We start from the raw sequence: 72,089 nt of genomic DNA, 5'->3' as shown, positions 1-72,089 counted from the left end.
CCAGCTGAGCCGGGGCTGGGGCATGAGCCTGAAGGGTCCTCACCTGTGCTGGATCCTCAGGTGCAGGCACCAGCTGAGTTTTCTCTGGCTCCTGAGGTGATGGAGGACCCATTGCCTGCAGGTGCTCCACTCTCAGCCCCATCAGAGGAAGCCGAGGTTGCCTCTGGGTCCAGTAACCCTTCAGCCTCTCCTGGGCTGCAGAGGCTCAGGGCAGAGAGGTGGAGAGAACTAAGTTCTTGCAGGAGGAGTGCTCGCCTCCAGGCCAGGAGAGGCGAGTCACCAGAAGATCGGGGCTGCCCTATGCCTTGGGGCAGATAAAAGTCGGCCAGCCCCAGTCCCAAGTTGCTGGAGCAACATTGTTGGTTGCTAGTTCCTGCCTGAGCTCCTGACCCACCCTCGCTCCCTGCTTGCAAGCCTGTTCCTGACTTCACCCAACTCCCTGCCCTGCACCCAGCTTCAGCTACTATGGACTGCCTCCATGTTGCACCTTTGACCACAGACTGGACTTGGACCTTGCCTCTCGTGTAACCCACGGGACTAGCACACTTTGGTCCTCACCCTGCGCTCAACTCTCACCTGTGGCTCCTAGAAGCTGTCAGCATGTGACATTGGCCACACAGGGAATGGCTTCGACTGGCCAGCTAAACCAGGTGAGGGTAGTGGGTCTCAAACCCTCAGTGAGTTAGGGATTTACTCTGCATGCAAAGACAGGCTCTGGCTGATTGAACAGACAAGACCAATAGTGGGTCCAATGGTCAAGAAGGTGGCTTCTGCACATGCTGTAGAGCAGGCATGTCCAAAGTCCGTTTTGGGGGCCTAATCTGGCCCCTATGGCAGTTTATTTATTGGGGTAAAATTGTAAAAAAAGCTCAACAACTTTGGTCGGCCCTCACGCATGTTCAATTCATCAAATCTGGCCCTCTTTGAAAAAAGTTTGGGCACCCCTGCTGTAGAAGGAATTGTGGGGCAGATGGGGCTTGTCAAGCTGGGAAGGTAGCCTCTCTAGGAGAAGGAAAACTGTTCCTAAACCTTTTCTGCCTTGCAGGACATTTTGGGAGAAAAAAGAGCTAAGGAGTAAACCCTACACAAATTTGGAGTGGAGTCCCTAAGATGGTTGGATGATTCCTTGTACACCTCTTTCCGGCAATTCCCGCAGCCACGCTGGTGCCAAACCTATTGCTCTGCATTCCTTTGGGCCATTTCAGTGAAGCCAAGAGTGGGGTATTGTCTTCTGGGCATCCCAGGGCCTCCACACACACTTGCCCCCCAAGGAGATCACTTTGGTGCTGCTAACTCATAGTTTGACTTCACCCCTGGAGGTGCACTCCATTGTCTCCAAAGACAGATGGATGCCAATGACAACAGTAGCAGTCAGCTGATTGACCCTGGGGTACACCTTCTATGGACTTGCTTTTATCACCCACCAATCTGGGAGGGGAGTATGGCCCAAGCAAAGCCCTGGGAGCTAAATGGAACAGCCTGGAGACCCACATTTGCCTTTGGGCCTGAGTTTCCACACTCCTCTGACTTTTTTGTAGCATGTGAAAGTGATCCAGAAAGAGGCTTTGTATGGACATTTCATTCTAGAATCAACAGAGACCGAGTACATTTTTCCTATGCAGTCTACCCACAAATTAGACCAGATGTATATTTTTGTCCCTGCAAAGAGCTTCATGACAACTGGTTTCATTCTGAATAGAAAAGCTCATTGTGAATTGATTCTGACTTGCTCCAAAGTGTGTCCATTTGAAAACAGCTCTGACAGTCCCAGCAGTGGGTGGGGTGGGGAGTGCTGTATTAGGGACCCAAGGGGAAGATTTTCAAGCACACATCAAGTCACCATTCCCACTACAATCAATCTAGATCAGTGGTTCCAAAAGTGGGTGGTACCGTCCCCAAGTGGGTGGGTGTTAGGATCATCCTACTCGTGTGTAGGACCCTGGCAGAGACACCTGCCCAAATGGCATGTTCTCGCCCTTATGGTCATTCTTTTGGGAGCTTCAAAGCTTTCTCCAGCCCAAACATCACAGTGACTGATACCAAGAGGCATCAGCACTTAGGGATCCTGCAGATTATTAGCAGTTCTCATAACAAACTCAGCAGCACAGCATTTTGGCTAATCTACTTTATTTACATATAATACACTCGGAGCATTCTGACTCAGCTCCTTCCTCTTTCTCATCAGACAGCAGAGAGAAAAAACAAAGGACAATAGTCCCACATCACGGAACACAGTAATACAAAACATCCTGTCTCCGTCACTTCCCACTATGTGGAATGAAAACACACACCGTCATGTGATAAAACACCAATCCCATGACTGCAAGCACGGAGCAAGAATCCTAACAGGGATTACTTAAAAAGTAAGCAAGTAGCCGGTGGGGGGGGGCACTGGAGGTGTGAATGACAATCAGACTTTGAAAAGCTGGTATCGCTGGATCAAGCTAATCACTTTTGTTGGATTAATTAATCTAAATATTTTTAATTCGATTTTGAATAAGTGCAATTAATTGTTACTGCTTTTAATTTTATTGTATTCTTGTATTCCTTAGCAGGCAAACCACTATTATGAATAATGCTTTTTATAGGGTAGGGGGCACTGAGGATGAATTTATGGAACTAAGACAGCGGTAGCTCAAAAAAGTTTGGGAACCACTGCGACAGAAAGCAGCATATTGAGGATCAACATGAATGATTCCATATTGAGAAAAAATTACATTTTTGTGCAACAAATGTGTAAATTTGTACAATGCCATCTTTCCCCAGTGAGCTCAGAAAACAAATAGTAGCATGGGAAGGAATAAAGAAGAACACTGAAGAACTTGCCAGAAGAAGAGGTTATAAAATATATTGAAAAAATGCAAACACTCAGCTTGTAAGAGTATCAAGGCTTTGGCATAATAAAAGGCTTCCTAAGAGGACTTTAATTGAAACTTTATATGTGTTGTTTGCATCTCTCTTAAATGTGACGTTCTTGCTCCAAATCATTTCCCCCCAAAATCTTCATTTTGGAGTTGAATATTGGGTACGTCGTCTGCCTTATTATGCTAAAGAAAGACAAAGTGAGCTATTAGCATGCGGAAGAGGCGACGAGATGTTATGATATAGAATGTCATTCATTTTTATGAGTCGCTGTCAGAGTCTGCTGCAATAAACTTACTATTCTACACCGACTGTGTGTGATGTTCCAGAATCTCTGCACAATCCTTATTAAAATTTCAATAATTGTATATCAAACAAATCAAGGCTGACTTTTATGAAATGGTTGCTCCTTCAAGTCATTGAGTACAGATCTTGTGGAGGAAAGCCGAACCTCCTTGTATAATTCCATATTATCATTATTTTACAGTAATTCTATCTTTTTTGGACTCCCCCTCTCCCAATCCTGGTTTTCATTTTGTGAGTAAACTGCATAGCTTCCATTGTGGTTTGCTGTTGCTACTGGCAGAAAGTGCCCTGTACTGTTACAAGAAAGAGTTCCAGGTATTCCTTTTGCTGAATGTTTTTATGTCTCTGTGGATTTGAAGAAAAACCTACTATATCAATCTTCCTCAACCAGGGACCCTCCATGTGCTGGAGAGAAGAAGGAATGAGGTGGCAGAGAGTCCATTTTGGCGTACTGTGTCAGCAGTGTACTAGCTGGCAGGAAGCTGACTTGCAGCTTTGCCTCACCCAGCAAACCACTTCTAGTTGGACTCCAACCCCTATCAGCTTCAGCCAGCATGGACAACTATCATGAATGATGGGACTTGTAGTCCAAAATGTCTGGAAGATACCAGGTCAAGGAAGGCTGTCATTACGTCCACTTTCAAACTGAAACCATTGTTAGATTTAACAAATCCTTAAATGAACCAATTGGATGTTTTATTCCTGTAAATAACAGACATTAGAATGAGGTTGTTGTCATTGACAAGGAGAAACCACTGCCAATCAGCATGGACAATACTGAGCTTAGATGGACCAATGGTCTGACTCGGTATAGGGCAACTTCCTGGACTGGAATTTTCAGTTTGCAACAAATACGCAAAATGAAAATCGAAATTTAAAAGCTCCTATTTTTATTGTTTAAACCTACATTCATAGGGGTTTTCCTACCAGGTTTCCCCTATTCCAAATAAAGGAAGAAATCAGCATGCTATTAGAACTTACTACTACATTACAAAATAACAACAAAATGATAATTAGAATAGAATAGAAACCTGTGTTCGGCTGAAAACTGTTTCCAGGAGGGCATATTTGTAAACATGTTATTTCTGAATTCTTCAGAACCAGCTGTAATAAATATTTCAGAAAACCAAGAAACAGCTGAACCCAGCAGGATATCGGGATCTGCAGTCTCCATCTTGTTGCCCCAAACCTGCCCCTGCAGAGAAGACTCCAGCACACCTTAAGCTCAGTTAGTGGGGTGGCGTGGAGGTTGATGTTGCCTGAAGCAGTGAGGGAATTTTGTTTTAGAAACACAGTGGGGAGAAAAGAAGAGATTTGTTGGTTTCGTGTACTAGTACCAGGTATCAGTCTCGGGTGTTACCAACGTGGCACTGGCAGGTGGCAGTCAGGGACTCCTATGGCGCCTGAGAAAGAATAAGCATCCCCATTCAAAAATCCACAATGCGCAAGAGATTGTTTGCTCTTCCTTCTTAGCCTCTGTCATACTGAATAGGCCCACATTGAACATGCTCACATTTCATTGGATGTCAGGACTGGACACCAGCCATGGCTGGTGCCGATTGGGTGGGGCAGAAGGCAGGGAGCCCAACAGTAGGTGGCGCCAGAGCCAATGGCAGGCAGAGCCAACTAGTTCTAATTTTGTCTCCATCCTCCTCCCTATTGTGTTCCATAAAGGCAACATTGAGCCTAAGGAGGAAGAAGCTGATGGCCTGAGCCTAGGCTAGATGCAAGCAAGTGTGATGGCCTGGGATTCGGACCCAGAGGCTGAACCTGAATCCCAGCCTGCACATGGGTCCCCGCCTTCAGAACCAGCTGAGCCGGGGCTGGGGCTTGAGCCTGAAGGGTCCTCACCTGTGCTGGATCCTCAGGTGCAGGCACCAGCTGAGTCTGCTCTGGCTCCTGAGGTGATAGAGGACTCATTGCCTACAGGTGCTCCACTCTCAGCCCTGTCAGGGGAAGCTGAGGTTGCCTCTGGGTCCGGTAACCCTCCAGCCTCTCCTGAGCTGCAGAGGCTCAGGGCAGAGTGGCAGAGGGAACTAAGTTCCCGCAGGGGGAGTGCTCACCTCCAGGCCAGGAGTTGCGAGTCACCTGAGGATCGGGGCTGCCCTATGCCTCGGGGCAGATAAAGGCCAGCCAACCCAGTCCCAGGTTGCGGGAGCAACATTGTTGGTAGCCTATTCCTGCCTGCACCCTGTCCTGCTCTTCTGCCAGAGTTCCTGACCTCACCCGACTCCCTGCCTTGGACCCAGCTTCAGCTTTGATGGACTGCCTCCATACCGCACCCTTGACCTCAGACTGGACTTGGACCTCGCCGCACGGTTAACCCTCAGGACCAGCACAGCAAGAAAGTGGTGTCAGGAACTGGCAGGATACTGGAGACTGTGCATTAGGAGAAGATCATCTGGAGTCTCTGACTCAGGAAAGGGGATCAATGATTTGTGGGGAACTTGTTAACGGAAAAATCCGAGGGCTCCCTTGGACAAAAACAAAGACACCAACCAGGATAACTTGGAGCAAAACAGCAGCCTGTAGGCTTGCCCTTTATTGAACTGTTGCAACAGGGTGATCCCCTCACTTGCAGGAGAGAGGAAGGACACAGAAAAAATGGTGTGCAAGGTCTTATAAAGACTTTTGAAATTCCCATCCTGTAGATCAAGCCCACCCCCAGAAACATCATGCATACATCACAGAAAGGAGGGGTTGAGGGAGGAGTTGTGGTGGTAACCTGAGTGTCCTGTCACCTGGCTGGTTCCCCCTTTCCCCCTCCCCATAAGTACTTTCCAGGTGACAGAGGGGAGTTTGCAGTTTCCTGCCCCCAGAGGGAAGAGCTGATTATTGTCCTTTGTTCCAGTCTGTGCTGAATCCACTCCCATATGCAAGTTCTTTGTGATCTTGATGGTCTTCTGTCTAGGAATAGCAACTGGGCAGGGCTCCTGTGGATGTGCTGGTATGGTGAAGGGATTATGGCTGCCCTGTATCAAACCTTCCCCTTTTTGTAGTCCTTCCTTCATGGAGTAAAATAAAAGTGGAACAGTGCAAATCCGATGTATGGTTGATTTTCTATGAATTTATAACAGAAGCGCAGCGTATGTAGTGTGTGAGTGTGAGTGTGTGTGAAGTTTGTACAAACTGAATGATTGGGGGGGGCGGTTTCCTGCTACAAACTGTAAAAAAAGGTAAAGGTAAAGGACCCCTGGACAGTTAAGTCCAGTCAAAGATGACTATGGGGTTGCGGCGCTCATCTCACTTTCAGGCTGAGGGAGCTGGTGTTTGTCCACAGACAGCTTTCTGGGCCATGTGGCCAGCAGGACTAAACCGCTTCTGGTGCACAACGAAACACCGTGATGGAAACCAAAGTGCACAGAAACATTGCTTACCTTCCCACTGCAGCAGTACCTATTTATCTACTTGTACTGGTGTGCTTTCAAACTGCTAGGTTGGCAGGAGCTGGGACAGAGCAATGGGAGCTCACTCCATCGTGGGGATTCGAACCGCCAAACTTCTGACCGGCAAGCCCAAGAGGCTCAGTTGTTTAGATCACAGCACCACCCGTACTGTACTGACCAGGAGGCTACAATTAGAGGCAGGGGAACTTTCAGAGCTGAAGTGGGGAGCAAAAGATGGGTAGGAAGAACAGAAGGAAGAGGCAGGTCAGGTAAGTGAATGGCTCCGTGTTGCCAGGAGGGGATTGTAAAGGGGAGCTGCCACACAGGCGCAGTCACCAGCTGTCGGTGTGCAGCCCATCGGGGGAAGCTACATAAACTGGTGGAGGGGGAATGGTCCCCTGTTGCTGCAACTTATCCATAGGGCTTGGACATGGAAATAGCTGCTGAGACACTAGATTGGTGTGTGTAGGTATCTAGAACTGCAAGTGTTATCTTTGACAACAAACAGTTAACTACCTGGCTGGGAAGCATCATTGACAAGTGGGGACTGCCAGAGGGCAGAAGGACCACTGGCGAGGTGGTGTTCCAGCTGCCTTAATGTACCAGCCTCCACTGCCGGCCCCTTGCTTCCCTCCCATTCTGAACAGAGGAGAGGTGTGGCGAGCTCCTGTCTGTGAACAAGTGTGGCAGTCGCAGATGGAAGCGCGGGGAGGGCTGATGGAGAGGCAGGCCCTTATCATTTTGTGAATTTGCCTCTTTGTCTGCTCCTGAAGGAGCGTCTCGACACCCATCATTCAGCCCAGACACTGAGGTCCAGTTCCAAGGGCCTTCTGGCGGTTCCCTCTCTACGAGAAGTGAAGCTACAGGGAACCAGGCAGAGGGCCTTCTCGGTGGTGGCGCCCTCCCTGTGGAACACCCTCCCATCAGATGTCAAAGAGAACAGCAACTACCAGACTTTTAGAAGACATCTGAACGCAGCCCTGTTTAGGGATCTTTTTATTATTTGATGTTTTATCGTGCTTTTAATATTCTGTTGGGAGCTGCCCACAGTGGCTGGGGAAACCCAGCCAAGTGAGCGGGGAATAAATAATATTTATTATTATTATTATTATTATTATTATTATTATTATTATTATTATTATTATTATTACCATCCCTCCCATCTGACTGGGCTGCCCCAGCCACTCTGAGCAACTTCCAAACATATATAAAAATATTGAACATTTTTTAAAAAAACAACCTTCCCTATACAGTGGTACCTTGGGTTACAGACACTTCAGGTTACAGACTCCGCTAACCCAGAAATAGTACCTCGGGTTAAGAACTTTGCTTCAGGATAAGAACAGAAATCGTGCTCTGGTGGCACTGCGGCAGCAGGAGGCCCCATTAGCTAAAGTGGTGCTTCAGGTTAAGAACAGTTTCAGGTTAAGAACGGACCTCCAGAACGAATTAAGTACTTAACCTGAGGTACCACTGTACAGGGCTAGTTACTTATGCCCTTGGCTCGGAGGTCACATGACTCCATTTCCTCCAAGATTCTGCCAATTAAAATAGGGACTTCCTACTCCTTACCCTCCAACATTTCTCCATAGAAAATAGGGGTGTCCGAAGGGAAAGCGGGACATTCTGGGATCAAATCAGAAACTGGGACCACTTCTGTAAATCTGGGACCGTCCCTGGAGTGTTGGAGACTCTAGCAAACCACTGCTGGCCAGGGTAGGCTATACTGAGCTATATGGCTCAGACCATAAGACAGCTTTCTATGTACCTAAGCTCAGCTGGGTATCCTTATTTATGACAAGTATTTTTCCCATTCTTTAAATGGCTTTTACTTGGTTTAATGGCTGCAGCATTTCATACGACCCTTTCTCTACAGCTTGGCGCTCCCCCGTTACTGTTCCCTGTACCTTGGGGCTGGCAGAAATATTGCCATGACATACATACATAAATCTCTGACAAAGACCTGAAATCAGCCTTTTATATCATCGTTTAATACTTCAGTATTTTTGGGCCAGCCCAAGGGTAGGCCCATTTGTCATCCCTGCAGGCGAGAGATGCACCATTTGTAAGAAATCTGGTCAGTGAAACTGTAAGGTGGTAGCTGACAAGGCTACTTAGACCCAGCGCTTGTCAAACTCCAGGATCTAAAAGGCTGAGATGACTGTGCATGTGAAAAAAGAAACACAACCCTGTCAGTCCTGACAGAGTGAACAAAAGGCAATTGAACAGGGGAAATTCTCCGGTTTTACATAGGAAACTGCCTTACACTGACTCCAGTCATGAGCATGCATGATGGGACTTGTAATCCAAAATATCTGGAGGTTGGAGAACGATGTCTTATACTGTCTGCCTTAGTAATAGTAATTTATTATTTGTACCCCACCCATCTGGCTGGGTTTCCCCAGCCACTCTGGGCGGCTTCCAACAAAGATTAAAAATACATTAAAATGTCACACATTAAAAACTTCCATAAACAGGGCTGCCTTCAGATGTCTTCTAAATGTCAGGTAGTTGTTTATCTCTTTGACATCTGATGGGAAGGCATTTCACAGGGTGGGAGCCACTACCAAGAAGGCCCTCTGCCTGGTTCCCTGTAGCTTGGCTTCTCGCAGCGAGGGAACCGCCAGAAGGCCCTCGGCGCTGGACCTCAGTATCCGGGCAGAATGATGGGGGTGGAGACACACCTTCATGTATACTGGGCTGAGGCCATTTAGGGCTTTAAAGGTCAACACCAACACTTTGAACTGTGCTCGGAAACGTACTGGGAGCCAATGTAGGTCTTTCAGGACCAGTATTATATGGTCTCGGTGGCCGCCCCCAGTCACCAGTCTAGCATTCTGGATTAGTTGTAGTTTCCAGGTCACCTTCAAAGGTAGCCCCACACAGAGCACATTGCAGTAGTCCAAGCAGGATATAACCAGAGCATGCACCACTCTGGCGAGACAGTCTGCAGGCAGGGAGGGTCTCAGCCTGCGTACCAGGTGGAGCTGGTAAACAGCTGCCCTGGACACAGAATTGACCTTTGCCTCCATGGACAGCTGAGAGTGCACCTGGTCCTTCAGGGGCATAGTTACTTATTCTACTGCCCACTGTATGTAGGTTCAAATTGAAATTATTGCTGGAATTAAGAAATCATTGAATGAACTAATTGGATGCTTTATTTCTGTATATAACAAATGTCAGAAGGTGGCAAAATAAGATGCTGAACTTGATAGGGCTTTGGTCTGATCCAGTCAGGCTCTTCTGATGTCTCTCATCTCTTTCTTTAAAAAAAAATCAGCGGCAAAACGTTAAAGCAAACAAACTGATATAAAACCATCAAAATGTTGCAAATATCATGTTGAGAGGGTGGGAAAACACATGTAAGTGAACTCACTACATACTTTGGAAATAATATATCTATAAATAACAAACATGTAGGGTTGATAACAACAGCAAACTTGCAAAGTTAACAACCTTGGAGGGAGTCGGTTACATGATACTTAAATAAAGAAAATCCAAGGTAATGAGATAAAAGTTCACTGAACAAAAGGTGATCTAGGCTCTTCTGGTAAGGAATAAGTGAAATAAATCTAGTATTAGTATTATTAGTATTATTTCCCTTTATAAATAAATTAAAGGAGACTAGTCATCATAAAATTCAGTTCTGAGTACTCTGCAATGTTGTGTTAGTCCACCAGCACAGCCTTTCAAACCCCAAAATACCAGTTTTGCAAAGTTTACAATCACTTCTCCGTAAAAATGTGGTCTCCATTTGGCCTGCTGCCTGATGTTCTTCGTCTTTTAAAAAATATTTTTATTAAATATTTTCTTAGTTTACAAAAGTGCATTGTCTCTTTTCTCAGGCTATAAAGTCTTTTCTATATATCAGATACATATGATGTGAGACATTGGTGTTGTATACAGAATAAGGGTCTTCATCTTTTGATTGAACCAAAGTTCAACCCTGTAGTAATATTTAATACAAGTAGCTAGAAAAATTATGTTTGGCAGGTGCCATCTTGGAAGAGGTATCCATTCCTTCTCTCTTACATGCAGGAGGGAGTGCTGTTTCTAAAGCAGTGACAGATGCCAAAACTCCATGTGTCCATCACTTAAAATCACGAGCAGAAGGTCATATCCAACATAGTTGTTTTGTTCACACAAGGACCTCTGGTTGCTCAATTCCCATCTAAATCTGCTCTGAAGACCTAGAGGAAACCCCAGGACATATTGGAGGGAGACACAGGGGGAACGATGTTCCACTGCACAAGCAGAAGTTGTGAGAACAGAATGACTTATTTGGATACAACCCAAAATATTCCTCTCTCCCCTCCCCCCGTCCAAACTGTAGTTTTGCTTGCAGGCAAATTTATGCAGATTTATTGAACGAAGCGATTAAAGCTCACACAATGAATCATTTCACATTTATCCCGTCGGGCGAGAGACCTGAACTGAGGATGGAGGATGGTCTGAAAGATGGAATATCAATGCAGCCCATCGCCCCTCCGTCTTGGTTTCTATATTGCTGGCTGGGTACTTCTGCAACTCCATAAATAAAGCTTTCTGTAGCTCCTGCTGAAATCATTTGCAAAATTTCCATTGACCATCGAGTGGATGCAGGCCACGCTTAATGAATCTCCTTAATGCGTGTGTGTGCAGCCTCATTTAGAGCTATTAGACTCTGCTGGCAAAGATGCCTTTAAGATCACAGCTGGTGTCTCTTAAGAATAATGGGATTTGCCATTCCAGCTAGCAGTGCCCTGTGTCACGGAGCATGTACTACTGGCTGCACATCATTCAGGAGTGATTTCAACATTCACTGCAGTGTAGCTACACTTACACGTCCATGCAGGGTGGATATCAGGGTTTGGCCTCACTGGGCACCTGCCAAGGCCCATGCAGCTGACCTTCAGAGACTCCTTCTCCTCCCTTTTGCTGTTGCTGCCTTCTCACTTGTCTTCTCCATGCATGCAAACCATGACAAGAACACACAGCAACAGCCATGTCCTCCTTCGTCATTCGTTCATTAAATTTATTGGTTGCTTTTTTTGCCACAAAAGCTCAAAGCAACTTACAATATTGTAAACAAACACATAATACATTAAAACCAGAATTAAAAAAATATATCTTAAAGGCAATTCTGTTTTTAAAAAGGTAGATTAAAACTTCCCACTCAACTTCATTGGACTGGGCATATCATTCAGATGCCCGATTATTGTCTGCCAAAGGAACTACAGTGGTACCTTGGGTTACAGATGCTTCAGGTTACAGACGCTTCAGGTTACAGACTCCGCTAACCCAGAAATAGTACCTTGGGTTAAGAACTTTGCTTCAGGATGAGAACAGAAATCAGGCGGCGGCAGCAGTGGGAGGCCCCATTAGTGGTGCTTCAGCTTAAGAACAGTTTCAGGTTAAGAACAGACCTCCAGAACAAATTAAGTTCTTAACCCGAGGTACCACTGTATTCTATTCCCAACTTAAGAATGGAAGGTGAAATACCGGTGGACAACAAAAGAGGTTTAAAGCATAACCACTGATAATTGGCCTGTGAGTGCTCCAGTTGGAGAACAGCCTTTAGCAAAGGTGTCATGGACTTTGAAGATGCTCAAACTCAGGACTAAAGGGAGAAATGAGCTAAGAAGAAGGCACGCTTGGCAAACCCTCACCATGATCAACTCCCGTCTGGAAACCTATGTTCCCACTGTGGAAGGATGTGTGGATCCAGAATTGGCCTCCACAGTCACTCACGGACTCACTGTTAAGACCGTGTTCATGGAAGACAATACTACTTGGCTATGAAGGATCACCAAAGAAGAAGATTTTTTTATGTTTTTGTATTGTAAACTGCCCTTTGATCCTTGGATAAAGGGGTGGGGGTTATATATTTAATAAATAAATACATAAATCATTGACAAAGAAAAAAGAAAGGAGAAGCCAAGTGACTAGGCAGTGATGACCAACATGGAGATACCCTGGTGCAGAAGCTTCATTGGGTGCTAAACTGTTGATAGGGACAGACTGCCTCTTGCATGTTACTCTGGAGCTCAGCAGGTTGCGCTGGCTGCATTGGGCCATGTTCTAGGTTATTATATTAGTTTACAAGGCCCTTGGGACACGGGTGGCGCTGTGGGTTAAACCACAGAACCTAGGACTTGCTGATCAGAAGGTCGGCGGTTCGAATCCCCATGACGAGGTGAGCTCCCGTTGCTCGACCCCTGCTCCTGCCAACCTAGCAGTTCGAAAGCCCGTCAAAGTGCAAATAGATAAATAGGTAGGTAAATGGCGTTTGCGCTGCTCTGGTTTGCCACAAGTAGCTTAGTCATGCTGGCCACATGACCCAGAAGTTGTACGCCGGCTCCCTCGGCCAATAAAGCAAGATGAGCGCAGCAACCCCAGAGTCGGTCACGACTGGACCTATGGTCAGGGGTCCCTTTCCCCTTTACCTTTACAAGGCCCTTAACAACTTGGGTCCAGGGTACCTTAAGACCATCTGATTCCTAAAATATCTGCCCAACCACTGCTACTTTCAGGGAAATTTCTGCTAGTGGTCCCACCTGGTTTGCATGGATGACTTGTAACTATCAGAAGCTTTGCATTCAGTACTGTGGATGCAATCCTGTGCAACCCCCCTTGGGGTTGATTAGGCACAATGCATAATTTTCTACATCTCTTTTTTTAAAAAAAATATTTTTATTAAATTTCTGTTTTACATTTTAGAATAGTCACTTAAACAACCTAAAAATATCAATGACTTCCCTTCCTCTCTTTCCATGGTTCATTTTGCACAACATAAATCCCTGTATATGTAACATAAACTAAACCATTCAGTATTCCATTATTACATCCATCAAAACTTATTTACACTGTTGAATTTATCTTAATGCTGCCCACGTTTTCAAATATACACAATTTTCCTCCATATATTCAAGAAACGTTTTCCAATCTTTAAACGTATGTTCTTGTTCTCTAATTCTATATGTTAGGTCCGCAAGCTGTGCATATTCCATCGGTTTAAGTTGCCATTCTTCTTTGGTTGCGACCTTGCTCATTTTCAGTTGTATAGCTACTCATCTCCTTGACATCTGATGGGAAGGAATTCCACAGGGCGGGCGCCACTACTAAGAAGGCCCTCTGTCTGGTTCCCTGAAGCTTCACTTCTCGCAGTGAAGGAACCACCAGAAAGGTCCTCGGAGCTGGACCTCAGTGTCTGGGCTGAACGATGGGGGTGGAGATGCTCCTTCAGATATACTGGGCCAAGGCTGTTTAGGGCTTTAAATCTCTGCACCAACAGAGTGCAAGCCTGCCAGTCATGACTGTCTAAAATTAGAACAGTTGCCATCCCCCCTTTGTTTAAATATGAATGTGATGAGGCTGAAAAAGGCCCAGGTGAGTCAAGCCTAATAGGACTTATTAAGGATATATGCCTTTTATGTTTCCTAAGTTCTTTAGCAGCAATGTTTTACGAGATTCAATCACATCATTAAGTTCAGTCCCTGAACGGCGAAGACCAAATCCTTCTGTGGGCCGCAACGATGCTTAGAATTATCAGAAAGGCTGTGTGCAAGAAACTGCCAGATTCTATAGGATGGCAGGGGGTTCGTATGTTCTAATTTAGCAGCGAGTCCTGAAGCTTTCCGTTTAAAAGAGAGCGAGAGAGAGAGAGAGAGTAATTCTGCTAATTAGCTGATCTTGCTCTAACATGTAACCACCTTTGGGAAATACAAAAATGGTTTTATTAAATCAAAAGATTGGGTTTCTCTTCCAACTCATAGGCGGGCATTAGTGATCAGATATTCCCCACAGGTTCGTCCTGGTGGCATTAAGGGCTGATTTGACTTGCCGACATCGCATTAGTGAGGCATCTAATCCAATTTAGGTCAAAGCAGGGATGCTACATCCATTACGGCATTTGGAGCATCATTAGAAGCAGATTGATGGGGGGGGGGGCAAAGAGAGAAGCATCCCTGAATCGGCCTGCAACATGCTGGCAAATTGCTGCAATTTTTTTTTAAAAAAATAGCGATCTCCCTGCTCCCTTTCCCATATTTTTTTTAAAGCAACCAACCTTTAAAGCAACCAAAATCTGCAGAGATTGCTTTAATTTCAGGAGTATCTATTCAACTATTGAAGAAGAAGAAAACAAAAACCCCTACTGCTTCAGCTTTCTTTAGAATATAATTTTATTGAAAGTAGTGGTAGCAAAGCAGACTGGTGATGAAATGATCAAATAGTGTAGTTAGAATGTGCACACTTTCAAAAGCATAGCTAGGACCAACACGTCACATGGCAACCTCGGGCATTAGGTAAAGGTAACGGGACCCCTGACCATTAGGTCCAGTCGTGGCTGACTCTGGGGTTGCGGCGCTCATCTCTCTTTATTGGCCGAGGGAGCCGGCGTACAGCTTCCGGGTCATGTGGCCAGCATGACTAAACCACTTCTGGCGAACCAGAGCAGCGCACGGAAACGCCGTTTACCTTCCCGCTGGAGCGGTACCTATTGATCTACTTGCACTTTGACGTGCTTTCGAACTGCTAGGTTGGCAGGAGCAGGGATCGAACAACGGGAGCTCACCCCGTCGCGGGGATTCAAACCACCGACCTTCTGATCGGCAAGTCCTAGGCTCTGTGGTTTAACCCACAGTGTCCCACCTTGGGCATTAATTTGGTCCTATTTGGAATCTTCCTTGCTTGTCCTCACCTGGAACTGGTATTCCGAACCATACTTGTTCAGCCCATGACATCCTCTCTTGACCCTTGCTGGGGGTGGGTGGGCAGGGGAGTCCAGGGAGTGATTAATCACTCTTGGTGCAAGGGTGTGTGGCTGACAGGTGTCAGGATGGTACAATGTGGCAGAGGTGGCAGAGGCGTAGCGCCTCAGTGGTGCCACGGGGGGCACTGCAACTATGATGAGGAATGGAAGGTGCGAGGTGGTGGGTCGCACCAAATTTCAGCATTGCACAGGGAGCCGCTGAAAATGGAGACCCAAGTTCCACCAATGAACATGGGCACTGCTTACAAAAAGCTTTCCTTGGACCTGGATGTTTGACATCTATCGCCTGGTCACAAGTATCCCAGCTACAGACACTCTTGGAGGAAAGTGATTATTACCTTTTCAGTCTGGGTTGATGAGTGGTTTATGGACGGAATTTGCCTTGGTCTTGCTGTTCTCCTGGTAGCTGTCAATATCATTAACCACAGTGCTTTGTCTTCATGGAACTGGGAGCTGGTGGCACTGTTTTTTTACGGTGGTTCTAATCCTGATTGTGGGTTCAGGTTGGGAAGACAGGGTTGGGGAATGATGTATCTGCACCTTCGCACTTGTACTGCAGTGTGCCACAGGAAAATAACATACACAAATACACTATATTGTTTTGAAAGGTGCATATATTAGGCAAAATTGCAGACAAAAATTCTCACTAAAATGCTGACTTAAGGTTGGATAGATGAGATATTGAGAGAAACTGAAACGGACAGATTTGTCTATCTTATTTTGCTGCCTGAAGCAAACCCCCCAAGGCTGTCACACCCAACCTACTCTCCTGCTAGAGTCTGTGCTTTTAAAAAGTATTGCACTATTCAGGCACCAGTTCCTGGCTTCATCCCTCCCACCACAGTGGGTTGTATGGAGCAGGTTGCTTCAACCCTGCTACAAAGTAAGGCTGGTCCTTTTAAAGCGAGGAGCTGCATAAGAACCACTGGTGGAGGAACAGGGGTGTGGAGGGAGCAGACTGCCCCTGGCACCACTATTCTGGTAGGGCGCCATCACAGCAGCCCCCCTGGACATGCACCTGATGGGATACTGCTGGCCCCCAGCTGGCTCCAGCCACCGGCCAGCAGCCGGTCTCCCTTGGAACAGCATCAATCGGTGACAGATACGTTTAGAAACCCGTGCACGCTCTATCAGCAGAGTGAATAAATCTTCTCACAGCAGAAGAGGTGGACAGAGAAATGTGTAAGCGTAATGTACAGCATTTTACTCAGCATAGTTCAGGAACAAAGGAAAACATGTCTGCTTCCCTTCGTCTCCAGCAAAACAGCAGCAATGCAAAAACTATATACAAGCAGAAGATCCCAGCAGATGTGTGCTGGAAGTAAACAGGCATGTGAGACACATGCCTGTACTCTTTTAAGGTGGAACGGAACTATATCCTAACAGCGCCGTGTGCACCCCCCCCCCACACCAGCGCGCCACAGCCCCAGAACGTGCACCACGCCCCTGCAGGTGGCGCGCCATGCCCTCGTGGACAGCATGCCATGCCCCTGGGGGTGCCAGCCACACCCATGCCTGCTGTCTGCCCCCGGTAGCAGAGGATGCAGCTTCGCCACTGATAAGAACATGGTCCATGTAGCTTAATGTCTATCTATAGTGACGGCCAGTACTTCTCCAAGATTTCAGGCAGGGACCTCTCCCAGCCATACTTGGTGATGCCAGAGATTGAACCTTGGACCTTCTCCATGGAATGCAGATGTGCCACCGCTGAGCTCTTCATCTCCATCAAAGAGATGCATCAAAGGGCTGTTATACTAGCAACTCGGCAGCCAGAGACTGATGACTTTCATACTGAGTCTGATGGTCCCATGCCTTCCTGGAACTGCTTGCGCCCAGATCCAGAGCTGGTGTGGGGAACCGTAACAGTTCCTAGCCAATGAAAAATAAAAAGAGGAGTTGCAAGGAATAATGATTAGTTGTTCCTGGCAATCTGGGTCCCTGATCAGTGGATGGCTATGTAACACAGACACAGCAAATCTGGCATTTGTTTGGAATAGGCCCTTGTGATCTGGCCAATCTAAATCACTAGATATTTTCCCATCTCTTTTTAATTTGCCTGCTGTGTTTCTGGCACAGGTTCCTCCCCAGCAGCAATGAACGTAGAAGACTTATGTGGTGTGGGTGGGTGCAATCAGCCAAAGCTTTGCTCTCTGTTTGCCTTACTTGCCATTGTTCAGCTCAGAGGGCAGCCTTAAAACAATCTCCTCCAATAGTCAACTGCTTGCCAGTGGCTTTTATCAGTGCCAGCAGTGAAAGATGTACCTAGCTACCCAAGATCAAAAAGTGACACAGAATCATGGAATTGTAGAATTGCTTGGAGGAAAGTATCCCAGTCCAATGGGGACAACTTGTTCCCATTATACAAAGTGTGACCGGAAAGTTCAGTGAATGGTCACAGAAATCGGACATCGAGAAATATTCAAACATACAACCCTACAGGCATTCAAAGTAGGCCCCCTCTGATACAGTGCACCATAGACAACATTTTGTAGAACTGTTGGAAACTTCTGGAGAAGTCCTCTTTTTGTACTGCTTTCAGTTCCCTTGTCACAGCAGCTTGGACATGTGAAATGCTGGAAAATCTGTGCCCTGGTAAGCTCTTGAAAAGAGCTCCCAGAGCGAGCGGGGTTGGAGATGGAGGCACTTGGGAATAGGCTCGCTTTCTTCAAGCCTGGCGAACCAGAGCAGCGCATGGAAACACTGTTTACCTTCCTGCTGGAGCGGTACCTATTTATCTATTTGCACTTTGACGTGCTTTTGAACTGCTAGGTTGGCAGGAGCAGGGACCGAACAACAGGAGCTCACCCCGTCGTGGGGATTCGAACCGCCGACCTTCTAATCGGCAAGCCCTAGGCTCTGTGGTTTAACCCACAGTGCCACCCGCGTCCCATGTATTGTTCATTATATCCAAGCTAACTATTGCTTCAAAAGAGGGTGCCCCAAATATTTTGATTGATACGTTGTGTTAATGGGATTGTCTTATTACATGTTTTAATCATGACTGTTTCTTTTATGTTACAATTTGATTGTTTGATTGTTAATTTTAATTATGGAGGTTTATACATTAATATTTGTGTAACTTTTTCTTTTCGTTGTAAACTTCTTAGATGCCTATTTTGGTATTAAGTGGCATACAAATAATAAATACGGTAATATTAAGAATGTGCATGAGAATTGCATTGTGAGCGGCAAGGCTACACTTCCAGAAAACTGATTGCTCAGTGCATAACTCTGGGATAAAGGTGTTGCAGCTGCTAAACACTTGGTTTGATATCCACAATTGTGACAAAGTTATTGTGTATTCTGCAGAAGGTCTGTTCTGCTCTGGGACTTTCTCCCTGCACAGAAGCAAAAGAAGGCTGTAGCAGTTTCTGCATGCAGTTGGTAACTTCCAAGTACATTTGGGAAATCAACCAGGCCTTCAGTAGTTTCTGCTGACTATTGAGGAGAGGCAGGGGGAAAACCCTCTATGAATACTTACATCAAAAGTTAAAAATGCAAGGGCAGAAAGGGACATCACACTTCAGAATGCACCGATGCATTTGCAGTGTCCAATATGCCAAACTAGGCATGGTATGCAACCTTATTTCCCCTGCACACATGCATATCAGAAATCAGATGCACCCACACCCCACCCTGGGCTGTATCCCACGTAGCAGTAAGTTAAAGTCACTTAGTGATAAGCTTGTCGTGCTGGAAGAAACATTTTGCACATAGAAAAACAAGTACATTGGCAAAAAAAGTTGCTTAATGGATTGCTCAGTAACCAGCTGTTCCACGCAAGCTTCCGCTCGCACAATCACTGCATTGGATTCCTATCAGAGGAGCTCTTGAGCAGGTGGGCAGAGAACATTGGATATGGCACACTGATTTCTAAAGGACCTATGGAGGAAGGTGGACTCTGCAGAATAGCATCTCCAGCAACTGATGCTAGGAATGTTTTAGCAAGACAGTCATGCCCCAAAGGCAAGTATAGAGTATTAGAGTGGGAAGGGATCTCAAAGGCCAATTAATCTAACTCCCATGTTAATGCAGAAAATATTGCACTATAGCACCCCTAATAGGTGGGTCATCTATCCCCTGTTCCACTGGAAAACAGCACAAACTATCTGTAAAGTTATTTAGTGGAAAATGTCCTTTCTTGTCCCCCCCCCCCCTCCTCTGGAGCAACAGAGAGAAACATTTGCACCATCATCAATGTGGCAGTTCTCCAAATGGTTTACAATAGCTCTGATATAGCTTCTTAAGAATTTGCATGCCCAGGCACAGGAAGCATGCAGCTCTGTGTGAGGACCAGCTAGGAGTTAAATAAAACACAGGACACCAGGTTTGGGTGGAAATACAGATGTAAAAAGCTTTTGGTGAAGACACCAGGTATGTGCCCGGGTTCACCTGCTGGTAAGGTGTTTTTTTAAACACCCCCCTTTTTAAACACCCCCACCCACCCATATATCTGGGTTTTCCCAGACATTTTGCTGAATCAGCAAAAATTCACCTGGGAAAATCCAGACAAATTGCAGTCCTAGTGCTGGTTAATCATAAACGGTGGGTGGGTCAACCTTGGGTCGTGGGAAGTCCCTTGGCATGCATCAAGTGAATCAATCCACCAGAGCCACTTCTCTAATGGAGTGCTATGGCCCATTGGCCAGCATTTGGGCTCCTGGACAACGTTACTCCTTCCTGGGCTTCTTTAACCAGGTACCTGAATGACTAAAGATCCAACCCAATGCCTTTTCCACCAAAGTTGTGGCATTTGCAAAGAGGTAGGCAAAAAACTGCAGACAGGCCAATTTCTCTGCAGGGAAGATGACTCCTTGGTGAAGAATACAGTGACCAAATGATCCATAGCAAGGGCCTCACCCTGGCCTGCCTGCTCACCTTCGGGCAGGACCACATTTAAACAGGGTGGAAAGGTGGGGAATCACACATTAACTGAGCAGATGGAGCCCAGGTTCAGCTCAAATTTATTAAGATTGGTTGGACCCAGTTGGCTCCAGGTTTCGGTGCCACCTGCTCCCCATAGTTTGGTTTGGTCTATTTAAATGGACCATTTTGCACCAATTCATGTATGAGGATGCCCCTCTTAGTGAGGATGCACTGGGAAGCAAACAGCCATTTCACTTGAACCCCAACTAAGTGGCTATTATTCTCCAATGCCTTGAACCCTTTTTCATAGGCAGGGCAGTGGTGCGCTGACCAAAGAGGCTACAGTTTGGCTTCCCCACTGACTGGGGCCACCCAGGCTCCCTCCGTGGTTTTCCACTTGGGGCAGGATACAGAGCAAAATCACTCCCACTAGGAACTGGAGGAGTACCATGGTGTAGGGAAAAATGCTAGCGTTGACATTTTGTATGACCTTCTGATCTTTATTCATTTACCTTTTTTATACCCTTCTTCACACACACACTTTCCATCATGTAGAAAAGCTGTGAAATATAAGAACATAACTGCAGGCAGGGGATTTAGGAAATACAACACCAGAACAACGTCGCTGAGGTCTCTTCCTGAATCTGCTGATTTCAACAGGCTTAGAATAGAGTCCATGCATGTGAGGAAGTTGCTTAAGGCAACTTTTATAGCTGAGTAAGAAATCCCAGCAGTGTGAGGTCTTATCATAAAATTTGACAGACATTTTATTAGAGGAAACCTTTTAGGTGATGCTGTTATAAATACATTGATTGCCTCTTCTTGTCCTTCAAACCAGATGCTGATACGAGGTGAAGGAGGAGAATACCCTCGTTTATTCAAAATATGCATGGATGTGAACTTCTAGGTAGGTAGAGTGGGATCATGCCCACTTCCGCTAATGTTTGCAGATGAAAAACTAGAGGAAGACTCAGAATGTAAGAGTGTAAGAAGAGGCTTGCTTGATCTGGTTTAAGGTCCATCTATTCCAGTTTCCCATTTCCTGATGCCTGCCGGGAGCCCCAGGGCAGGATCTGAGTGCAACATCACTCTCCCAACTTGTGATTACCACCAACTAGTATACAAGGCAGAGACATCACCTTGCCGACAAAGGTCTGTATAGTTAAAGCTATGGTTTTCCCAGTAGTGATGTATGGAAGTGAAAGCTGGACCATCAAGAAGGCTGATTGCCGAAGAATTGATGCTTTTGAATTATGGTGCTGGAGGAGACTCTTGAGAGTCCCGTGGACTGCAAGAAGATCAAACCTCTCAATTCTTAAGGAAATCAGCCCTGAGTGCTCACTGGAAGGACAGATCCTGAAGCTGAGGCTCCAATACTTTGGCCACCTCATGAGAAGAGAAGACTCTCTGGAAAAGACCCTGATGTTGGAAAAGATTGAGGACACAAGGAGAAGGGGACGACAAAGGACGAGATGGTTGGAAAGTGTTCTCGAAGCTACCAGCATGAGTTTGACCAAACTGCGGGAGGCAGTGGAAGACAGGAGTGCCTGGTGTGCTCTGGTCCATGGGGTCACGAAGAGTTGGACACAACTAAACAACTAAACAACAACAACAAGTATTCAAGGCACACTGCGTCTGAAGGGAAAGGTAGTTCATAGTCATTGCATACCCTCCGAGTGTCCCAATTTTCCAGGGACAGTCCCGGAATTACAAAAGCCAGCCTGGCTTCTGAGTTGATCCTGGAATGTCCCCATTTTCCCTGCCAGTGCTGCTGCCACTGAGCTCAGGGAGGAGGAAGAGGTGCTTGTCTCAAGCTTGTCCTGACACCCATGGCCTCTCCATGGCCAATAAAGCGAGATGAGCACCACAACCCCAGAGTCGGTCACGACTGGACCTAATGGTCAGGGGTCCCTTTACCTTTACCTTTGTGGAGAAATACTTGTTTAGTCTTTCCAGAATCTTCTGATATTTAGCCTCATTAAGCTGTCCCTGAGTTCTTGTATTATAACCCACTTTCTCCAAACCATGCCTAATCTATCCCCTCTATCATGTTGCCTCCCTTACTCATATTCTTTTTACCTAAACGAAAACCTTTCCTCACTGGAAGTTAACCCTCCAAATTATATATATTCACATATATTTTCTTTGTTATATATTTTAAGGTATGCTGAGTGGTTAATGGACAATCAGCCATTTTTCACATTAATCAGATCTCATGGCAAATGTGCACATAATTTTCGCCCATGAAGAGAAAATTATGCACATTTTCTGGTCATGCATAAACTTCACCCCTCTGGTCAATAGTACGCATGGAACTTTACAGAGTACAAGAGCAGAGTTTACAATCAACACGTTGGGCTGCGCCTACTTGGTGAGCTGCTTCTGCAAAAGTGTATTCCCAAAATCAGAATAGGGAGAGGTCCCAGGAAAGATGGACTACTCCCCCCCCCCCCGGTAAGTAGAAAAACCTGGGAATCTATGGTTTGTATTCTTTTGCGGAGGGTGGGGTGCACACAAAAACCCTGAGAAGACAAGCATGCCAGGGATTCATCAGAAACTTTACATTCTTCAACAGGATTTCACATGCAAAGCAGCTTCAAAGTCAGTGGATTAATGTAATGCGACCAACCTCATATAAATGAGCATGACAGGGCCCACAGCATGAGGCCTCAGAAATTGACATTTTACATGTTTCGGAACACAAAGGCTTCCATTGCACTTACAAAGCAAGAGCCAGGAGATCATGCTCCCATCTCAGTGACTAAAATTACACAGAAGAACAGGAGACCATATCCTGCCCCTTGCAGCCTCTGTGGTGGCCAGATGATTGGCAGCTCTGCTGCACAGCACTTCCAGAGTTGAGGCAGTGTGGCAAAGTGCATGGAGTCTCCAGACTAGGGGTTGTCAGGGGCTGGGCAGAGGAGGAGGAGTGGTGGAGACAGCCAGTGTGGTGTAGTGGTTAAGAGCGGTAGACTCGTAATCTGGTGAACTGGGTTCGCTTCCCCGTTCCTCCACATGCAGCTGCTGGGTGACCTTGGGCTAGTCACACTTCTTTGAAGTCTCTCAGCCTCACTCACCTCACGGAGTGTTTGTTGTGGGGGAGGAAGGGAAAGGAGAATGTTAGCCACTTTGAGACTCCTTCGGGTAGTGATAAAGCGGGATACCAAATCTCCAAACTCTCCTCCTCCTCCTCCTCCTCCTCCTCCTCCTCCTCCTCCTCCTCCTCTTCTTCTTCTTCTTCTTCTTCTTCTCCCCCCCCCTCCTCCTCCTCCTCCTCCTCCTTCTCCTTCTCCTCCTCCTCCTCCTCCTCCTCCATCCTGACCCTTCCAGGCAGGAGGAAGAGGAAGACAGTATAGATTTACAACAGGGGTTTGCGGAAGGTCACAGCTCAGAGGCAGATGAAGGGAAAAGATGGGAAATACAGTGGTACCTTGGTTCTCAAACACCTTGGTTCGCAAACAACTTGGAACCCAAACACTGCAAACTCAAAAGTAAGTGTTCCGGTTTTTTGTGAACTTTTTTTGGAAACTGAACATGCTCTGTTTTGAGTGGCATGCTTCTGTTTTGAGTGTTATGCTGAGGTCTGTCTGTTTTTGCTATTTATTTTGCATTTGCGGCTTTTTTGTTTTGTTTTTGCGACTGTGTGGAACCCAGTTCAGCTACTGATTGATTGATTGTGTGACTGCAGAACACTGTTTGTTGCTTTCATTTTATGGATGAGTGGTCTCGTTAGACAGAAAAATTCATCTTAAATTGATGTTTTAGGGGTTGTTTTTAAAAGTCTGGAATGGGTTAATCCATTTGGCATTACTTCCTATGGAAAATGCGCCTTGATTTTGGAACGCTTTGGTTTTGGAATGGACATCCGGAATGGATTAAGTTTGAGAACCAGGGTACCACTGTAATGGGAGAGGAGGAGCAGGCAGAGCCAGAGCAGCAGCTGGCTGACATGTTGTCACTGGAATGCATTCCAGACCCTCCATCTCCCAGAACCCAGCAAGCCTTAAAAGTAGGAGAGCAAAGAGCTCGAAGACAGAGGGCACTTAGTGGCACCTGTAGAGGAGATGATGATGATGAATGAGGAAGTGGGAGAGACGGGTGGGTTGGAGATTCACTCGGCACAACACCATTATCCAAGAGACTGGGTTCTATAGCCTCTCTCTGTAAAGTTTGAAATAAAAAAGGACAGTAAGAAACTTTTCCTGGTCTTTATAATTTCTTGGGCAGCCAGCCAGGAGTTGCTGACAGCATCCTTGTCATGAGACAAAGGTTCTTGAGAGCAGAAGAAGCAGTAAGGCCTACAAGGCCCACACAAACATTCAAGCCTAAGTCTGCTAACTACTAACTGTTAACAGCAAACTACTAAGTCACTGTGACTCATCTTAGGTGATGACTCATTCTCCCTATAAAAGTAGCCAACCTCTCTATGGGGCTCAGTGAGAGAGAGAGCTGTATGGATTGTGTATGGAGTAGTCGGTGGAATAGTGCTATTGTTGCTATGTAAAGCTAAGGCAGACAGAGTGGCTCCAGGACTCTAGCAAATCAGTAACTAAAACTGTGCCTCTGTGAAGAGTCAGGTAGCTGCTATGAGCACTCTGTGCATGCTCTTTAACTATGCTGTTTATGAACAACTTTATTTTTCTCAAATACAGTGGTACCTCTGGTTACGAACAGGATCCGTTCCGGAGACCTGTTCGCAACATGCAAAGCCTACAACCTGAAGCGCCGTATCTGCACATGCGCGTGACGTCATTTTGCACTTCTGCGCATGCACGAAACCAGGAAGTAACCCTTTCCTCTAATAAGTAAGACTATTAACCTGATTTATAATTTATCTGATTTGTTGTTGTTTAGTCGTTTAGTTGTGTCCGACTCTTTGTGACCCCATGGACCAGAGCACGCCAGGCACTTCTGTCTTCCACTGCCTCCCGCAGTTTGGTCAAACTCATGCTGGTAGCTTTGAGAACACTGTCCAATCATCTTGTCCTCTGTTGTCCCCTTCTCCTTGTGCCCTCCATCTTTCCCAACATCAGGGTCTTTTCCAGGGAGTCTTCTCTTCTCATGAGGTGGCCAAAGTACTGGAGCCTCAGCTTCAGGATCTGTCCTTCCAGTGAGCACTCAGGGCTGATTTCCTTCAGAATGGAGAGGTTTGATCTTCTTGCAGTCCATGGGACTCTCAAGAGTCTCCTCCAGCACCATAATTCAAAAGCATCAATTCTTCGGCGATCAGCCTTCTTTATGGTCCAGCTTTCACTTCCATACATCACTACTGGGAAAACCATAGCTTTTACTATACGGACCTTTGTTGGCAAGGTGATGTCTCTACTTTTTAAGATGCTGTCTAGGTTTGTCATTGCTTTTCTCCCAAGAATGGTTAAGATATTGCATAGCAAAAATACCACATTCTCCTTTGTGGGTAAATTTCACGAATGTGTGAAGTCAGCATGTGGAAAGGCAGAAATACACACCCTCTCACACACAAGCCTTCATGCATCCTGGATACTAATGTCTTTTCTGGTTTTCTCTCTCTCCAAATGATAGAAATCTAGGCACTTTCTGCTTTTAAGATTAGTAGCTGAAACACGCAAGCACTGAATAATGTACTGGAGCCTGACTTGCAAAAGAGAAGGGACTCAGCCTCCTCCCAACCCCAGGCAGAGGATCTCTTTGAGAAATAAAGGTGGCATCCTTAAATAGGTTTCACATAATGATACAATAAAACCATATCCTGAACACACCCTCGCAGTGAGGAGGGATGGAGGTAAACATCTCCTGTCTAAATTTTCTAGGCAGCAGGGAAGCTTCTATTACATTGGCAGGTTTATAGAGGGACTTAATTATATAATCTGTTCCTCATGCTCTATGCCTTGGTGATTCTTCATGCCATTATCTACAGCTCTGGCAGAAAGTAGCTTCCAGCTATAGCTAAAATAGCAAGTGGGAATTCTGCTCACATCTGGGCAAGTTTCCCCTGCTGACAACTTACTGGTTTGGGGAACAGTCATTTGAGGGGGGAAGCCACCATCTCTGCCCAAGGAAGATTCTCATTGCATTAGCTCTTCTACCGATTAATCTGTACAAACCTGAGTATAGAGGAGTTGTAAATCTATCTCATCTGAAGCATAGCTGTCAACTGTCCCTTATTTGGTGGGAAGCTCCCTTATCCCAGCTCCGTGTCCCGCTGCTGTCCCTTATTGATGATGTCCCTTAAATTTCCCGGGTTTCAAAGGAAGCAGCTCCTCTCCCTCCCTCCCTGCCAGCCAGGGAGGAGGGAGGCTCCAACTGTGTTGCTTGGCTGTGTTGCTCACCCAATAAGGAGTCTTAAGAATGACTTGGGGGTGGAGCTTGCATGCCTTGTGCCGATCAAATTGGCCGCGTTGCCTGGGGACTCGCCTTTGCTCAGCGCTTCCCAGTGGAGAGGTGACGGTGGTTTCCCTTGCTGCATCCCCTTTGCTGGGTTGCTGCGCTGTGGGAACCAGCGCTTGAGGCTTCGTTTGGCTGCTGGCTGGGCTTTTTGCCTTTGCCTCAGAGGGGCTCAGAAGTCAAACATACCTGTGCTTGGGAAATCCCTTATTTTGGCTGCTGATCCCTTATTTTCGAGGCTGCTGGTCTCTTATTTTCAAATCTGCAAGTTGACAGCTATGATCTGAAGGGCTCTGGAAACTTTATTATTATCTATTCCTAATTTGTTGTGTGTTAAGTTTCTCGTTGATAAGTCATCAGGCTACCTAATTTTCACTTTCTAAAGCAAAATGTGAATCAAAACACTTTGAAAACTTAGCTGCTCCAAATTTTGTTGCCTGGTTCTCCAACCAAGAGCTTATCCACAGTTAGCTTTTGTCCTGCATTTTTGAGGCACAGGTCTACACTTTAAAGCATTGTGTCTGAGTGCTTTTTTTTGTTTTATGTTTTGCTCTTGAGATTTCCGTGTGAAAACCTGCTCTTTAAAGCTGAAGTGCAACAAACAGCTTGCTCTGATTCAGTGGTAAATAACAGGTTTTCATAGGGAAAGCTCCAAAGCAAAAAATAAAATAAAATACTTGGACACAGAGTTTTAAAGGGTAGACTGTTCCTGGAAAGAGCGGATGAAAGGTAAGCAGGGGCGCCAAGTAGGGGGTGACAGGGAGGCAGGTGCCCCCCAAAATTGCAAATCAAAGCCCCCCCCAAAGCAGACTTCAGACATAGTCTAAAAACTATGTGTGTGAATTTCCGGGTGTCAAAAAAGGTTATTTATGTATGCTACTACTGCAGCCCGTGTTTTGTTATCCCCAAAATGGAAAACGAGCGAGGTCCCAACTAAAGAAGAATGGCAACTTAAACTGATAGAATATGTGCAGCTTGCAGGCTTAACATATAGAATAAGAGAACAAGAAGAACATATGTTTAAAGAAGATTGGGAAATGTTTATTGAATATATGGGGGAAATTGTATACATTTGAAAATGTTGGCAGCGTTAAGATAAATTCAACAGTGTAGATAAGTTTTGATGGATGTAACAATGGAATACTGAATGGTTTAGCTTATGTAAAATATGCAGAGATATGTGGTTATGTAAATTGAACCACAGAAAGAGAAGAAGTGTGATGGCCTGGGATTCGGATGCTGAACCTGAGGAATCCCAGCCTGCACAGGATTCCCCGCCTCCAGAACCAGCTGAGCCGGGGCTGGGGCATAAGCCTGAAGGGTCCTCACCTGTGCTGGATCCTCAGGTGCAGGCACCAGCTGAGTCTGCTCTGGCTCCTGAGGGGATGGAGGACCCATTGCCTGCAGGTGCTTCACTCTCAGCCCCGTCAGGGGAGGCTGAAGTTGCCTCTGGGTCCAGTAACCCTCCAGCCTCTCCTGAGCTGGAGAGGCTCAGGGCAGAGAGGCGGAGGGAACTAAGTTCCTGCAGGAGGGGTGCTCACCTCCAGGCCAGGAGAGGCGAGTCACCTGCGGACCAGGGCTGCCCTATGCCTCGGGGCAGATAAAAGCCAGTCAGCCCCAGTCCCAAGTTGTGGGAGCAACTTTGTTGGTTGTCATTTCCTGCCTGCACCCTGTCCTGCTCTTCTGCCGGAGCTCCTGACCTCACCCAACTACCTGCCCTGCATCCAGCTTCAACTTCTTCGGACTGCCTCCATACTGCACCTTCGACCTCAGACTGGACTCGGACCTCACCTCTCGGTTAGCCCACGGGACCAGCATAAGAAGGGAAGTCACTGGTATTTTAAGGATGTTTAAATGAGTATTCAAAATTGTAAAACAGAAAATGTGTGTGTGAGAGATTATTACTATTGTTAATTTGAAAAACTGAAAAATAATTTATTTTTATTTTTAAGTTCTGCAGTGGCAATGTGCACATGGTTGCGGGTCAGCCACATGACAAGTCAGCATGTCCCGTGATTTCCAGGAGACAATCTGGTGAAGAAGTTGAAGCAGAACAGGAATGTGGTACCTGCAGGGAAGCCCCCATATGTATGCAGAGCTTCTGGACTGGGACAGTGAGGCAAGATTTCAAGACAGCATTTAGGATTGCAAACTGGTTTAACTTGACCTATTTAAATACTTGGTTAGACCATATCCTAGTAGGATAAATCTCCTGGTTTCTCTCTCTTTCCTGAAAAAGATGGTGGCAGCCGGCTTCCTGACCAAGGCCGTGAAACATGGCTGGTGGACTAAATTCATCCTGATAAGCCCTAAGTTGTGCCGCCCAGTACCAAATGCATCACTCCTGCCAGGGTATTCAAATTTGCTTGCGACTCTTGTAACGAGTCATGAATTATTTTGTACCAAACATTAATTCTGCTCCAGCGCTGGGCTGTGCAAAGCCCTCTGCTGCCATTTATTGCTTATTTCTGATCTAGAGGAACGAAATCCGCTGCCACTTATCAAGCGATAAGCAAGTTATAGACTGAATCCTTAAGCACATTGTTGCTTATATTGACGGAAATTATCCCAACCTGGTCCCAAATTGAATTTTAATCCTCTTTTGCAATATCCAAATCTAAATCCTCATTCTCTTTATCTCTGCATTTTGTATAATCCACTGAACGACTCACCAGTTAAGCACTACACATATTGGGGAAATTGTCGGGAGGGGGGAATTGGGGGGGGGGCTGACAACTTAGTTTCCAAAATATTAATTCTCATTTTTTTTCCTGCTGAGCTCATTGCAATGCAAGACAACCAGCTCACTTCCTTAGAAACAGATGCCGGCCAAATTCTCTCTCTTTGTGTGTGTCTGTGTAGCGTCGCAAGAAAGGAAAACAAAAGACATGTGCTCTATTTTTGCACGGGCCAATTTGCAGGTGAATTACACTCCTGCATGTGTCTCTATGTTTACAAAAGGATGCTGTGTTATTGTTATTATTGTTATATATTTATTTATACCCTTTCCCTAATGGGACTCAAAGCGACTGACGGATAAAAACAAGAACTGCTTAAAACATAGAAAAACGAATCAGTGAACTTTGACAGAATTTTTAAAAGCCTTAAACGTCTCAGGACCGCAATACCTCAAGGACCGCCTCTTTCCATATGAACCTACCCAGACCCTGAGATCACCTTCTGAGGCCCTCCTTCGTGTGCCCCCTCCTTGAGAGGTTCATAGGGTGACAACATGAGAAGGGGCCTTCTCTGCAGTGGCTCCCAGTCTGTGAAATGCTCTCCCCAGGGAAGTTCGTCTGGTGCCTTCATCGCACACCTTTAGGCACCAGGCAAAAACGTTCCTTTTTAACCAGACCTTTGGTTGATTTGATTGACATCCCAAGCCCTTTTAAAATGTGTTTGGGTTTTTTTGGGGGGGAGATAGATAGATAGATAGATAGATGATAGATAGATAGATAGATAGAAACATAACTGTTCAAGTCACAAGAAGCCTTGTCCATAGGATGCTATCAGTGGCTACTACCCATGATGGCTGTGCTCTACCTCCAAAAAATGATGTTGAGGTAATTATATAATAATATATACCGTATTTTTTACCCTATAGGACGCACTTTTTCCCCTCCAAAAATGAAGGGAAAATGTGTGTGCGTCCTATGGGGCAAATGCAGGCTTTCGCTGAAGCCTGGAGAGCAAGAGGGGTCGGTGCGCACCGACCCCTCTCGCTCTCCAGGCTTCGCACAGCTCTCCGCAAGCCACGGGAGCCCAGCGCCCAGCTCCTGCGGCTTGTGGAGAGTTGCCTGCATGCTGAAGCCTGTGCGCACTGAGCTCAGCGTGTCCAGGCTTCACGCACCTCTCCGTAAGCAGCGGGAGCCCGGCGCTGGGCTCCCGCTGCTTGCGGAGAGTTGCTTGCATGCTGAAGCCTGCGTGAGCTGAGCTCAGCGTGTCCAGGCTTCGCGCAGCTCTCAGCAAGCAGCGGGAGCCGGCGCTGGGCTCCCACGGCTTGCAGAGAGCTGCCTGTTCTGGGGGCTGGGGTCGGGGGAAGCTCGGGCTTCCCCAGCCCCAGCCCTGCACCTGGGGGGGGGGAATAATTCCCCCTTTATTTCCCCCCCAAAAAACTAGGTGCGCCTTATGGGACGGTGCGTCCTATAGGGCGAAAAATACGGTATTTATATAATATTTAAATAATAATAACACAGTTTATTATTTATATGCCACCCATCTGACTGGGTTGCCCCAGCTGCTCTAGGTGGCTCCCAACAAAATATAAAAACACACACAAAAACATTAAAAAACTAAGCCAAAAGATACAAATACAAGTATGAAATATGAATTAACATAATAATAATTTTATTCTTCTTATGTTCTTATGCCCCCCTTCACACCAGATAATTTTCTCTCTTTTTTAAAATAAAGAATAATGCTAGATAGCATTTAAATTTTAAAAGATGCCACAACTCACCCATGGTCATGACAGAGTTTGTCACTGGGTCTTGACCCACCCATTGGAGGACAATGGCTCATCTCACACTACATAAGTTCAAGAGATGAGCAAAGTCCCTCTCAGAAACCATCGCCTTGTTATATGTCAGCACCTATTTTCAACTCTCTTCCGTTTCCTTCAAGAGCTGAGGAAGAGACATTCTAAACTTGCCCCATTGGAGAGATAACCTTCAGAATGTAAATCAGCAGCCTCGTGCCCCGATAGCCCAGCAGTGCAGAGAAACCTGTCTCCGGCTAAACAATCACAGCAGCAGAGGAAGGTAGCAAGGGAGGGAAAAGCATCTTCTGCCCAGCTCGCTGTTTGTCTCGATAATGTGATTGCTTAGATCTGAGCTGTGATCATTTAAATGTTAATAACACCATTAAGGCAAAGATGGGCAAGGAAACAAACCATCAGCTGCAGAGATGAGGCTAGATTTTGCTCATCTCTGCTATTACAGCATAAATCAGGACCCTGTACCAGGTATAGCAAGCAAGCCACACAAAACTTGAGCGCTAACTAGGTGTCAAGCCCAGATTTTTCTCTGCAGGTGGCAAAGATCCCTACTACCAGGATGTGTGTATGTTTTGCTGGGGTGTTTGGATAATGTTGTTGTTGTTGTTGTTTAGTCGTTTAATTGTGTCCGACTCTTTGTGACCCCATGCACCAGAACACACCAGGCACTCCTGTCTTCCACTGCCTCCCGCAGTTTGGTCAAACTCATGCTGGTAGCTTCGAGAACACTGCCCAACCATCTCGTCCTCTGTCGTCCCCTTCTCCTTGTGCCCTCCACCTTTCCCAACATCAGGGTCTTTTCCAGGGAGTCTTCTCATGAGGTGGCCAAAGTATTGGAGCCTCAGCTTCAGGATCTGTCCTTCCAGTGAGTACTCAGAGCTGATTTCCTTCAGAATGGATAGGTTTGATCTTCTTGCAGTCCATGGGACTCTCAAGAGTCTCCTCCAGCACCATAATTCAAAAGCATCAATTTTTGGGTGATCAGCCTTCTTTATGGTCCAGCTCTCACCTGCTTTATACCAACGATCCATCTAAACTGACTGGCCGTGACCCTCCAAGGTTTCATAGTGAAGTCTTTCCCAGCCCTACCTGGAGATGCTGAACCTGAAACCTTCTGCATGCGATGCAGGTGGCTCTGCCACTGTGAACCTTGAATTGTAAACTCTTGTTTACCTGGTTGGAGATGTGTCTTGCTATACTAAAGCTTGCGTTCATTGCCTTGCCCACTGTTTGCCTCTGGCTTGCTCCTCTGGTTGCGTTTGAAGGAATGTGACCTTCAGTCTGAAAAGGGCTCCTTGCCAGCATGGTGTAGTGGTCAAGAGTGGTGGACTCGTAATCTGGGGAACCGGGTTCGCTTCCCCGCTCCTCCACATGCAGCTGCTGGGTGACCTTGGGCCAGTCACACTTCTCTGAAGTCTCTCAGCCTCACTCACCTCACAGAGTGTTTGTTGTGGGGGAGGAAGGGAAAGGAGAATGTTAGCTGCTTTGAGACTCCTTCGGGTGGTGATAAAGCGGGATATCAAATCCAAACTCTTGCCCCATGCCAACATCATTCCTGTCATGTGGGAATCCCTTGCAGATGGCCTGGAGGCAGGTAGTCAAGTCATGTATTCATAGCAGTGACCAGAGGTGAAATGACTGCTGGGAGGAGCATAGAGAGAAGAATCGCCATGGTGCATCTACAGCAGCACAACTGGACGCCTTCATCTGCCCCAGCTGAAATGAAACATGTCTCTCCTGCATCAGTCTGTTGACCAACAGCTTGACCTCACCCCCAGAGGCGCACTCCTTCATTGTTTCCTGAGACAGATGTATGCCAACCTAACATCCAGCTTCTCCCCCCCCATTGTAACTGAATGACCCAGTGTGTTCTAGTATCCTGTGGAGAACGATTTCTCTCATTCACGCTTTTCATAATATTGCAACATCTGATCCCATCCATTTTATTTTCTGAGCAAAACTCCAGCTATTTTGGGCCCTTCCTTCACGGAGAACTTGATCCATCCCTGTGATTGTTTTGGGCGGAGGGAATGGCTGGCTGCTGTTGATGAGTCACCCTTCCCTACTGTGTGTGAAGGTACAATTAATTACTAAATCTTGTGGCTCATTTGACACTCCATGCTCTACTTGTGCAGGGAGGACTGTGCTGTGGCAATCTGCTTCTCCGTTACGGTTGGGGGCTTAACAGAGCTAGCATTGCACCAGCTGCCACGCTTTGGCACCCTGCGAAGGGGGGAAAATTGTTACTTCTGATATTTCCCCTGTGAGAGAAGAAACTGGAGATGAGTCTCCAGCTCTGAAACAAGAACAACTCCATGCAAATGAGCGGAGTTTCTAAAAGTGGAATCATGTGAATCTTGAACAGAGGAAGCTGATTTAGTCCTATCCTTGGTCCATCTAGCTCACTATTGTCTTCACTATTGTCTGTCCGCTGCTCTCCAGGATTTCAGACAGGGGACATTCCCTGCTCTGTCTGGAGATGCTGAGGAATGTAGCCTTGGACCTTTGGCCTGCAAGGCAGATGTGCTAGCACTGAGCTATGGCTCTTCCCTAAGAGGAAACAAACACATGGAGCTCAGTAGCTTCTCTGCAGCTCTCCAGGATTTCATAAAGGGGGAATTCCTGCTCTGCCTGCAAATTTCAAGGACCTTCTTCATGCTAAAAGAGATACTCTACCACTGAGTTATGTCCCTGTCCTAAAGGCTTAGAACATAGGATGCTTCTTTAAACTGATCCAGACGATCAGACTATGAGAGACACCATCTTGCACCTAAGATTGAGGGGGCCCAGCATGCAACACATGCGTATGACACGTGACATGCATGCAACATTGCATCCTCGGGAGGAGGTTGAGCATGGAGCCCAGAGCAGTACAGCTTCCTCTCTTGCGCTCAGGAGGAGCCAGCCACTGAACCACGCCATGCTCTGCTCTGCACATGGCCTCTGCCACCCCTTCTGCCAGCCAATATTGAGGGGGCTTAAAGACACCTCTTGGTTAAACCACAGAGCCTAGGGCTTGCCGAGCAGAAGGTCGGTGGTTCAAATCCCCATAACGGGGTGAGCTTCCATTGCTCGGTCCCTGCTCCTGCCAAGCTAGCAGTTTGAAAGCACCTCAAACTGCAAGTAGATAAATAGGTACCACTCTGGTGGGAAGGTAAACGGCGTTTCCATGTGCTGCTCTGGTTCGCCAGAAGCGGCTTAGTCATGCTGGCTGCATGACCCGGAAGCTGTATGCCAGCTCCCTCGGCCAGTAATGGGAGATGAGCACCCCAACCCCAGAGTTGTCCGTGACTGGACCTAATGGTCAGGGGTCCCTTTAGCTTTCTAAAGACACCTCTGCCCCTAGGAGTTGGTGTGCCTGCAGCCCATCTGGGTTGGCATTTTCTGCATTGACTGACAGCCCCACTGCAACATTTCATGCAGGACTCCTTATCAGCCCTACCTGATAGTGCCAGGGATTGAACCCAGAACCTTCTGCATGCAAAGCAGCTGTTTTACATCTAAGCTACGGCTCTCCAAAAAAGAAAAAGGTCCACAGGGAAGCATAAATATATTAACTTGAGGCCGTCACCCCCTGCTTAAGATCCCCCTGCCCATCATGATGCTATCAATCCATTTCTAGCATTTTACTTGGCTATGAACTTCTCAGAATGACAAGAGGGTGATTTGGGAGATATAGTAAGGCTTCTAGGAAGCTTTTTCATTTTGGAGTTACAGAGTAAAGTGAATCAGCCTTTTGCTTTCTCCCAGGAACTACTTATCTCCAATCTTTCAATTAAAGGTCAAAAAATGAAAGGAGACGGACCAGTCATCTATTATGTTTCCCCACACCAACCATGCCTGTTGTAAGGGCACCTATCTCTTCCCTTTTTCTGAACCCCCCCCCCCTTTACATCACTGTGTCTAAAGCGGTTTGAGATGAGGTCTTCTGCTGCTTTAAAAATAATCTCCCCAGAATTGCCATTTTGTAGCATAAAAGGATGCCTTGATGGAAATGTTGGCCTGTCTCAGCCACCTCCTCCTCATGGCCACAGTTCCCTTCTCCACCAACAAACAAAAAAATCAATATTTTTGATTTACAGCATCCATATTTTATCATTCATTTGGGCCTTAATAGAGACAATTGTTTCATGTCCTGTTACAGGTGCTCATGAACTCAGCATTACCAAGTCCATTGTTTTGTTACCTATCGTTGCTGTGAAGGGTCACTCACAGAAATCAGTACACCTATAGGTAAAAATGTGGCCCTGGACCATAAACTATGTATTTTGTCTATTTTTAATAAAGGTAATGCAGTTGCTTCACACTATATGCTAGACAACTGGTTCAAGAAAGTTACGTTCATTGCTATTAGCTGCTTGTCAGTAGCCCTTGAAGCTCTCTGCAAAGCAGCAGGGACCCAGTGCTAAGCTGGATCTGTCATTGAATTCTACTCAATATTGATCCAGAGTAGAGCAGAGTAAAAACTTGAACACGTTGCAGGATTCCCAAAAAAATAGACCAGACGCAATTGTATTTCATCCAGCAGAGCTTTACTGCTACTGAAGGCAAATGAACATGATGGTCACAAATCCAATACATTCAGGATTGGCACTGTCCATAAGAAATCCAGTTGCAGCAGACTTAACTCAAATTTACAATGACTTATAATAAATCTATACCTTAACACTGTATACAGAACCCCACACCAGAAGGAAAAGAGATAGAAAGAGAAAGTGAAACCCAGGCTCCTTCTGGCCTCTTATTATAGTCAGCATGACGTTGATAGAAAGAGATAACAGAACCAGTTTAAGCCAGCTGTACTCAGCTTCTCTGAAGGAATAACCCAAACATCATGAAATTTCTGCTTGTTTCTTTCACACAGAGAAGCTTCCATAACCCTCTTGAATTAATTAGAATAGGAAAGATCTCTACACATCAGATCAGCTGATGTGAAGGGAAAGCAATCCTGCTTGGTGTGGATGTTTTCTGCCTTCATTTCATTTTATCTGCTCACTTATTATGTGACCGTTAATCAATTAATCATAAGAATGTTACTCCTGCTGGACCAGGCGAAAGACCCATCTAGTCAAGTATTGTGTTCTCACAGTGGACAACCGAATGCCATATATTTTATGAACGTGTCTTCTCTTCCTTTACAGTCATCCAAGTTGACTTGAAGAGACTTCAGGGCCAGTGTCAAGAGCCAGCACTGTTTTCCACCTATCAAGGTCCCTCCTCCTGCAAACACCCCTTCAGACACCTGCAATCTCCAGCTCCTGTGGTCCATTTACCTGCCCTCCTGAAGAAAGTAGACAGCAAGACCAAAGAGGCCATGAAGTGGTATCATCCCATTGCCTTGTGATCTCTCTCTACTTGGGTAGCCCTAGAGCAGCCTTTCTCAACCTGTGGGTCCCCAGATGTTGTTGAACTACAACTCCCATCACCCCTAGCTAGCAAGGCCAGAGCTCAGGGATGATGGGAGTTGTAGTCCAACAACATCAGGGGACCCACAGGTTGAGAACCGCTACCCTAGAGGGAGAGGGCAGTAGCAGCATTGACAGTGATGAGGAGGAGGTGGTCATACTGAGAGAAGACTGCTTGCCTTCCCCTAAAGACAATTTGCCCAAGCCATACCCCACCAAAAAAGCCCACCGCTTAATCTGTTATTGAGAATTTCCTGATAAACATGGGCTTGAACATAGAAAGCTGAATCAGCCTAAAGTGGCCCACCTAACTCAGTGTAGTGTATACTGATGTTTAGCAGCTTTGCAGGGTTTTCAGACAGCATTCTTCCCAGTCTTGCCTGGAGATGGCAGAGGATTGAATCTGGGACTTTCTGTATGAAGGACAGATACTTCCCCCCAGAGCTACGCCCCATCCTGGCTAACAACTGTGCAAGCAGAAATCTCACTGTGTCCATGTGCCAATGAGAGTCTTCAGCCTTCTTATCATCACTGCACATACAGATGGCCTGGGCCTCTCTCATCAACCTCTGTGACGGTTTTTGTCTGCTCTAGAGAGGCAGCGCAGTCCTTCAGACCATCAGCCTCCTTTTATTGGAAAGGCACTTGGCAGTGGCTTTTCTTTCCTCATCTTTAAGAAGAGGCCTATCAGCTGGGGAAGATCTTCAAGAACATGGAGTGAATCGAAAGATTGCTCTAACGCGCTTAGCTATTCCGAGCTTGACTGCCATTAAGTCCTCTTCAGAGCACGTCTCTCACTGCTGCAGGTGGCTTTGTTGCTGAATAAAGAGCCCATTGCAGCATCGGCGGTGAATGAGTCACCTTCCTAAAAATGAAACTTGAAAACTCTTTGATCAGACATTTCCTGCTTTAGCATTCCGTTTTGAGAACAAAGCGGGGAACTATTTGCGGCGAGGATGTGAGCGCCGAGATTTACACCGCGTTCTGATGAATTAACATATTTGTTCAGCAGCTGTCGGGATCCTTAACACACGCACACACATGCACAGAACGCTCACTCTGGGTGGGAATGCACATGAATGACAATAACAAGCAAAACACAAAGCCCCCTTTTGTTGTTGAAAGTCTTCGATATCTGTATATTTGTTGCGGCGGCGAGGAAAAAGGTACAGAGAGGGAGCAGAATGTGTTTCCTTTTTCAAACTGAGGCTTACGGAGTTGCTGCTGGCTGCATCTAGGCCAGTGTTTCCCAACCGGTGTTCCGCGGCACACTAGTGTGCCGCGAGACGTTGCCTGGTGTGCCGCGGGAAAAATTGGCGGGGGGGGAATAAAGGGGGAAAAATTATTCCCCCACCGCCAGGCGTGGGGCTGGGGCGGGGGAAGCCCGAGCTTCCCCCTCCCCCAGAACGGGACCCAGAGCCATGCCGAAGCTGCGCGCAGCTTTGGCATCGCTCTGGGAGCTTGTGGGGCTGGGGGAGGAGGAAGCCTTCCGCCAGCCTCCAAACCATGTCGGGAGACAGCGGGATGGCGCGCTGCGCCTCTCCCGCTGTCCCCCGAGTTTGCAGGGCTGGCGATGGGGAGGAGCAGGCTTCTCCCCCCGCCAGCCTTCCAGCCAAGTCGGGGGGCAGCGGCAAGGGCGCGCTGCGCCTCTCCCGCTGTCCCCCGAGTTTGCGGGGCTGGCGATGGGGAGGAGAAGGCTTCTCCCCCCGCCAGCCTTCCAGCCAAGTCGGGGGGCAGCGGCAAGGGCGCGCTGCGTTTCTCCACTGTCCCGGACGGCTTTCAAAAGCCTGCCTTCAAAAGCCGTCCGGGACAGCGGAGAAACGCGCTGCCTTTCTCCGCTCTCCCGGGAAGGCAGGCAGGGAGGAGCAAAGGCTTTCGCCCCCGCCCGCCTTCAGAAGAGGTCAAGGACCTTCAAAAGCCATCCGGGACAGCGGAGAAACGCGCTGCCTTTCTCCGCTCTCCCGGGAAGGCAGGCAGGGGGGAGCAAAGACTTTCGCCCCCGCCCACCTTCAGAAGAGGTCCAGGACCTCTTCTGAAGGCGGGCGTGGGGCGAAAATCTTTGTCCCCCCTGCCTGCCTTCCCAGGGGCTTTTAAATCGCCCCGGACAGCGGAGAAGTCCTCCGCTGTCCCGGGCGATTTTAAAATGCCGCCCGCCAGCATTTTAAGATTGCCCCGGACAGCGGAGAAGTCCTCCGCTGTCCCGGGGTTTTTTAAAATGCTGGGGGTGGGAAGAAAAGCCCTTGTCCCCCCCCCCCCAGCCTTCAGAAGAGGTCGGGGGACAGACTGTCCCCGGACCTGGTCTGAAGGCGGTTTCCCTAGGAACGCATTAATTGATTTTCAATGCATTCCTATGGGAAACCGTGCATCGCAAGACGAAAAACTCGCAAGACGAAGAGACTTGCGGAACGAATTAATTTCGTCTTGCGAGGCACCACTGTATCCGGAGAGGCGGCCTTCAGGCGAGTTTTAATTCTAATTTTCCTTCTCCCACTTAATGCCCCACGCTCGCCCGAGCAGCTTGCAGTCCTCGGTAACCACGGCGACCCGAGGGAGGGGAGGGAACAGGGAAGTCGAGGGCGGCGGCAAGCCGCGATGACATCAGTGAGCCTCGCCGCCTCGCCCTGGCACGGTGTGAGAGCCCCGGCTAGTGGTGCGAGCTTCAGAATAAGTGGGATCCGCGTGCGCGAGACCGAGATCGCGGGTAAGGAGCTCAGCCCTGGGCAGGAGGAAGCGGGGCCGCGCGTGCGGGCCACATCCCCACAGAGAGCGAGCCTCCCCCGGCCCACCACTCCAGGCAGGTCCACTCGCATGAGGGGGCGGTGATGACGACGGCCGGCAGCTTGCCTGCAATGCCATCCCTCGAGCAGGCGAGGAGCCCGGAGGCTACCAGATGCGAGTCCTCTTTCCCACCCTGCTCGGGAGTCCAGAGCACTTGGTCGCATTCAGGATCTAGAGTGGGGAAGCGGGGCTTGTGTCTGGGCTGGACACATTGGGCTGCCTGTGCCGCTCGACCTGCGGGGAGAAATCAGGGTGGGAGTCACGACCGTGAGGCAGGGCTGCCAAGTGTGGCAGAAGAGGACACGGCCGTCGCACCTGTCCTTAGGTAGGAGCTTCTTCCGTGTCGACCTGCTGCCCTAAAGTCTTGGCTTTTTTCTTGGCTCTTTGGCGGTTGGCACAGAAGGAAGGCAAGGGGGAGGGGGGGGAATTGAAACTTACACTTTCGTGCGTCCCTCCCAGCGTGACGCTGCGCGCTGACGTCACGGGGCTGTAATGGTGGTGTGCCTCGAGATTTTTTTCATGAAACAAGTGTGCCTTTGCCCAAAAAAGGTTGGGAAACACTGTTCTAGGCTGTGGAGATCTGGGCTGAGGCCGAGTTTGGTCAAAGGATTTAAAAAAGCATGCTGTCCAAATTGGGAACCTGGGGCAGCAGGCAAGGCTAGGCTTCAGGACCCTGGATAGAGCACAGTGGAGCTGCATGTGAGATGAAAGGTGAGCAAGCGAGACAACTTTGAGGACTCATCCAGACTTCCTTTTGTGCTGTGTGTCTAGGCTTCAAAGCCCCATGTCAAGGTGTTGTTCTTGTTGTTTTGCCCCAATGCTTTCCTTGTGAAAACGGGCTCTTTACCACAGAATCAGAGCAAATGGCAATAGCAGGAAAACCCAAATGGCCATTTGTTCTGATTCAGCGTTAAAGAGTGGGTTTTCCTGGGGAAAGCAGGGGTAGGGTGGGGAGCAGTAGATGGGTGGGAAGCACTTGGGCACAGAGTTTTAAAATGCGGATCTGAGGCTTGAAAGCATGGGTCAAAAGGTAAGCATAGATGAGCCCAGGGTGTTGCTCCAGGACTGGCCAAAAAGCCAGTGGAAGTAGGGAAGTAGCTGGTTTTAGCCCCATCTCCCTGGCAAAGATCACATCCAAGTTATATGGCTGTGGTTTGGCACTGTAGGGTCTCCACTCCCTGCCAAGTATTCTGGGAGCTGTCCTTTGTCGAGGGTGCTGAAGGTTGTTAGGAGGTCCCTATATCCCTCCCAGTTATCAAAGTTCCTGTGGTCTGACTAAGGCGAATCAAGATATGAGTATGGACATCTCCACCCCTCTCTTAACAACAACAACAACAACAACAACAACAACAACAACAAGCACTAATGCAACACAGATCGCCTTAGTTTGAGATAGATAATAGATATTTATTTGCACCATCAACCAGCCATTGCAACTTGTGTACAAAAATGCAAGCATAAACAATGACCAAACTAAATTTAAAAGCACCAACCACTGCAATTTGTGTCTAAAGTACAAACATAGACAAACACAAATGATAAGACAAAATCATTGAACTAAATAAAAAAAATCAAAACATACAATTTCAAGCAACTGTTAGAGAATTTTAAAATATACAATTTTGAGCAACTGTTTCCCCTCTCCACCAGTTAACATCTGACAATAGGTATTTCATTCATAGGGGTTTCTTCACTTTTTTGTATTGAAGTCCTGAGCCAAATTCACATGTGCAAATAGGTATAAGGGTGGCTGCCAACTCAATTTTTCCCCAGCTGCACCATACAGCAAATAATTTGTGTGAGGAGCTTTTCATACAGCATTCCTTTTTTATTTTTCATTGCAAATATAACAAAATGGGGGGTGGGGTCAGTTCCCATTAGCAATAAGAGTAATCCACCAACTCATTAAAAAAAGATAATAATCCACCAAGCCTAATTTTTAACAACAATAACAAGAATTTTATTATTTATACCTGCACATCTGGCTGGGTTTTCCTAACCCCAACAGAATATTAAAAACACAATAAAACATCAGACATTAAAAATTTCCCAATACCTTCAAATGTCTTCTAAAAGTCAGATAGTTGTTTATTTCCCTGACACCTGATGAGAGCGCGTTCCACAGGGTGGGCGCCACTGCTGAGAAGGCCCTCTGCCTGGTTCCCTGTAACCTCACTTCTCACAGTTATATTAATAAACATTAACGTAAGCCATTCATATATCCAAATAGGCAACATGCTTTGCCATTTTTCAGCACCCTAGTGCAAACAGTCTAGGTGGAGTGATTTACTTATGTCTGAACCCAGCCCCTAGCTTTCGAATCCTAAACATAGATTGATTAGGAATGACAAATGCCAACATTAGCAGAAGATTTATCACAGCTGGTCAATATGCTCCAGCTCATACCTGCTTTACTATTTTATGCTTTGGAATTATATAGCTGCCACAGTGTAGACATTCAACAATGTTATAATTAGAGAGTAATTAACTAAAGCATTTCATGAGTTGCTTTGGAACACAAGGAACTGATAGCACAGAGATAGGCAAACTGTCTCCATAATGATTTGCTGCTTTTACCTTGAAAAAGTCCATATTTTTACCATCTTTAGGCTCTCCACTGTCAATTCTGAAGAGAAGCATTGATATGTTTTTGCAAAAGCTGACATACTATTTAGTGTAATGATCTGTATGTTTTAACACACATTCTATTAATGCATATATTTCTTTTACAAAAGCTGTTTCTATTATAGCTGTAAGTTACATGGAGTCCCTCTCAGGGAAAAAGGTGGATGATGATGATAAAGACATTTTATTTTATTCTATTTTTTATTTTATTTATTGTCTCTTGGTTAGTATTTATTCTAGATATTTGTAGCCCCCCAGGGCTACAGGGACACGAAACTTAGTCTACAACTGGAACGAGTGGTTGCTACTTTTAGTTTTTTATTTTTCTAGTCTTAAGTTGGCCAAGCTCTCCACATTTCCACATCAGTTTCTTATTTTTTTAAAAGTTCTCATGAAAATTAATCAGCATTTTAGTTCACACTTCTCCTAATAAGCATGTGTAGAGAAATGTTTCTCTACATTCTATCCTCCATGAAGTATCATATTCAAATCCAGGCACTTGGTGTTTTCATGGAGGTGAATAATGAATCTTACTTCTTTTGCAATACTTTAATGTTTTACATTAATAATCCTAATGTTTTAATGTTGTATTTTAATCTTGTTTTTTCTAAATTGTATTTTAATCAACTTGTTTTTATTACTGGTTGTTAGCCGCCCTGAGCCCAGTCTTGGCTGAGGAGGGCGGGGTATAAATAAAATTTATTATTAGTAGTAGTAGTTATTGAATACGTTTAATCAAAGCTCCATATGGCGGATAATGTGCACCACCATTCACATACTTCCCTGCATTTTCTAAAAATCCATATGGAAGATGGAAGTTGTGTTTAATTAATATTAAATGCATCTTGCATTCCCATTACAAGTATGCTCAAAGCAGCTCAAGATAGAACAGAAATGTTAGTTCTGCTCAGAGCAGATGCATTCAAATCAATAAACACAAGTTCATTTATTTCACTGGGTCTACTCTGAGAAGACCTCGTTTAGAGGCAACCTTGTTCTGAAAGTGGGAAGGTCCAGAATCCCACCAATGTGCACCTCAAATCCTCGAAGAGCTGTTGCCAGTCAGTGTGCTGAGATAGATGGATCAATTGTCTGACTCAATGTAGGGATGTTTCTTATGTTCCTATGTAAGTAAAAACTTGACCTCTAAAAAAGCGAAGGCATTACGCATGCATTATGCATGGCCCCATCGGAACTGTACATTCAAAGCAGTACTATACCATTTTAAACAGGCATAGCTTCCCCCAAGAACCCTAGGAAGTATAGTATGCTAAGGATGCTGAGAGTTGTTAAGAGACTCCTATTGCCATCACCAGACTACAATTCCCAGAATTCCCTTAGAAGAAGGATTGATTGGTAAAGCACTCTGGGAAAGCAGATGGGGCTTATATGAGACCCTCCAAGTGTCCCTATTTTCCAGAGACAGCCCCAGATTTACAGAAGCCATCTTGGTGTCCGGTTTGATCCTGGAATGTCCTGCTTTTCCTTAGGATGTCCCTGTTTTCACTGGAGAAATGTTGGAGGGTGTGGAGTTATGCAACTCGCGAGCCAAGGTGATAAGTAACCATTCAACCTTTAGAAGACATCTGAAGGCAGCCGTGTATGGGGAAGGTTTTTTAAAATGTTTAATGTTTTATTATGTTTTTATAGATGTTAGTAGGTGCCCAGAGCATCTGGGGTGTAATTATATCAACAACAACAACAACAACATCCCTATTTTCATTGCAGAAATGTTGGAGGGTATACTATACTTCAGGCATAGGCAAACTCGGCCCTCCAGATGTTTTGGGACTACAACTCCCATCATCCCTGACCACTGGTCCTGTTAGCTAGGGATGATGGGAGTTGTAGTCCCAAAACACCTGGAGGCTGAATTTGCCTATGCCTGCTGTACTTCATAGATCCAGATTCTTCACAAGTCATTGAAGAAATATTACAAACTACTAGAAGAGAGTATGGGTTAACTCACTTTAATGCTCCTTGGAAACTTTTTTTTTTTAAATTAGCTGCAGTAAAATATATATGCAATCGTCTTGGAGCATTTACACTTCGCTTGAGGTGATTTTGTGCAAAAGGCCCACTCAGCACTTTGGAGCAGGCATGTGTGAAGCCATTTTCAGCTCTGTTTTCTTTCACAGCCTGGGCCAAAGAACTCTGTGGAAAAATCCATCTGCTCGTCCAAATTTCAGGCAGTTCTCTGGTGTTGCCTCTTTACTTCTATTGCTCCGGCAGCGTCACTTTTGCACTTAAGGGCCCTCTTTACGCACATGTACATTTCCGTGCACTCATGACACATCACAGATTTTGAAGCCTTAAGGCTGCATAAAAAGACTCACTAAATGCCGGTGGTTTGGTGTGAGAGGATCAAAATATCACAAAACAGGGGATTTGATTAAAAGAAATACAGATATTTTAAATAATGCAGATATCCAGAGAATGCATAAAGATACTAACAGAGGTTACACATTTATGCACAATGGCTTGGGAGTGGATGTTAACATTTTGTGCTAAGGGTTCAGAATTGATGGTGCTACAATATTCAAGATGATTTGAATGTCATTCTCTCTCTGTGTGTATTCTCTAGAATACAGCAACAAGGCTCCTTCTAAGGCCTTACAATGTTTTCTCAATTTAGTACTGAAGAACGGGGCAAAGGGAAACTGCTCGTACCCGTGCCTAGAAAGTGAGGATCAATTGCAAAACCTCTTGAACCATACGTTCTAGGCAGAGGACTAGTGGAAATATGGAGGCACTCTAAGATGAGACAAGGTTCATATGTGATGTTCTAGCCAGGTGCTGGATCCCATAGACAAAGCTGCAAGGCTGGTCAAAGGCTGCCAGCCGATGGAGAGCTCCAAGTGGTCCAAAGAAGGTTGAGAGCAGACAGAGACCTTTTAAGCCTCTGTCACCAGATTACTTCGTCCAGGCTCTGCCTGCTTATAGAGAAATTCAGAATCTGAAAGGGTGAACCCCCTGGCCTGAAGATGGGTCTTTCACCCCATCTGCATTATATATTTAAAGCAGTGTAATATCACTTTATAAACAGCAGTGGCTTCCCCCAAAGAACCGTGGGCACTCTAGTTTGTTTAGGGTGCTGAGAGTTGTTAGGAAACACACAACCCCATTCCCCTCACAGAGCTGAGAGTCATGGCTTTCCCCCAAAGAATTATGGCAGGTGTAGTTCGTTAGGGGTGCCAAGAGTTGTTATTCCCTTTGTTGTTGTTTAGTCGTGTCCGACTCTTCGTGACTCCATGGACCAGAGCACGCCAGGCACTCCTGTCTTCCACTGCCTCCCGCAGTTTGGTCAAACTCATGTTCGTAGCTTCGAGAACACTATCCAACCATCTCGTCCTCTGTCTTCCACTGCCTCCCGCAGTTTGGTCAAACTCATGCTGGTAGCTTGGAGAACACTGTCCAACCATCTCGTCCTCCGTCATCCCCTTCTCCTTGTGCCCTCCATCTTTCCCAACATCAGGGTTTTTTCCAGGGAGTCTTCTCTTCTCATGAGGTGGCCAAAGTATTGGAGCCTCAGCTTCACGATCTGTCCTTCCAGTGAGCACTCAGGGCTGATTTCCTTAAGAATGGATAGGTTTGATCTTCTTGCAGTCCATGGGACTCTCAAGAGTCTCCTCCAGCACCATAATTCAAAAGCATCAATTCTTCGGTGATCAGCCTTCTTTATGGTCCAGCTCTCACTTCCATACATCACTACTGGGAAAACCATGGTTTTAACTATACGGACCTTTGTTGGCAGTTATTCCCTTTACAGAGTTGCAATTCTCAGAGTGGTTTTAAAGTCAATCCTTCTTCCCAAAAACTCTAGAAAGTTTACTCTGTGAGGATGCAGAGGTCTCCTAACAATTCTCAGCACCCTTTGGTCTTCCAGGGGAACTCATGGCTGCCTAAAATGATATACTGATTTAAATGTAAAATGCAGATGGGGCCTAAGTCTACAAAATGACTTCATGGCTGCTAACCCTAACCCCCTAACCCCTTAAACTCCCTTCATGCACTCAAAAGCTTGCCATGATTTTGTGGCATTTTGGCTGGTCCTAATAAACGTATTGCCCAATGGTAGATTACAGAAATTTTCCTTATGGACAAACACAGCTACTTTTGCTTTTAAGATGCATACAGTGTTGCCGTGCCAGATTTCACCCACAAGGGCTTTCCAAAAGATGAATGTCAGCACTGAAGAAACCCTACCCAAAACTATTGTCAAAACTCTTTTGCTGTTTCTTGACGTTCCTCCTAGGCATTCACCTTGAAATTTCACTTTCAGTGAAATTCGGAGGCAATTTTAGCTCCCGCAAATAAACATTGCACTGGAGTCTTTCCTTTCCAACTAAATAAGGAATGATGGTGTTGATGGACTGCAGGACTTTTATTATAGGGTTACCCCTTACACAAATCACGTTATGAGTTTGCCATTATAGCCTAAGACTCAAGCAAGCCCACTCTGCAGCTGTTCATCCAAAGCATTTTACCACAAAATCCAATAAACTTTTTCTAACTTTTAATTAAAAAAATAGAGAGAGAGAGACGAGAGGGATTGTAGAACTTGTGTTAAAAGTCTATCCAATAAAACCCACTTTCTAACCTGATAAAGTGTTAGAACAGGACTTCTCCTCTACAAGTATTATTTAATAGTAATGAAGACTGTGTAGACAAGCAATATTGGAAAAGCAATAAAAGCTAGGTTGCCATACATGACAGCTAATTTCTGGATCAATTGATTCACCTGCTATTGATGTGGTACAGTATTTATGAAGCCTGACCCCCTCCCCCAAATAAACCATTATGCCCAGCAAACCATTCTTCATTGCTGAATCCCAGACTACTTAGTGTCCTGACTTTTTTCCTCTGATTTGCATACTAATAGAATTGTCCAAACCAAATTTTCCCCATTGATGAAAACCTGGCTTTGCCATCACACTTTTAAGAAGACCCAGGACACAAACGTATGGGAGAAAGGTTATATTCATTAAAATGTAACAACTCTAGGGCTCTGCCCCCCCCCCCAAAAAAATCAAATTAACCAAAGCAAAATAAAGTCCAGGAAGAGAAGCCTGTTTAAAGAAATTGCTTGCAATCTCAGAAACAGGGATTGGAAGAAATCCTCCCTCTTTTTTTCTGAGCACCTCGGGTATGGCTTTGACAAGTGCACCAGCTTGTCATTCACCCCAGTGTGTGTGGCACCCCCAATAACCCCAAGCAAAGTCAGTTAGGGCAACAAGGAGTGCCCTTAACCCAATACTACGTCCTTGGATTACCCCATAACTCTTAAACTGACTTTCCTGCCCAGACCAACAGCCAATTAAACCAATCAAAATGATGCCACTCCAACACAAAACTCCCAACAGTATAAAAAAGGCAAAAAATGAGAGTCCTGTATCAAATAATGGGCTCAACAAATAAATTCATACTCAACCCCCTAACAGGCTACTAACAAAGCTCCAATGGCATAGGGAGGGAAGGAGGGCACTGCGAGGAGCAGACTGAAGCATTTGGGTACAGCAGGCTTTAATGAAGAAGAAGAAGAGTTTGGATTTGATATCCCGCTTTATCACTACCCGAAGGAGTCACAAAGCAGCTAACATTCTCCTTTCCCTTCCTCCCCCACAACAAACACTCTGTGAGGTGAGTGGGGCTGAGAGACTTCAGAGAAGTGTGACTAGCCCAAGGTCACCCAGCAGCTGCATGTGGAGGAGCGGGGAAGCGAACCCCGTTCACCAGATTACAAGTCCCCCGCTCTTAACCACTACACCACACTGGCTCCCATGTTCTCCACCCAAATGGTCATGTTATCCACCCGACTGGCTCAAATGAGCTACATGCCCTGCACAAATTTCTCCCCTGAACCCAACCAACTGAGTCTCCATGGGAGAGGAGCTGGGGTAGCCTTTCCCAGCTAATTTCTTGGAGACAGAATGAATGGAACCTGAGACCTTCTGGAGCAGAGAAAGCATGTGCTCAACCCCTGAGCTGCTGCTCCTGCTCAATCTCTGTTCCCACTACGGTGGCTTGCAATAATTTTCCCCAAAAAAATGGGGGGGGGGGAGAGAAAAAATATTGGAATGCAAGTAAATAATAATTAGAGAGCCAAGATGTGTCCTGAAAGGGAAGATGTGTCAGTGAGCATTTGCATGTGCTGCACAAACAGACATTTTACTAATCCGTATGCTACTTACTTAATCAAATTTAGCAGGCCAGGCAAAAGGTCAAATGCTGATCACACTTTCCTGATCATGACAGCTGCTGATGCCTCCTGTGACTTTAATGCCACATACTAATAAAGCCTGCCTTGCTATTACCATGCTTGGGGGATTCAGCACAATCATGTTTGGAAAGCGTAATAAAATGTTTCGTTGTCGGGAATGTGTGCGTGGCAGAGCAGGAGGCAGAGAACGCTACATTTGCCATTCCGTATGTGCAACAAATAGCTGTGTTAGGTATGTTACAGCTAAAATGTGAAATGTCAGTACTTATTAATGAAAGGAGCAGCACCGGAAAGCCTGATGGAGGCTGACTGATGGGCTTGCTCATTTCAGCAAAGCCCGTTTGTGGCTAGGTACAGGCAGACGTGCTTCTCGGCAGAAAACAATGCATATCGTTGGAATGCCTTTGCAAAAGAAATCCATGGTAATATTTTTACTGGTATGGGTGCCCACATACATCTATATCAATCATTTTTTTATGGCAAATCACTTCCTGTTTATTTCCATTTATGAATCACTGCCTGTGAAACATCAGCAATGAAAACCTATATAAACCAATTTCAGATATAATTTCAGATCCAGTACAGATACAGGGGTGCATGAGATGTTAGGGGAGGGGTACTACCTCTGGTTTTCCCAGTAGTGGTGTATGGAAGTGAGAGCTGGACCATAAAGAAGGCTGATCACCGAAGAATTGATGCTTTTGAATTATGGTGCTGGAGGAGACTCTTGAGAGTCCCATGGACTGCAAGAAAATCAAACCGATCCATTCTTAAGGAAATCAGCCCTGAGTGCTCACTGGAAGGACAGATCCTGAAGCTGAGGCTCCAATACTTTGGCCACCTCATGAGAAGAGAAGACTCCCTGGAAAAGACCCTGATGCTGGGAAAGATGGAGGGCACAAGGAGAATGGGACGACAGAGGACGAGATGTTGGACAGTGTTCTCAAAGCTACCAGCATGAGTTTGACCAAACTGTGGGAGGCAGTTGAAGACAGGAGTGCCTGGCGTTCTCTGGTCCATGGGGTCACGAAGAGTCGGACACGACTAAACGACTAAACACAACAGTACCTCTGGTGGAGGGACACCTTGTGCTCCTTCCTGGTAGTTTGTCCACCTTTGGTCTTCAGCTGCAGCTCCTAGAAGCTATCAGCATGTGGCAGCGATCACACTCCAGGAAGCAGCTTCGACTGGCCATCTAAACCAGGTGAGGGTAGCCATTGGGACTCAAACCCTTGGTGAGTTAGGGGCTTCCCTTGCATGTGAAGACAGGCTTTGGCAGACTGAGCAGACGTAACCAACTGTGAGTTCAATAATCAAGAAGGCAGTTTCTGCACATGCTGTCGAGGGAAGTAAGGGGCAGGTCAACCTAAGAAAAGGAAAACTCTGGTCCTAAACCTCCTCTGCCTTGGATGACACCTTTGGGAGAAGAAAAGGCTAAGGAATAAACCCTACACAAATCCAGAGTGGAGTCCCTAAGACGGTCGGGTGATTCCTTGTACATCTCCTGCAGCCAAATTGGTGCCAAACGCACTGTGAGGACAGACTGTGGAACTAGATGGACCGTTGCTCTGATCTAGCAGGTCTCCTAGCACATGCAGCTGCTCTTATGTAGAGCTCTGTGAGAGTGGAAGGTATTTCTGCTCCTTTGAGGGAGTCCCTCCAGGCTGTAGCTCCTGGACTGTATCATATGCTGCTCCAGAGAACTCTCTGGTCCTCATCAGGGATCCTCACCTGTGGACCTCTGGTTGTTGTTGGGTTCCCATGAACCACAGCCATCTTGGTCCAGGGCCTAGGATGATGCAGTCCAGCAACATAGGGAAGGTCACAGATTCCCCATTCCTACCCTCAACAGTGTTCTGTGTTTGTGGTACAGTGAGATTCAAAGGGGCTTCTGTAGAAAGAGCTAGGTGGGAATTCTCCACTGTATAACCCAGCCTGCTATTTCAAGACTATTTAAACTAGCAAACGCAAACAATGAAATTGCAAATTGCCTGTCAAATGCCAAATACTGTCAAATATCAAGCACCAGTGAATGTTGAATGCTGACACCAAATATTGAATGTCTTCCACTTGACCGATATTCCAGCATCAACATTTGCAGAGGAAGGAAGTTTGCTTCGGTTGTAGAGCTTTTTAAAAACAGCAAGACATAACACCAGAATAAACATATCTGTTTGTCATGTTTGTAATCCAAGGCTGTGCATTCAAAAATAAGAACAGTAAAAAGGGTAGCCATTCCCCAGAAGTGAAGGAAGAAAGATTCAGAGATCACTAGGGAGATATAAATAGAAAAAGAAGTATTTTTCCTTTCCAAGTACAGTAGGCCTGCAAATCTCATTATTTGCTGATAGGATTTCATATATCCCTCCCACCTCACCACTTTGAAACTAATTTAAAGTGCCCACACACTTCTTGGAGTGTGTGTGAAATCTTCTTTGGCACCTCCATCTGCTTCACTTCAATGCTCAGAAGTTTAGCACAAATGATCAGGGAAAAATGTATTTGCCATTCAGCAGGAATCAATTTTTTAATTTAGTTCATGAAGTTAAAGGATTATCACATCAAAAGCGTCAGTTGACAAAGTATTAAATCAGAGCAGTGCATCCATGGGTCGCAAGTCTCCATGTGCCTTTACTCTGGAGCAGGTCAACTGGTTTAAATAGCACTTCTTTGGGGTAGCAGGAATGTGCTTTTGTTCTCTGTAATGAAATAAAAGAAGAGATTCTGCTTCAGGAGAGCTGAAGGCAATACAGACTTTCCTCCCACCTCACCCCAGATGTTGACTTCACTTATTCTCAGAGTGTATGGAGGGAGGTTGTTGTTGTTGTTTAGTCGTTAAGTTGTGTCCGACTCTTCGTGACCCCATGGACCAGAGCACGCCAGGCACTCCTGTCTTCCACTGCCTCCCACAGTTTGGTCAAACTCACGCTGGTAGCTTCGAGAACACTGTCCAACCATCTCGTCCTCTGTTGTCCCCTTCTCCTTGTGCCCTCCATCTTTCCCAACATCAGGGTCTTTTCCAGGGAGTCTTCTCTTCTCATGAGGTGGCCAAAGTATTGGAGCCTCAGCTTCACGATCTGTCCTTCCAGTGAGCACTCAGGGCTGATTTCCTTCACAATGGATAGGTTTGATCTTCTTGCAGTCCATGAGACTCTCAAGAGTCTCCTCCAGCACCATAATTCAAAAGCATCAATTCTTCTGCGATCAGCCTTCTTTATGGTCCAGCTCTCACTTCCATACATCACGACTGGGAAAACCATAGCTTTAACTATACGGACCTTTGTTGGCAAGGTGATGTCTCTGCTTTTTAAGATGCTATGGAAGGAGGTACAGGGCCCTATATGCTTGTTTCACTCCATCTCCTCAAGCTGCAGCCTCCTACCTTGCATATTTGGAGAAGTCTCCTAATTCCATCTGCTTTGCCTACAGAAAGTCCCAGGTTCAATCTAGGCAGGGCTGGGATTGTTCCCTGCCTGAAATCCTGAGAGTCGCTGCTAGTCAGCATAGACAGTCCTGAGCTAAATGAATCAGCTAATGGTCTAAGGGTTGAGAGACCCTGCATGCTCACCCCTAGTTTGCAGAGTGGCCACAAAGTGCACCACCTGCACATCTGGCCAGCGTGTGAACTTAATGTGCAGAAAGAACCTGAACATTGTTTGTGTGTCTGTGTGCATTGATTGATCCTGGGTGAAAGAGCTCTACATCTGTCCATAAACACCCACTGGCTGGTTCCCCCATACCTCATTCTTTCATGGGGAAGGGTGGTCCTCTGAACCCCTCTAATGTAGCTTCATTGTGAGTAGATCCTCTTTTTTTATAAAAGAGTCTGAGTAATCCATATAACAAAGATGGGGAAACTCAGGCCTTGGCCTCAAGAGTGGCCCTTCAGGCCTTTTTGTTTGGCCCTTTTGACTCTTCCCAGGCCACACCTCTTCCCAGCCCTGCTTTGAGTGTTTTGGCCTGGCTGGAATATGTCCCTGAACCTTGAGAATGCTTCTTGTAAGTGCATGTATTGAAATGCTATTAAATAAAATGGTGCGGTGATTTCCGTGCAGAAAAAATATATTTCAAATTCCTAAGCCAGTTTGATATTTTTATTTTTATCTGTTAGATGCCAACCTTGGACAAAGATTTGATGTCTTTTCTCTCCACCCCTATAGATTCTATACTTTTTGAAGGTATAGGGATGGTTAGATTCCTGCATCTTTGTCTAGTCCTGGGCATAAGGGAAAGTAAATATTAGGAGTGATGGGAATGCATTTGCCTTTTGTGTGTGTCACAGTACATAACTGTGTTCTGTGCTTTCCTACAGTTCCTTGGAACCTGTGCAGAGTATCTTGGGTGGAGAGAGGGTGCTCTCCCTCTTCCCATTAGGCACAGAAAATAGCTTCTTGGAAACCTCTTCTGTCCTCGCTAAGAACTGATTGCAGACCCTCCAAGTGTCCCTATTTTCCAGGGACAGTCCCAGATTCAGCTTGACTTCTGATTTGATCCTGGAATGTCCCACTTTTCCCTAGGACATCCCTGTTTTCATAAATGTTGGAGGGCAGGGAGTTATGTGACTCCCGTGCCAAGGAGATAAGTAAATTTACAACCTTTAGAAGACATCTGAAGGCAGCCCTGTTTGGGAAGATTTTTTAAAAAATATTTAATGTTTTATTATATTTTTATATATGTTGGAAGCTGCCCAGAGTGGCTGGGGCAATCCAGTAAGATGGGGAGGGTACAAATAAATTATTTCCTATTCCTATTCCTATTCTTGGATGTCCCTATTTTCATCAGAGAATGTTGGAGGGTATGTGATTACAACTTTGTTATAATCCTGAGCAGCTGGGAAATTGCTTGCCTGGGTGGAGGATACAGAGGCTTGTGTGAGTGTGTGTTAAAACAAAACAAAAAGACTAGCCGATTGTACAAACTTCAGATTTACATTCATTGCTCCACCCCTCTTTGTTTCTGGCCATGTGAACTATGGGATGAGGCCCCTTGAAAGTTGCTCAGGAGGAAATGCAGAAAAGGTCCCCCACCCCTGAAATTATACCATTGAGTCGCCCAATCCATTAGCATTTCCCTCAGAAAATTGCAGGATAAAATCGCACCATTAAGGTCAGTCTTGCACCTTGACGATTTCCGTCTTCTCCTAGTCTCAATCCCCCCTTCCTGGTTTTAAAACCGGCCACAAACAGTCGGATACAATTAGCTGGGAGTCTCACTGTATGCTATTTTCACCCTTCAGAAAATCGCTCCCAAGTTGCGTCTCAGGTTTCTCCCCTGAGTGGCAAAAATGAATTCAGTCCCTTCCATCTTTTGACAGACCAGAGTCTCCTCCACTGAGGACACAGCCTTGTCGTGTGTCAGCTTTGCGTCCTCAGGCGGACCCAGACAAAGTGTCTCTGCAGCCGCATCATTCTTGGATAGGAGAACTGACCTTTCGGAACACAAATGGGGGAAAAACCAACAATGTAGCCCTTTCTTTGTGCAGGCCCGGTAAAAAATCAGATCTAGAATTTCCCCAGAGAGTTCAAATGTTTTCATTTAGTGTTGTTTAAATTAAGTTATGTATCATTCTGCTTCTTCCATCTGGGCTTTTTCAAGCCTCCTCCACCCCCAGTATAATGCAATTCATTTCCTTCCATCCATGTTGTTTACCATTGGTGGGCACTTATTTTTAAAATTACATCTGCTTGAATCAGATCTGTTTTGCTCCAGATTCCATATGCTCTGGGCGTAAGCTGTTTCTCTGCTGCGCAGAAGTTTCAAAGGGGACTGAGAGGCTCTGTCACCATTGCAGAGGCTGAGCAATTGCCTCACTGATGCATGCTTATGTTAAATAAGCTTAGAGAATGTTTTGAAGAACCTGTGACGTCCACCTCTTTCTCTCCCCGGTCATCATACAGATGAAGTAATTGCCCACATTGGACACCTTTGGAGCCCAAAGTTGGCAATGGTGCTCCTTTATAAGTTGCCCAGCTTCTCAGCTCAGGGACTGTAGGTGCCACTGTCGCCATCTCCAGGGGGCTGTGGGTGCTGCAGCCTGTCAATAATACATTTGTGGTGGCTGAGCAGCCACAAAGGAGAAAAGTTTAAAGAGAGGGACAGTTCTGCCTCAGCCAGCGACAGAAGGTGGGGTGAGATAGATGATAGATAGATAGATAGATAGATAGATAGATAGATAGATAGATAGATAGATAGATGATAGAGAATGAACCAGTGTCTCTCTCCAGCTGACAGCAACTCATCACTGTCCTTTCAGTGGAGAAAGGCAGGATGGTAAATTTACATTCTTTTACTTAGCGTATGTGTGAGGTTTTTGTGTCAGCATCACCTGGGGAAGAAGGAAGGAAAAGGGGGAGAAAGGGAGGGGAGGGAGGGAAGATTGAGAGAGAGGGGATCATGGTTACGGAAGTGTCGCCACCCCCATCGTTCTGACCGGACACTGAGGTCCAGCTCTGAGGGCCTTCTCACGGTTCCCTCACTGCGAGAAGTGAGGTTACAGGGAACCAGGCAGAGGGCCTTCTCGGTAGTGGCACCTGCCCTGTGGAACACCCTCCCATCAGATGTCAAGGAAATAAACAACAATCTGGCTTTTAGAAGACATCTGAAGGCTGCCCTGTTTAGGGAAGTTTTTAAGGTTTGATGTTTTATTGTTTTTTATATATATTCTGTTGGAGGCTGCCCAGAGTGACTGGGGATGCCTGGCCTGATTATAAGTAAATAATAATAATAATAATAATAATAATAATAATAATAATAATAGCAGAGGCAGATTGCTGCTGTGGGGTGGAGCAGCTGGAGAAGCGCTGCACTGGGAAGGAGGGCAAGGAGGGAGGTTTGGGAGAGAGGGGATCACGGTCACCGCTTTCCCTCTGGTGCTGTGGCGCCATGGTGATGGCTTAGACCAGGGCCTGTACCTCCACCGCAAGGCCCCATGGCCAAGGCGCAGGCCCCAGTCCAGTTACTGCCGCGGTGCCAGAGTGCATGACCCACCCAAGGCTACACCATCATGACATTGCTATGTGACATCATGAGGTTGCAGCGCTGGGCTTAGTGCTGGGCACCCACAGTGTTTGGAGGTTTGGGGCTGGCAAGGAGGATTTTTTTTGGTTAGGGGACTGGGCATCTTTTCTTGGAAGCTCTTGGTCTGGCTCAGAAAAATGGTCCAGGGACTTCTGCCCTTGGGGGTAGGATGTTGGATCAGAAAGTCCCTCTAATGTTGTACAGTGGTACCTCGAGTTAAGAACTTAATTCATTCTGGAGGTCCGTTCTTAACCTGAAACTGTTCTTAACCTGAGGTACCACTTTAGCTAATGGGGCCTGTCGCTGTGCCACCGCCGCACAATTTCTGTTCTCATCCTGAAGCAATGTTCTTAACCTGAGGTACTATTTCTGGGTTAGCGGAGTCTGTAACCTGAAGCGTCTGTAGCCTGAAGTGTCTGTAACCCGAGGTACCACTGTATATGCAGTTTACTTCAATACCCTCTTACTGGGAATACACAAATGCACACACCAGACACTCTTCAAGTAACAATACGTTGTGATTTTTCAAGTACCAATCTGAGATCCAAGTCATATGTGACCCAACAGAGCTGTGATTGGGGAGCTCCCGCAGTCTTGGTTTTGCTAATTAGCCGCCCCGTTAGGGGCTGCTTTGAAGATCAAGGGCACAGTTTTCTCTGTTCAAAAGGTACAGAAGCTGTTTCCCTGTGGCACAAATAGCAGCCTTCAGCAGGTGATTTACACTAGGGATTCGAGGAAAGAGTTAAACACCACTCCCTAATTAGCAAAAGTAAAACCATGGGAGAGTCCTAATCATACTTTCCTCACTTCAGCATCTGGCTTGCACTGCCTCTCTTTTTGATATTTTCACTGTGTGTTTTTTTGTTTGTTTGTTGTTGTTTTGCTGCTCCAGTGCTCACAGAAGGGCCTCTTCAGTGGTAGCACCCTCAGTGGGTGTCTCTTCCTAGGATTGCTTCCCTTTTCTAAGGAAGCAATCCTAATCTCCCCAGCAGGGCTTCATGGACCAGCAGGGCAACAGCTTCATCTCCACCCCTGCTGGGGTGAAAGATGGAGAACAGGCAGATGGCTGCACAAGTCTGGTGCAGTGATAGGGCCAGGATTTGACCCGGTGTTGTCATGGAATCTAGTGCATATCAGCTCCTCCTCACCACCAGGAAGCCCCATTTCAGGGCATTTTGCTGGTTGCATTTCCACCCACCCACCCACGTTTGGTGGGTGGGCGTTGTGCTCTGTCACAGAGGACTCCTCAGGTGGTGGATAATGGGAGACTGTAAGGGTAAAGGGACATCTCTAACCAATTCAATGCCTGGGGATTTGGATTGCTCTGGCCATTAGTTATAATAATAATAATTTATTATTTATACCCCGCCCATCTGGCTGGGTTTCCCCAGCCACTCTGGGCGGCTTCCAACAAAACACTAAAATACAATAACCTATTAAACATTAAATCTTCCTTAAACAGGGCTGCCTTCAGATGTCTTTTAAAAGTTTGGTAGTTCTTTTTCTCTTTGACATCTGGTGGGAGCGTGTTCCACAGGGTAGGTGCCACTACCAAGAAGGCCCTCTGCCTGGTTCCCTGTAACTTGGCTTCTCGCAATGAGGGAGCCGCCAGAAGGCCCTCGGCGCTGGACCTCAGTGTCCGGGTAGAACGATGGGGGTGGAGATGCTCCTTCAGGTATACTGGACCGAGGCCATTTAGGGCTTTAAAGGTCAGCACCAACACTTTGAATTGTGCTCGGAAACGTACTTAGTTGCACTTAGTTCCCGCTGAAATCAACGAGGCTTAAATTAAATCATGACTAACTCGGTCTGGATCTAGTGCAAAGTCTGTTTACAGCATCTACATGCAAATGCCATTCTCACAGTACGGCTGGCTCAATTTGAGTCCTCACCCCGCTCACATTGATTAATTCATTCTTTTGATTCATTGTTTCTTCAACAAAGCAGTAAAATAAATAGGTATGCCTTGCAAAATGTCCTACGAGCTCTCAGCACCCTTAACAAACTGAAGTTCCCTGCATTCTTTGTCAGGAGCCGTGATTGTTTGAAGTGCTATTATATTGCTTTAAACACATAGTGCAGGTGGGGCTTTAGGTAATACTCTCTAAAAACAGATTATCCCCCCCCCCAGCACATCATAGATATTTATAAAAGCTGTTTGTCTTTTGTAAGCAATCCATTCTCATAGAAGTCAAAATCACCCACCACCTGTATATCCTTGAGTTAAGACTAAAAAAAACCTTTTTAAACAAAGAAACTAAAAACGATGTTGAGACTTGAAAAATGCCTTGTTATATACGGCTCTGAAAATGATGCAGAGTTTAATACAGGAAAATCAGAATTTACATGCCATTTCAAAGTAGAAAAAGAAAGAACATTTCTAAACATAGCAAAAAGATGTCTTAGCTGTTTCCCTTTGCCATCTCAGTTTCTCAGTTTAGTCAGGATCTCTTAATCTTATGTGGTTCTGAAAGACCCTTTGCTGATCACAGTAGTGTTTTTTTTTTAATCAAGATGGAGATTGATTGCCCCATAGAGTTCCAAAAAAATATATTAAAAAATACAGGGAATCATCTGATACAAGAACCTCTCTAGCTCAGCTTTTAACACCCATGTAGCTTACAGATGTTTTTCAGTACTTGCCTCAAACATCCCTTATATCACTGAATGTGCTGACTGGAGTTTATGGTTCAAAATATCTGAAGGGTGCTAGGATTGTAGAAGGCAACTCTAGATGAAGAGGATTTACACACCCACACACTTACTTTCCCAGCCCTACCTTCAATTGCTAGAAGTAATCTCCATAGGTAGAATGGAGGACAAACTCATTTGGGGCTTGAGACAACCCAGGCCTGTCAGAGTATGGTTGGGACGCAGGTGGCGCTGTGGTCTAAACCAGTGTTTCCCAACCTTGTGCCTCCAGCTGTTTTTGAACTACAACTCCCATCATCCCTGACTAGCAAGACCAGTGGCAAGGGATGATGGGAATTGTAGGCCAAAAACAGCTGGAGGCACAAGGTTGGGAAACACTGGTCTAAACCACTGAGCCTCTTGGGCTTGCCAATCAGAAGGTTGGTGGTTTGAATCCCCACAACAGGGTGAGCTCCTGTTGCTCTGCCCCAGCTCCTGCCAACCTAGCACTTTGAAAGCACACCAGTGCAAGTAAATAAATAGATACCACTGTGGCAGGAAGGTAAATTGCATTTCTGTGTGCTTTGGTTTCCGTCATGGTGTTCCATTGCACCAGAAGCGGTTTAGTCATGCTGGCTACATGACCCGGAAAGCTGTCTGCGGACAAACGCCACTTCCCTCGGCCTGAAGCAAGCTGAGCACTGCAACCCCATAGTCGCCTTTGACTGGACTTAACCATCCAGGGGTCCTTTACTTTTTTAAGCTTGGGTCAAGTTCACAATCAAATGAGTTGACCTTACCCCAAGCTCTGTTTGCATAACAATGGAAGCTAAATAAACACTCTTTAAGTGTAGGGCCATTTAGGGACTTTACAGCTACTCTGCTAGGAAGGAAGGAATGCCATTAGTTTAGGGAGGAGGACTGTGAGACCAGTAGTAGATTTTAGTTTTTAGAATTTCAGCGGTATCCTATGTGAGGCCAAAATCCAGCACCTCCTGCCTTCTGTTCTGCTCAATTCATAAGGTTATCATTATGAAACCCTGCAGCGCCCTCTGGTGTTGGCTCCCAGTGCAGCAGAGCCAGTCACACTGCCCCAAATCCACTTCCGCTGAAACTTTCCAGATGCTGTTGGCCTCCAACTTGTGCCAGACCTAGTCAGCATGGCCAAAGGTCAGGGTAGCTAAAGTCCGGCATTCAGTGTGAGCTGTCACATGTACCACTTTTGGTGTGAAAAATAACTTGTTGATTTGTACTGCACAGTGTACACAGACTGTACGCTCATTGAATGTAAGTTGTGAACAGAGTAAAGGACAGCAAAACTTTGGATGACTATTACTGATCCAGAATGAAATTACATGCTGAGAATCAACTAATCTGTATCCAATATGGTGTTGTTGTTGTTTAGTCGTTTAGTCGTGTCTGACTTTTCGTGACCCCATGGACCAGAGCACGCCAGGCCCTCCTGTCTTCCACTGCCTCCCACAGTTTGGTCAAATTCATGTTGGTAGCTTCAAGAACACTGTCCAACCATCTTGTCCTCTGTCGTCCCCTTCTTCTTGTGCTCTCCATCTTTCCCAGCATCAGGGTCTTTTCCAGGGAGTCTTCTCTTCTCATGAGGTGGCCAAAGTACTGGAGCCTCAGCTTCAGGATCTGTCCTTCCAGTGAGCACTCAGGACTGATTTCCTACAGAATGGATAGGTTTGATCTTCTTGCAGTCCATGGGACTCTGAAGAGTCTCCTCCAGCACCATAATTCAAAAGCATCAATTATTCGACGATCAGCCTTCTTTATGGTCCAGCTCTCACTTCCATACATCACTACTGGGAAAACCATAGCTTTAACTATACGGACCTTGGTTGGCAAGGTGATGTCTCTGCTTTTTAAGATGCTGCCTAATATGGTGTTAGGTTCCAGCAATATAGTGTTGGTCAAGTTAATTGCCCGAATGTTCACTGGGGGGATTTTTTAACCACATAGCTTGACTCTCCCTCACTCATTTTTAAGAAGGGGTGAAAGTTGCAGCACAGTGTTAGGTAAGACTTAGCACTGTCATGATGGCTCCTCACCACTGTGATTTTTCAAGTGTACATTTATTTGGTTTCCTCCGCTCCGAAAACTCTCCCTGCTACTGCCATCAGCTGACTGCTCCTGAACTGATTTGATTGTGTGTTTGGACCAAAACAATCTTTGTTTTGCCTTCTCTCACTACTTCTAAATCCATGCATGACATTTAAAGAGTGAGGCTAATGAGGAATGATTACACTCTCCCAGCAATGTTATACTGTAACAACACCAAAGTCCAAATTACCGCCTGGGAAGAACAATAATTGCCTGTGATAATACATGGCATTATTTAAAGAGTAATTTGGGAGGAAGAGCGGGATATAAATCAAATAAAGAACAACAATAATAATAATAATAGTTTTAGTGTCCTGATCTAATTCACCCTCATAATATTCCAGGTCTGCAAATGTTATCAGAGAAGGAAATAAAGAGCTAATTTAAGCATTTGGAAAATATCAGGCAGTAACAGTTTCTCTGGCTCTGCACTTTCTAAGAATTTAGTGTAATTGTGGGGAACCTTTAGTTCAGATATTGCTGAACTACAACTCCCATCAGCTCCAGCAAGTAAGGGCAATGACCAGGGAAGATGGGGGTTGTAGTCTGGCAAAATCTGGAAGGTCAGTTCTCCAAACCTGGATGTTGTGCGTATGGATGAAGAGATCCATCATTTTTAGTTTCTCATTTTTCTAATCTTAAGGATGTCTCTGTCACAAGGAGGATGGAACAAGCTTGTTTTCTCCTGCCATTGGGATGCTATTGCAGTGGCTATACTCCACCAAACAAACTGTTCCCGGACATGATTGCCTGTAGTGGCTTTTGTCGTTCCTCCTGAGGCCTTGTTGAAAGGTAAATCTATGAATGTGAGCTGAAACTAGGGGTCCACACAGTGTGACACATCTCCTTTTGGCCTCTTTCTTGCCCCCAATCCGCCAAATCTCACTAAATAGTTTCCCACACACTTGGCCCAGTAGCTTTAATCAATATCTGCGTCATTGTTGTACTAATTAATACAAGGGGACCTGAATTTGTCACTTAATATAAGCTTTGTCTTCCTATCTAGAGAAAAGAAAGGTGCTAATTATATCTAAATATATGTCATTGCCTCTGATTGTTCTGGGAAACGTATGAAATGTATAGCTAGTTGATTCATTTGATCTTCCCTCCCCTTCTCTCCTCTTAATGTTGCAGATCAAACCTGCAAGAAGAAGAATGAAATGTCACGGGCTGGAGCCATAGTTGCTGCTATACATTGTCAGAAATTGTTCACAATTATCAGCTAATAATGGCATTGCTTCCTACAATTCACTAAACAAAACTCCCTTGATCATGCAACACAATTACAACTAATAACCTTGGAAACCCCAACGTGGTTAAGGAGACTATTTCAAAGATTATCTGGAGACTTATTTGAGTAGAAACTGGGGAAGATGAAGCCTACCAGATGGAGATTATTCTTTAGTAATTAAATAGACATTGTTCCTTAGGGTGCACATCACCATGAAAACATTTCCTTTAGCATAATAAAGCTTTGGCATTGCTGCTTTCCTTTTATGCCGATGAAAGATGACTTTAATATTTAACATGTTAATCAATGAATTTTATTAATAGATTTTATTTAGTCTTGGGGGGGAAAGGGGGGGGAACCCAACTCAGCCACCTAGCAAGTGATACTCAATAAACAGTTGGAAGGCATTAATATTAAAAGGGAAATGATGAATACAAATATGGGGTATGATAAAAATGCATATGCATTCCAGGCTCAAGAGAGACTTACCTTCATGACTATTAATTGGGTTGCTCACAAATTTGCTTCCACACAATTGCTGTGGGGGAAAGATGGATGGAATCAGATTGCTGCTCATTAAAGCTCTAGAGCAGCCTCCCCCAGTCTGGCATGTTCCAGATGTTTTGGATTACAACTCCCCTTGCCCTTGACCATTGAGACCATGCTGGCTAGGGTGGTAGAAGACTTCTGGAGGGCATCAGCATCCTTAACAAACTACAGTTCCCAGCATGCATTGGGGGAAGTCATGTGATTTAAATGCGTGGTGTGAATGCAGCCTGGATTTTCTCTTTCCCCTGTGCCACCTTGTTGCTTGTTAGCTCCATCTTTTGGTTTCTCTTTAGCTCATCTCTCCCCCCCCCCCCCCAATTACTACGCTACGAAGCTCTTCTTTATCAGATGGTATCAATTTTGTTGATTCGGTTCATTTTTTCTTAAAGCAAACCCCTTAAGACTCATTTATTTTAGCTAGCCGAAGTGTAATTGTTTTTAGCCTTCACACCCTTATCTTCCAGTTCTTAGGCCCTTTTTGTGTTTTAGTTCAATTTCTGGTACTTTACCGTCTAATTTAGATTGTACGGCCATTTGGCAGAGCTGTATCTCTTTACTACAATACCTAGTTATTCAAGTCACTTTGCAAATAATAAGTGCATAGCAGGGATGGGGAAGGAATTCAGTTCAGTTTCAACGTTTAAAGGCAAACCTGCCTCAACTGCACTTTCAGAAACAATTACAAGAACCAAGAACACAGCCATTTTTCAAAATTCAGAATTCTCCACATTTTCCAATGCAGTTTCCCAGTCAAGCAATGTGCAACATAAATGCATATACTGGGGTAAAGCATGCATTTAAATGCATGTCTTCGTGGACACATACAAATATGCGCATATTAGGGGGAATTGCTGTGTGAGAATGTGCATCTTACGTGGAATTGCATACAAATGTGTATACTGTATTTGGGGAAATTCACCCTAAAATAATGTTGAATTTTCATGATGATCTTTTTAATAAATAAAATTTGCAAACTGATGTGCAAATGGGGAGAAGCAGGCTTATGATTGGAAAAAAGAGAGAATATGTAACTGACAGATTTCCCAACCCCCAGTGCACAGGCAGGCTAAATCCGAACTATACAATCCTTCAGGTACTCACATCTCATTTAAATATAAGCACCAACACTTTGGATGCAGCTGTTGAAGCCCTAGCATGGTGTTTTGCTAGTTAATAGGCTCTACTTAGCATCCTATCAGTTATGTCAACGTTACAGCAGTTTCGGAGCAGTCTTCAAAGGCAACCCCATGTTTAATGCAGCACAGTCGTTAGAAAGCAGAACGCATATATTTTGCAAAGTTGCTTGTCTGTTTGCTATGCATTCAGGCACCTCTTAAGATATCATAACCAAATGTCACATGTTGGCTGCTGAGTCAAACCAACAGGTTTACACCCATGTTTGGATGCAAGTGGACACCATTTTGAATCAAAATGGCAGACTGAACCTTTCAAAACATCATGGATTTTAACCACTGGTTTCAAAACTGCACCAAATCTGGGGTGCCTTAGAATTCCCAAGAAACACTGTGTACCAGACTACTAGAAATATATATACAGTGGTACCTCGGGTTACATACGCTTCTGGTTACATATGCTTCAGGTTACAGACTCCGCTAACCCAGAAATAGTATCTTGGGTTAAGAACTTTGCTTCAGGATGAGAACAGAAATCGTGCAGCAGCAGGAGGCCCCATTAGCTAAAGTGGTGCTTCAGGTTAAGAACAGTTTCAGGTTAAGAATGGACCTCCGGAACAAATTAAGTACTTAACCCAAGGTACCACTGTATAAGATCAGTATATGTAATATCTCTCTCTCTCTCTCTCTCTCTCTCTCTCTGTGTGTGTGTGTGTGTGTGTGTGTATCAGTATAAAAGACCTGGTGAGCATTTAAGGTCCTCATTCCTACTTCATGGGTTATCATCTGATTGGATTTCACTTTGATTCTGACTTGATTTTAAGATGTATTTTAATTGATTGCTTGATTTTATGATAATGTATCATATATTTGATGTTAGCTGCTTTGAACCCAGTTTTGGCCGAGGAGGGCAGGGTATTATTATTATATTTGCAACTATCATGGCTTCCCCTCAAAGTGTCTTGGTATAGGAGTGTGGTGGTAGTGCAGTCCCTGTTAGAGAGCTCTGGTCTTTTTTACAGTCCCAGATCCTCCAACCACCCCAATTTTACCAGGGCATCCCAGATTCAGAGAAGCATCCCTGGCTTCATGACCAACTCTGGGGTTGCGGCGCTCATCTTGCTTTATTGGCCGAGGGAGCCAGCGTACAGTTTCTGGGTCATGTGGCCGGCATGACTAAGCCGCTTCTGGCGAACCAGAGCAGCGCACTTGGAAATGCCTTTTACCTTTCCACTGGAGCGGTACCTGGAGCGGTACTACTTGCACTTAGACGTGCTTTCGAACTGCTAGGTTAGCAGGAGCAGGGACTGAGCAACGGGAGCTCACCCCATCGCGAGGATTCAAACCGCAACCTTCTGATCGGCAAGTTCTAGGCTCTGTGGTTTAACCCACCGTGCCATCCATGTCCCCATCCCCCTCTAACCCCTGTTATAATTCAATGCTGCCTTGTTCTTCTCCTGCCACGTCAGGAGAAGGGTGTGTGTGATCTCCACCACTCTTCATCCGTCTCGCCCTCTTGAGTCCAGTCCCTGACAAGCTGTGGCCTGATGGTTCTGGGCCCATGCTGGACCAGTGCTGAAGGAGCTGCCTCTGCAGCTCCCTCACCCACCAGAGCACAGTGGAGGCGATGTGATGCCTCTTTCTCTCTGCTGTTCTGCCCCCAGGTTAGGCCTGATCTGGGAGTGGAACTGCAGCCTGGTGACACTGGGCTGCCACCAAGGAGGTGGCCTTCCTATGCGCTATAAACTAGCATTGGAAGGAAGAGATGCTGCCATCACAGCCACCACTCCTCCCCGTCCCTTTTGCCCCTGGCATTTTGATGTCCCGGATCCATAGGTAAGAACATTGGCAAGTATGCAGTTCCCACTGGTTTCTTAAGGAAACAGAACATTTATCAAGCCAGTTCACAGTCATACTCAGTGGCGTAGCGTGGGTTGTCAGCACCCGGGGCAAGGCAAGTAATTTGCGCCCCCTAACCCGTGGATTTGCGCCCCCTAACCTGTGGATTTGCCCTAACCCCAGATGTTGCGCCCGGTGCGGCCGGCCCCCCCTGCACCCCCCACGCTACGCCACTGGTCATACTTAAAAGTGTCAATTGCTATAGAAAGAGTTTGTGGTATTTACTTTCATGTCCTCATTTGACTTTGTTTGTCATTCTCTCTTTTAAGGCAACAGATGCACTTCCCTGTACAGATGAGCCAAATCAAACGGCCTTACTTCGAAATCTCTCTTATTAAATATAGATGAATACATTCGTTTTGATCCTGGCAAACAACTGTTTTCATTCCTCTTGTCCTTTGCTTCTTGAAATATTTTTTTCTGTTCCCTCCGATAACATTTGTTTTCCTGGAGACAATCATGATTCTTGCCATGAAACCCTAAATAAGCTGAGGTCAATATGACTTACTCCCTACCAAGCCTGTTTTTTATAGCAGCCTTACTGCACAATCGTGGTATACATGTTTACACATAAGTAAGCCCATTAGGGCTTGCTGTCTAGACTAGGATAAGACCTTTATGGCATAAGGCTGTAGCTCAGTGGTATAGCATCTGATTTCCTTGACTCTCCAGGTAGGCTGAAATCCTGGATTGCCACTTCAAGTCAATGTGGACAATACTGAGCTATGTGGACCAATGGCCCTATGCTCATGGGTTAGTAAGAACATTTATGATCACACACTGTCATAATGAAAGAAGCCTACAATGTTACTGGTGGGTTTGGGGGTTGTTGTTTTTTTTACAGTGGTGCCTCGCAAGACGAAATTAATTCGTTCCGCGAGTTTTGTTGTCTTGCGATTTTTTTCGTCTTGCGAAGCACGGTGTCGGGAAAGTTTTGGAAAAGCTTCAAAAATCACCAAAGTCTTAAAAAACCTCAAAAAAGGCTACCACACCGCGTTCTATGAGTTGCTCCTCAAAGTCAAGTCGCAACTGTATTAACGGTGTTAAGAAAAAGGAAACAAACTTGCAAGACGTTTCCGTCTTGCGAAGCAAGCCCATAGGGAAATTCGTCTTGCGAAGCAGCTCAAAAAACGGAAAACCCTTTCGTCTAGCGAGTTTTTTGTCTTGCGAGGCATTCGTCTTGCGAGGTACCACTGTACATCTAAACCAGGGGTGTTGAATCTCAGGCTCGAGGGCTGAATGTGGCTTCTCTCTCAAAATCTAGGCTACACTCTTTGCTGGCTCTACTCCACATTCCCCTCAATTCCTTATGCCTGGCTGGAATGTGTCTTTGAACTGTGATCATGCTTCTGTCAGGCAGCAGAGGAACCAACCCCCACGGCAGGTTGCCAGGAATGGACAAGCCAAGGGAAATAATAATAATAATAATAATAATAATAATAATAATAATAATAATAATAATAATAATAATTTATTTATACCCCGCCCATCTGGCTGGGCCTCCCCAGCCACTCTGGGCGGCTTCCAACCATATATTAAAATACTGTGATACATCAAACATTAAAAGCTTCCCTAAACAGGGCTGCCTTCAGATGCCTTCTAAAAGTTTGGTAGTTGTTGTTCTCTTTGACATCTGGTGGGAGGGTGTTCCACAGGGCGGGCGCCACTACCAAGAAGGCCCTCTGCCTGGTTCCCCGTAACTTGGCTTCTCGCAGTGAGGGAACCGCCAGAAGGCCCTCGGCGCTGGACCTCAGTGTCCGGATAGAACGATGGAGGTGGAGATGCTCCTTCAGATATACTGGAGTCCTTATCATGTGCTTTTATTCAATATTCACAGAGAGAGGCTTGGGAATGTGGCCTTGGCATAATGGCATTGCTCTGAGTAAATCTCCCCTCCCCTTCTCTCCCACTTCCTTATTCGTCATCCCTTCTATGGGTGGTGCCAAGGGCCCTTTGCTTCTTAGCCCTTTGCTCTACTACTTTCAAGGCTCACCAGGTTCTGGGAGATGGTGGGTCTGGAATGCTTCCTAGTGATAATGTGTCAGCCAGCTGCTCCAGCTCTGCCTCTTCCTCCTCTCCCATTACAGTCATACCTCGGGTTACAGACACTTCAGGTTGCGTTTTTTTTGGGGTTACAGACCTGCCGAAACCCGGAAGTACCGGAATGAGTTACTTCCGGGTTTCAGCAGTCGCGCATGCGCAGAAGTGCTAAATCGCACTTTGCGCATGCACAGAAGTGCTGAATTGCAATCCGCATGTGCGCAGACATGGGGTAGGGTTTTTCTATCCCTTGCTTTTTCCTGTAGGACTAATTGCAGTAGTTAACAGTCGTCAACAGGTTTATCATATCCATTGAGTCAATCACCCATCTCCTACTACCCTCCTGAGAAAAACCCCACCCCACCCCACCCTCACACTATATAAAAGGGTCTGGTGACTTCTGTTTCAGTGTATCTGAAGAAGTGTGCATGCATACGAAAGCTTATACAGTGGTACCTCGGGTTACATACGCTTCAGGTTACATATGCTTCAGGTTACAGACTCCACTAACCCAGAAATAGTACCTTGGCTTAAGAACTTTGCTTCAGGATGAGAACAGAAATCGTGCTCCAGCAGCATAGCAGCAGCGGGAGGCCCCATTAGCTAAAGTGGTGCTTCAGGTTCAGAACAGTTTCAGGTTAAGAAATGGACCTCCGGAACAAATTAAGTACGTAACCAGAGGTAGCACTGTACACAGAACAAACTTAGTTGGTCTCTAAGGTGCTAGTGGAGGGACGCGGGTCGCGCTGTGGTCTCAACCACTGAGCCTAGGACTTGCCGATCAGAAGGTCGGCGGTTCGAATCCCCACAATGGGGTGAGCTCCCGTTGCTCGGTCCCTGCTCCTGCCAACCTAGCAGTTCGAAAGCACGTCAAAGTGCAAGCAGATAAATAGGTACCACTCCAGTGGGAAGGTAAACAGCATTTCCGTGCACTGCTCTGGTTTCGCCAGAAGTGGCTTAGTCATGCTGGCCACATGACCCAGAAGCTGTACACTGGCTCCCTTGGCCAATAAAGCAAGATGAGCACCGCAACCCCAGAGTCGTCTGTGACTGAACCTAATGGTCAGGGGTCCCTTTACCTTTAAGGTGTTGGTGGACTATTTATTTATTTATTTATTTATTTATTTTGACTGCATCAGACCAACACGGCTACACAATCTAGTTTACTTATGTATGTGACAACAGCAGCTAGAACTTTATATGCACATAAGTGGAAGGAAAAATGATTACCAGCTAAGGAGGAAAAGCTTATAAAACTGATAGACTATGCCGAAATGGCAAAATTAACTGCCAGATTAAGAGAACATAATGATAAAGTGTTTAAGGAAGAATGGAGTCCCCTGTTGGATTACCTATCAAATTATCACCCATAGATGAAGTCACTGGCAGGATTTGAAATATAAGCAGTGGATTACTGAAAGATTTAATGGTAGTAGGATTTAGCAATAAAAATATGTGTGTTATAAAACAGCTAATAAAAAGGAGTAAAAATAAAAACATCAGTTAGGGGGGTGGGACGTCAAGAAGAAACTTTGTATGATTAAAAATTGTATATGATGATCAATGCTTTTAAATATTTTTGGAAATAAAAATGATATGGAAAAAGAATTAAGCAATGCACCTGGAATTCCCTGTTACCAGTGTTGATGTACTGAAATCTTCAACTCATTTGATGCAAGTAGAGTAATAAGGGGTTTTTCCCCCCATTCTTTTTTGATTCTGGCACAACTGAAGCAACAGCAACAGGAGACAGGAGTGTTCTAAAAATGGCTACTGAAAATGATCTACTGCAGCAGAGCCTACAGAAAGAGGGTGGTTTTTTTATTTTAAAAAATAAAGAAATAAATAAAATCAAGTAATCATTGCACAGAGCCAACCTGGATGTTTAGCATGAAAGACACGGAAGACGAGTTGCATTGTCCTCTCTCCATCAACCAGGCAGCCGTTAACAATGGGGAAAGAAGAAAGAGACAGCAAGACTCAGAGGCACACAGGGAGGCTAAACTTGGAGATGGTTTTGGCAGGAATGGTTCACACAAAGCCTCTTGCTACAGCTCCCAAAACACGGGAAAGAATCCGAGGCATTGCCAAAGAAGCTTAGAGCTGCAGAAGCCAAACATTTAAAAGAGGTGATAGTAGCATTTTGATACAAGAGAACAGGGGAAGACAAAGGCCAAGAAGTACAGTGGTACCTCGCAAGACGAATGCCTCGCAAGACAAAAAACTCGCTAGATGAAAGGGTTTTTTGTTTTTTGAGCTGCTTCGCAAGACGATTTTCCCTATGGACTTGCTTCGCAAGACGGAAACGTCTTGCAAGTTTGTTTCCTTTTTCTTAACACCGTTAATACAGTTGCGACTTGACTTCGAGGAGCAACTCATAGAACGCGGTGTGGTAGCCTTTTTTGAGGTTTTTAAAGACTTTGGTGATTTTTGAAGCTTTTCCCAAACTTTCCCGACACCGTGCTTTGCAAGACGAAAAAAATCGCAAGACGACAAAACTCGCAGAATGAATTAATTTCGTCTTGCGAGGCACCACTGTACAAAGAAAGTGATATCTGGAGCTGTATCAGCTATTTCCTATTCAATCAAAGCACCATTAAGTTAACTTTATAGGAGAATTCACCCCCTGGAAGTAGGAAACAGGAAGTCAGATACGGCAGATGATTCCACAGGAGAGAGGGAATATGGAGACCATTGGCACCTTGTATGGTAAACCTGGAGAAGAGAAGGTTCAGAGGAGATGCAGCAGCTTTCTTCAGATGTTCACAGGTGTCCTGGCCCTCACTGCCAGATGGAAATCACAAATTCAGGTTTCTGTTTCTGTCAGAATCTTCAATGTGTACATCTGAGTGATACATAGGCAAGGCAAGAGTTAAAGGCATCGCAGGCAAATTATTTATTTAACTATAGAGAGAGAGAGATGGGGAGAGAGAGAGAGAGAGAGAGAGAGAGAGAGAGAGAGAGGGAGAGCACACAATCTACATCACGAGGCTTAGTTTGGTCAGAAACAAGTATACACTTCCAGAGTTAACATTAAATACATTACTTCTGGTGAATGAACCACTATAGCTGCTAGAGGGCCATGAAAATTTCTGTCTCGGGCTTTTTACACTCACCTACCCATGTACTATCTGGAACCAAAGAGGCACATTGGTTGCCAGATGTAGTCCCCCCCCCCCCCTCTGCTCTCCTACCTCACTATTATATCCCAGCTTGATCACTGATGTTACCCAGAAGTCCCCTGTGTTGTAGAGTCGTGAGTGGCCTCAAAGCAAAAGTCAAGTATTTAGTGTCCCTAGTCCTATCCTGTGGAACGCTCTTCCATCACATGTGTGGCAGGCATCCTCACTTTTGAGTTTCTCAAAGACCCTTTTATGCCAGCTGGCCTTTGCAGCTGTTAAATGTGGAAGGCATTCCAATAATAATAATAATAATAATAATAATAATTTATTTATACCCCACCCATCTGGCTGGGTTTCCCCAGCCACTCTGGGTGGTTTCCAACAAAAGATTAAAAATACATTAAAACATCAGTCATTAAAAATTTCCCTAATCAGGGATACCTTCAGATGTCTTCTAAACATCAGGTAGTTGTTTATTTCTTTGACATCTGATGGGAGGGCATTCCACAGGGCGAGCGCCACTACCAAGAAGGCCCTCTGCCTGGTTCCCTGTAACCTTACTTCTCACAGGGAGGGAACCGCCAGAAGGCCCTCAGGGCTGGACCTCAGTGTCCAGGCAGACTGATGGGGGTGGAGATACTCCTTCAGGTATACAGGACCGAGGCCGTTTAGGGCTTTAAAGGTCAGCACCAACACTTTGAATTGTGCTTGAATGATTACTTTTATTGCTTTCTGTGGTGTTGCATTATTGTGAACAGTCCTGGTGTTTTATGATGTAGCAGAAATAGGAAATATTAGAAGTATTAGAAAAAATAGAAATATTTTTAATAAACAGATAAGATAAATATCTGTTTTGTCTGAAGCACTTACTTCTCTGTAAGGCTCCTTGTAAGGAGTTATTTCAAAAAAAGATGGGAGGGGGTGTACAAAAATAAATAGATAGATAGATAGATAGATAGATAGATAGATAATGTCCATAGCCTTGCTGAAGCAAAGCAGGTTTTAGTGACAGGAGAGTCTTGTGTATGTCATTTTGGCTGCATTCAGGTGCTTTTTTGCTTTCACACTCTCTCCTCTTGGCCTGGGCATAATTCATTATTTCCTTCTTTAATCAACCTGCAGCTTGCTGTTAATAACCTCAAGAGATTTGTTCTTTGAGTCACTCTGAAATCTTGCCTCCCTTTCTGTTCCCATGAGAAGTGCCGAATGCTATAGGCCTTCCATTTCCCTTGGCCCATTTGGGAACAAATTTGAGAGGGAAGGATGAATCTCTCAGATGCATTTGCTCTCAGTTTCTCATTTTTGCATTATTGAGTTCATCCTGTTGCTCCACTTATCACTTTAGAATTTTTTCTATGCCGTTTGCATAAGCAAGCAGTTAATCTGTTGTTTTCCACCATATTTTTTATAAAGATAATAAATACATATATTGTTTTGGGCTTGATTGTGCATATGTGAAGATGAAGTAGGTGTCAAGACTGGAACACATAAGGTAGCTTTACTTTGAGTTTAATTTAATTGATTGAAAGCAAGGAACTTCGGCCCTTCAATTGCTGTTGAACTCCAGCCTACACAGCAAGTGGTCAGGGATGATGGGAGTTATTGTCCAACATTATCTACAAGGCTGCATGTTCCCAATACAGATATAAGGTATTTATATACCACTTTATGCAGTTTGCATAAGATTACCAAAGTAAAGGTAAAGGTAAAGTTACCCCTGCCCATACGGGCCAGTCTTGACAGACTCTAGGGTTGTGCGCTCATCTCACTCTAGAGGCCGGGAGCTGGTGCTGTCCGCAGACACTTCCAGGTCATGTGGCCAGTGTGACATCGCTGCTCTGGCGAGCCTGCACCAGCGCAGCGCACGGAACGCCGTTTACCTTCCCGCTATAAAGTGGTACCTATTTATCTACTTGCACTTAAGGGTGCTTTCGAACTGCTAGGTGGGCAGGAGCTGGGACCGAAAGACGGGAGCTCACCCCGCCGCGGGGATTCGAACCACCGACCATACGATTGGCAAGTCCTAGGCACTGTGGTTTTACCCACAGCGCCACCCGCGTCCCTTCAAGATTACCAAAGTAATAAGTATCAATACAACACAATGAAACAGAAAATGCCAGCTTACCAAATAGCAGACCCAAATGTCTATTTGGTCTGACATTTTCAGCATAGGTTCAGCCGCTTCTTGAGATAGCATTGTTAAACTCAGCAGAAGGACTTTTCTTTTTCTAGAAAAACAGCACTGGGAATAGCAGACTTTGTCACTGTTCAGATGCTGGGCACCATTTTGA

This window comes from Podarcis muralis, chromosome 14 (genome assembly GCF_964188315.1).
Source record: "Podarcis muralis chromosome 14, rPodMur119.hap1.1, whole genome shotgun sequence".
In the NCBI taxonomy this organism is placed as follows: Eukaryota; Metazoa; Chordata; class Lepidosauria; order Squamata; family Lacertidae; genus Podarcis; species Podarcis muralis.
This window is presented reverse-complemented; position numbering follows the sequence as displayed.